The sequence below is a fragment of the Andrographis paniculata genome, unplaced genomic scaffold (genome assembly GCF_009805555.1).
Source record: "Andrographis paniculata isolate CXL003 unplaced genomic scaffold, ASM980555v1 Contig53END, whole genome shotgun sequence".
Classification (NCBI taxonomy): domain Eukaryota; kingdom Viridiplantae; phylum Streptophyta; class Magnoliopsida; order Lamiales; family Acanthaceae; genus Andrographis; species Andrographis paniculata.
This window is the reverse complement of record NW_026137588.1, coordinates 2,465,524-2,537,612: the sequence shown is the minus strand read 5'-3', so window position 1 is coordinate 2,537,612 and position 72,089 is coordinate 2,465,524. Positions and strand designations below refer to the sequence as shown.

Genomic DNA, 72,089 nt, shown 5'->3' with positions numbered 1-72,089 from the left:
CGCCGATGAAACCTTACTAAAATATTTATTGAAAGCTGCCAGAGACATAAATGCACGACTTAGAGAGAAAATATCCTAGCTAGCTTGATCGAAGATTTTTGGAGAGTTTTTAAAAATATCTTTTAAGATACAGAAAAAAAGGTATATGTATAAAATGAAAATAGTGTCGTGCGTGTTCGTGTAGTAACTCCAAAAACTTTGTCAAAAATAAAAAAAATCTCTTTAACTGGTGAGTGTCCGGGTCAAACTCAGGGAATATGCAAATATCCTATATTTAATTAGAAAAAGTATAATGAGTTAATGCAATCGAATAAGCTGAAAAGATAAATTGCAGAAATTAAATCTAACTAAAAAGCTATAAAATATACATATCTCGAAAAGAATGAAGCGACGCGTTTGTGTCTGACTTTTGCGTTCCTTAATGGCTAGATTTCGATGGATGAAATGAGCGGGATGATGATGGCGTGATAGCGAAAAATATATGTATAATTGGGGGGCGGCTCGGAGAAATGAGCGTGATCGCATTTGCTCGTTTAAGCCTATTCTCGACTTGGTTGGTACTTGACCTTACGGGATTTACAATGAGGCTTCAGGGACACCCGGCGAAGAACATTATAAGCAAGAAACTCTACTGTCACTAGAGATTTTTGTGACCCAATAGATCACCACCTATGCCCCATGAATTATTCTTCCAACCGTTCCGCTAGTGGCTCTACCCCTCTGATACCTCTATTTAAACGGAATCGAATTCAGAACAGCAACTAAGCAGGTCGACAAGGCTCCCGCGTACTTAGCTACGTTGAACTACCCGGAATCTCCTTTTGGCACGAAACAGGGCTGAAGTAGTCGATTCTTCTGTTGCCCTTCCGCAACCTTGTCGAAATCCAACTTCAACAATTCAAATCAAACATGGAATTTTTGGGTGAAGGTGAGGTGGAGAAATATGATAGAAATTTTACTAGCTAAAATAATATGCAGGAATTAAAAGAAAAAGAGGGAGAAAATCGGTTTGTTCGCGACACAAAACCGAAAATTCCATATTATTAAACTAGATAAAAATATGAGAGAAAATAAATTGAGAAAATGGAGTGTATGGAATTTTGTATTATTGCGTATATATGGTGTGTGTATATATAGTACAATTAGAGGGGATATTTATGGGGAAAAAGTTTCTAGAAGCTTGGTGGTTACAACCGTTAATAAATAACTACTTCTAAAAATAAATACTAACTACCTCTAAAAATAACCATAAATAACTAACTCTAAAAATAGCTACTAATATAACTACTAATAACTACCTATTTTCTAGAAGGTTCTAGAATAAAAATTACACAAAAATAGCCAAAAATTGGCTAAAAAGTAGTGTAGGAATTTAATTAAGGGAGCTGGGAGAGTGTAGTAAATGCAGGAGCTGAGGGTGCAGGAGACATAAATGCAGCGGAATTCTGTGCAGGAATTATTGTGGCAACGCAGTAAATGCACCGGTGACCAGCGGCAATAAATGCAGCAAGAATTAATGCAGCCGCCGCTTCGCTCACTTCCACGCATGGCCTTCCGCTCCGCTCACATTTCCGTGTCAGCCGCCGCTTGAATTCCGTGTCAGCCGTCATCGCTTCGCGCACTTTAACGCCAAAGTTTCCGTGCAGCCGTCGCTTGTTTCCGTGCAGCCGTCATCGCTTGCCTTCCGTGGTGCCGTCGCTTGTCTGCCGTCGCTCGCCTTCCGTGTCAGCCTCGCTTGTTTCCGTGCAGCCGTCATCGCTTGCCTTCCGTGCGGCCGTCGCTTGTCTTCCATGCTTGGTTGACTTTGACTTTCGCGCGTTGACTTTCTGACGTTGACCTTTGACTTTTGTTGACTTTCACGCCGGTGACTGTTTTTTCGCTTCTGAAGACATTTTTTCACTTTTTAAGGTCAGTTTTGGACTCTCATGTCAGTTTTCAAGCATTATTTCACCTATATAAATAATGAACATCTTATAAATATTCATTTAAATAAATAATACTTATTAAATAAAATTAATTTAGTTAAAATTAAATACTTAAATAGCACATAAATAATGCCAAAAAAATATAATTCAAGAAACACATCAATTAATTTAATTTATACACCAAAATAATTATAAATTATACTTAAAAACTAATAATTTAATATTATACAAACAAGATGAAATGAATATAATTATTAGAATAAATTAACATAAATAATATCGAAATTCGACATAAACAAATAATTAAATAAATAAATATAAGCTATAAAATATGACAAAATCAAGAGTTATCAAACTCCTCACATTTAACCTTTGTTCGTCCTCGAATAAATTCAATTAATGAAATTAAACCAAGTATTTTCTAAATAAGGACTCAATATTGTCGGAAATATCAACGGTGGTGTGTAAACGAATCTTGGCTAAAGTTCAGGTCCTTAAGCCATTTACGCGATATTGCTTATCTGCAAAGATTCGAAATTATGTCTCCCGAAATATTTTCAAACTTAAGTGTTCGGAGTAGCTTCTAAAAATGATGCGACGACTCAAAGCTTTAAATAAACGGCCATAATCAATCATAATTTAAGAAACAAGGCAACCCGGTAGACATTGCTACCGATAATAAATTAATTTCGACATTTTTTTTTTTTTGCCAAGTCAAGTCGCATATAAAGATAATCGGCATCCTCCTCACACTATTCGTTCGTCAATCCCATTTTTAAGAAAACTTAATTCATCCTCTCCGCTAATAAGCGCAGCTAAATAGACGAAAGTTCTAAAAATTAGACTAAGTATGAAATTAATGAAACGAAGAGGATATCAACCAACTTTATCAAAATCCCGATTTATACTCATACTCAAAAGAATTTCAATTATTGAATAGATTCAATTTCAAACTCAAATTAAGCACAATGAAAATCGATTGACTCGAGAAAATAACATATTTCACAGCTAATTTTATTTTAAAGAAATAAATTAAATATTATAAATAAAATAATTTAATTCACATAAATTACACAACATAAATTAAAAATCAATATGAATAATTTAAGCCAAAATAAATTAATCCCACATAAATTAATTAGCACACAAATATAAATTAATAAATAAACAAACAGACAATAATTTATATACTAATCCATCCTAATTAACTAACTAAATAATTAATTAATCAAACACCAGGGCGACAGACTGTATTATCTAGATTATAAACAAACTACACAAGCTAAAATCAAACGCAAAACTAAACCAAGAAAGAAAGAAATATCTCGCAATCAGCATCTGGCAATAATATTAATTAGTAAAATTAAACAAACTAATTCTACACTCATCTAACCTAATTAGCAATCCATGGCTGCTACACTAAACACATAATAGAACTACATAATTATCAATCCTAAGAGAGTCAATTAAATTAGATAATAACCTAAACTAAAGCTATCTAAAGAAAGTTAAATAAAACTAGCAGATTCAAGCTCAATCAGAAAAGAAAAAATATAAAATAAAAATAAAAGCAGCAAACAAGCCGCAGCAATATAGTATGCTAAACTAATATGCAGAAGAATTACAACAAATCACAGGAATAAATAAGCAGCAAGTTTGAGTTGGAACTTATATTGCAACTATTAAAAAAAACACAACTAATCTAACTAAACTTAAACTAAAAGCAGACCTACAAAACAAGCTAGACTAGAGTAATCTAAGATAATACTAAGCTAACATACAACACTATCAGAACACCTGATTAACAATATAGAATTGGACGAATCTAACTATTTAAGCAAACATTCTATACCTATCTCAACTAGTGTTAACCGAACTAACTGGAAGCGACTAAGACTAACTAACAACAAACTAACTATGTTAATTGTCTAACCATAACTAAGGATTAAATTAAGAAAACTAACAGCGGCAAACTAATATATTACACAGCTTCTACACCACTAATCTGAAAATTATCCTAATCAACTAGGTTTACAACTACTAATTTATCTAAGAAGCACATATTCTACTATCTAACAAGTTAGCAATCAATAAATAGGCCGGCATAAATAATCGATAAGGGAATCAAGAACTTCCCTGATTCATGTCTTGCAGCCAGAGTTTTTTTTCAAAATTTTGGGTGGTGCCGATGACTTCCCTCCTCACACTTGATAAGAATTGTTGTTCGCCCTCGAACAACCTTGATAAGAATCGGAGGGACTGCAATCACCAAATAACAATTCAAAAATAGCACGGTTCATATAGATGTAATCAATTAAAATATGATACTATAGAACTCCCTTTTCGACTTCTTTGTGGCTCAGAGACTTTCAAAACATTCCCCTCCTCCCACTCATAAGCGTCAAATTTTGGGAACATTCTGAAAATTTCAGAATATGCGCGCACAACAGCATGTCCGTCTAGTGGAGGCTTTTCATGAATTTCCTATCCTCGTTTATAAATTCTCAAAATCAATTAAATCTCAAAATTCATGAAAACAGCCCCATAGCACTTGATTTAGGACTGGCGGTATTTGGACGCAGTTTTCAATTTTAATTCTCTCTGGTAGGGACAAACAGGTTTGGACAGACCGGCGGTTCGCTTGCACTTGCAGTTGCTGTGCCGCTCTGTTCAGCCGAAGAAGATCGAGTCGCTGCTGCTCAGAAAAGACGCTGAGACAATTTCCGCTCATTTGGGATAGATCGGCGTCGCTCCGCTCATTTCGGGAAACTGTCGCACGGCTTGGGACTGACCTGCCGGTTTGCGTGCAACAGGCTTCATTGTTATAAATATGAGCGGTTCACACACTGTGTACGGATGAGCGGAGCCTTGAAAATCGTGGAACTTATCCATTTCATAGCGCATAGAATTGAATTCTGAAATTGGCTTCGCTTGCAGACCCGCTCACTTCTCCCGCTTGTTCTTGCCGCTTCACTTGCACACAGAGACATTAATGCTGCTTCGCTTTGATTCTATTTCAAACTTCAGATGAAATGATCAGCTGAATGGCATTGGGTGAAGAAGAAAACAAAATTAATTAAAAAAAAATATATATAATAATAATTGCTAAAAACATATATACGACGCCCAGGCCCCCTTTTTTTAAAAAAAAAATTTTAAAAATAAAATAAAATAAAACAATAATAATAAATATAATTTTGCCCTAAATTGAGTGAAGAAGACAACGCTATATCTGCTTCGGACTCCATAAGTTCACTTGCAGTAGTGGCCGCTTGGCTTGGGCAGACCGCCGGTTCGGGTGCAGGATTGGCCGCCGCTCGGTTAGGGCTGACCGGCCGGTTCGGGTGCAGTGGCGCTTTATTTTGATCAAGGATCAGCGGGCAGTGGGGTTCATCTCTTGTAAGCCATTCATCCATTGGTTCACAAGGATAGATGTCTGCTTCTTCTACTTCAAAATTCACTATGAACCCACCAGCTGATCATCTTTAATGTCCTGAATGAACAACAAAAATTATTATTAATATTATTATTATTATTTATTTATGCAGTTATTATTATTATTACTAATATTATTTATTATTATTATTTATTTATGCAGTTATTATTATTACTAATATTATTTATTATTATTATTATATATATATAGAAAAGAAATAACACAGGGCAGCCGCGAAGGCCTAAGCGCGCTGCTGCAGATTTTTTTTTTTTTTTTTTTTTGAAAATTTTTCTGATTTTCTCCGAAAGATGCATTGCCGTGCAAGTTTGATCCTTGAAGGATATCGCACTCTAGAAACCTACAAAGCATACCGCCGATGGATTAAATGTTCAAAATAAAATAAAATTCAATATTAAAATTAAATTAGCATTAAATCAATATTTCCAATTAAAACAAAGATACTAGGCTTATTCCCCAGCAACGGCGCCAAAATTTGATCGAAGATTTTTGGAGAGTTTTTAAAAATATCTTTTAAGATACAAAAAAAAGGTATATGTATAAAATGAAAATAGTGTCGTGCGTGTTCGTGTAGTAACTCCAAAAACTTCGTCAAAAATAAAAAAATCTCTTTAACCGGTGAGTGTCCGGGTCGAACTCAGGGAATATGCGAATATCCTATATTTAATTAGAAAAAGTGCAATAAGTTAATGCAATCGAAAAAGCTAAAAAGATAAATTGCATAAATTAAATCTAACTAAAAAGCGATAAAATATACGTATCTCAAAAAGAATGAAGCGAGGCGTTTGTGTCTGACTGGCTAGATTTCCATGGATGAAATGAGTGGGATGATGATGGCGTGATAGCGAAATATATGTATAATTGCGGGGCAGCTCGGAGAAATGAGCGTGATCGCATTTGCTCGTTTAAGCCGATTCTCGACTTGGTTGGTACTTGACCTTAGGGGATTTACAACGAGGCTTCAGCGACACCCGGCGAAGAATATTATAAGCAAGAAACTCTACTGTCACTAGAGATTTCTGTGACCCAATAGACCACCACCTATGCCCCATGAATTATTCTTCCAACCGTTCCGCTAGTGGCTCTATCCCTCTGATACCTCTCTTTAATCGGAATCAAATTCAGAACAGCAACTAAGCAAGTCGACAAGGCTCCCGCGTACTTAGCTACTTTGAACTACCCGGAATCTGCTTTTGGCACGAAATAGGGCTGAAGTAGTCGATTCTTCTGTTGCCCTTCCGCAACCTTGTCGAAATCCAACTTCAACAATTCAAATCAAACATGAAATTTTTGGGTGAAGGTGAGGTGGAGAAATATGATAGAAATTTTACAAGCTAAAATAATATGCAGGAATTAAAAGAAAAACGGGGAGAAAATCGGTTTGCTCGCGACACAAAACCGAAAATCCCGTATTATTAAACTAGATAAAAATATGGGAAAAAAGAAATGGAGAAAATGGAGTGTATGAAATTTTGTATTATTGTGTATATATGGTGTGTATATATATAGTACAATTAGAGGGGATATTTATAGGGGAAAAGCTTCTAGAAGCTTGGCGGTTACAACCGCCAATAAATAACTACTCTTAAAAATAACTACTAACAACCTCTAAAAATAACCATAAATAACTAACTCTAAAAATAGCTACTAATATAACTACTAATAACTACCTATTTTCTAGAAGGTTCTAGAATAAAAATTACACAAAAACAACCGAAATTTGGCTAAAATGTAGTGAAGGAATTTAATTAAGGGAGCTGGGAGAGTGTAGTAAATGCAGAAGCTGAGGGTGCAGGAGACATAAATGCAGCGGAATTCTGTGTAGGAATTATTGTGGTGGCGCAGTAAATGCACCGCTGACCAGCGGCAATAAATGCAGCGAGAATTAATGCAGCCGCCGCTTCGCTCACTTCAACGCATAGCCTTCCGCTCCGCTCATATTTCCGTGTCAGCCGCCGCTTGAATTCCGTGCCAGCCGCCATCGCTTCGTTCACTTTAACGCCAAAGTTTCCGTGTCAGCCCTCGCTTATTTCCGTGCAGCGTCGCTTGTTTCCGTGCAGCCGTCATCGCTTGCCTTTCGTGCGGCCGTCGCTTGTCTTCCGTGCTCGGTTGACTCGCTTGTTTTTTCGCTTCTGAAGACATTTTTTCACTTTTTAAGGCCAGTTTTGGACTCCCATATCAGTTTTCAAGCATTATTTCACCTATATAAATAATGAACATCTTATAAATATTCATTTAAATAAATAATACTTATTAAATAAAATTAATTTAGTTAAAATTAACTACTTAAATAGCACATAAATAATGCCAACAAATATAATTCATGAAACACATTAATTAATTTAATTTATACACCAAAATAATTATAAATTACACTTAAAAACTAATGATTTAATATTATACAAACAAGATGAAATGAATACAATTATTAGAATAAATTAACACAAATAATATCAAAATTCGACATAAACAAATAATTAAATAAATAAATATATGCTATAAATAAATAAAATCAAGAGTTATCATAGCTAGAGAAAGAATTTCCTGGCTAGCTAGAGAGAAAGACGACGCTACAATACCTTTACAATTATACGAAGACTACTTACACAGAAATAATGAGCGGTGTAGATCAAACCCTTAGATCATACAGTGAATATTAAAGGTTGCAAACTCATTCTGCTCTATGGTTCCGGCCACGTCTTAGGCCATTTCTTCTATATATGTGTAAATTAAATATTCATACATCAAATATGGTTTTTAGTAGAATTTAAAACTATTAACTATAACCAAAAACTAATCCAGAACTTCATCCTCATATTAATTTGTACATTGCATGCGCACGCGCACGAGATCAACACGATCGTTCAACTTAAAACATAAGATCACCAAATAAAAACAATAAAACTCAAAACAATCAGTGCTAAAATTGTACCGACACATCTCAAGCAGCTTAATCTAATGACCAGGATTGTCAGAGACCGTGTGGTCGACCAAGAGAACATGTATGTCGTTCATTTCCGTCCAAGCACCCAACTCTTGTAGATATATATCTCTAGGTTAAAATAGGTGAAAGGAAAGATAAACCGTTTATAAACGGGTTATGTTTTTGTTGTTTAAGCATAGTGTAATTTTGGCCTTCAAGGCAAGCCTACAACATCATTCAATGCAGACGACCACACAATTTACGGAAAACGGTCAGAATAATTCCCGGCAACAAAATGTTTCCTAGAAAAACAACTACAAGACCACCGATGAAAGCTAACAAAAATATTTATTGAAAGCGACCCAAGAGACAAATGCCTCAGATAGGGAGAGAATATCAGAGCTAGCTAGACTGAAAGACGACACAACAATAATTCTACAATTATACGAAGAATAATGCATAAAATGATGTGCGGTCTAGATCAAACCCTTAGATCATACGGTGAATATTTAAATATGGCTGTAGTAAAATTTCAAACAAGTAAATAATGCCCCGATAAAACTCCAGAACTTGATCCTCATATTCATTGTACAGTGCATGCGCACGCGCACGAGATCAGCACGATGGTTCAATATGATACTTAAGATCACCACATAAAACAATAAAACAAAAATTATCGGAGCTAAAATGGCAAGAGATTAACACAAAAGTATTTTTTGGCCAAAATGTTTGTACTATAAAAATACGTGTTAGTTAACTTTGTACCGACACATCTCAAGCAGCTTAATCTAATGACCTGGATGGTCTTAGACCTTGTGGTCGACCAAGAGAACATGTATCTCGCTCATCTCCATACAAGCACTCAACTCTTGTAGATCTATATCTCTAGGTTAAAATATGTGAAAGGAAGGCTAAGTCAGATGATAAATTTGTTATGTTATTGTTGTTTAAGCTTAATGTAGTTTTGGGCACCAAGGCAAGCGTAAAAGATCCTTCAATGCAAACAACCACACAATTTACGGAAAACACTCACAACAATTTGCTGGAAAAAAATATTTAGCAAGAGTAACAACTACAACACCGTCGCTGAAACCTTACGAAAGTATTTATTGGAAGCACCTAGAGACACAAATGCACGACTTCGAGGGATAATATCCTAGCTAGCTAGAGAGAGAATATCCTAGATAGCTAGAGAAAAAGTCGACGCAACAATAACTCTTCAACTATACGAAGACTACTTATACATAGAAATGATGGGCGGTGTAGATCAAACCTTTAGATCATACAGTGAATATTAAAGGTTGCAAACTCATTATTCTCTATGGTTTGGGCCACGTCTTAGGCCGTTTCTTTTATATATGTATAAATTAAATATTCATACATCAAATATGGTTTTTAGCGGAATTTAAAACTATTACCTAATACCCAAAAATAATCCCAAACTTGATCCTCATATTCATTTGTACATTGTAGGCGCACGCGCACGAGATCAACACGATCGTTCAACTTAAAACTTAAGATCACCAACTCTTGTAGATCTATATCTCGAGGTTAAAATAGGTGAGAGGAAAGCTAAACCGGTTTATAAACGGGTTATATTTTTGTTGTTTAAGCATAGTTTAATTTTGGCCTTCAAGGAAAGCCTACAACTTCATTCAATGCATACATCCACACAATTTACCGAGTACTCTCACAATAATTCGCGGGGAAAAAATGTTTTCTAGAAAAACAACTACAAGACCACCGATGAAAGCTTAGAAAAATATTTATTGAAAGCGGCCCAAGTCACAAATGCCTCACATAGGGAAAGAATATCATAGCTAGCTAGAGTGAAAGACGACACAGTGATAACTCTACAATTATACGAAGACTAATACTTACAATGATTGGCGGTCTAGATCAAACCCTTAGATCGGGCCACGTCTTCGGCCACTTCTTTTATATATGTATAAATTAAATATTCATATGTTTAAATATAGTTGTAGTAAAATTTTAAACAAGTAAAAAATACCCCGAAGATAATTCAGAACTTAATCCTCGTATTCAATTCTAAATTGCACGCGCACGAGCACGAGATCAACACGATGGTTCAGTTTAAAACTTAAGATCACCACATAAATAAAAAAATAAAACTCGAAGCCATTGGAGCAAACTTGGCATGTGATAAATGCAAAAGTGTTTTATGGCAAAATTGTTTGTAATATAAAAATATGTGTTAGTTACCTTTGTACTGGCACATCTCAAGCAACTTAATCAAATATTCAAGTACAAGACCGCCGATGAAACTATATATACAAAAATATTTATTGAAAGCGGTCAGAGACCCAAAGGCACGACATAGAGAGAGAATATCCTAGCTAGCTAGAGAGAAAAATGACGAAACAATAACTATACAATTATACAAAGACTACTTATACATAAAAATGATGGGTGGTCTAGATCAAACCCTTTGATCGCACGGTGAATATCAAAGGTTGCAAAGTCATTGGTCTTTATGGTTCAGGCCATGTCTTGGGCAATTTATTTTATATTTGTATAAATTAAATATTCATATATTTAAATATGGCTGTAGTAAAATTTAAAACAAGTATACATTACCCCAATGATATTAAAGAACTTGATCCTCATATTTATTCGTACATTTCACTCGCACGCGCACGAGATCAACACGAATGTTCAAGTTAAAACTTAAGATCGCCACATAAAAACAATAAAACTCAAAACGATCGGACCTTAAATGGCAGAAGATAAATACAAAAGTATTTTTTGGTAAAAAGTTTGAAATATAAAAATAAGGTTAGCTACGTTTGTACCGACTCATCTCAAGCACCTTAATCTAATGACCTGGATTGTCCGAGACCTTGTGCTCGACCAAGAGAACATGTATGTCGCTCGTCTCCGTGCAAACACCCAACTTTTGTAGATCTATATCTCTAGGTTAGAATAGGTGAAAGGAAAGATAAGTCGTTTTATAAACGGGTTATGTATTTGTTGTTTGTTAACGGAGGTTTGATCTTCAAGGAAAGCCTACAAGATTGTTAATTGCTAACAACCACAAAATATGTTTCCATGAAAAACAAATAAAAGACCATGATGAACCCTTGCAAAAATATTACTGAAAGCGGCTAGACACACAAATGCACGATAGAGAGAGAGAATATCCCATCTGGCTAGAGAGAAAGACTACGCAACAATAACTCTACGTTCTTCGAAGACTACTTATACATAGAAATGATGGTCGCTTTAGATCAAACCCTTAGATCGTATGACGAAAATTAAAGCTTGCAAGGTCATTGGGCTCTATGGTTCGGGTCACGTTTTGGGCCATTTCTTTTATATATGTATAAATTAAATATTCATATATTTAAATATGTTTGTAGTAAAATTTGAAATGAGTAAACAATACCCCGAAGATAATCAAGAACTTGATCATCATATTCATTTGTGCATTGCACGGGCACGCTCATGGATAAACACGATGGCTCAACTTAAAACTTAAGATCGCCATATAAAAGCAATAAAACTCAAAATCATCGGAGCTAAAATTGTAGGAGATAAACACAAAAGTATTTTTTTGAGAAAATATTTGTAATATAAAAATTTTTGTAAGTTACCTTTTTACCGACATATCTCAAGAAGCTTAATCTAATGACCTGGATTGTCAAAGACCTTGTGGTTGACCTAGAGAACATGTTGTTGTCATATAAAATCACCACCAACAGGTTAACTTGAAAAGCCTGTCGGAATTGATTTAATCGTAGGGTTCCCCGGCCTCCTCAAGAAAGGATCCAGGCTATCTCGCGATAATCGAAAAAATTGGCGAAGAAAGAAAAAGGTAAGATATGAATTAACGCTTAGAATTAAATTGGAATTAATTGAAGAAAACTGTCAAAATCTGAAGAGAATGCAAGAATTCAAAATTGCAGATGAAAAAATTAATGAAATAAGAAGATGAATTGCCCTTCCCCGTCTCTCAGCCTTCTTAGGCTTTTATTCCCCTAATCTTGTTCGGATAAGATTCTTGTCCCTTATTTTCCTCCAACCTCCCCAACCTCTTCTTATTTTCGAATTGTCCCTTATCCGTTTACTTGTTGACCGCGGGCCTATTTACCAATCTGGACCTTTCTCTGGGCCGTACCCTTTCGGGACTTGGGCTGCGCTCACTTGGGCCAGCCCGGTTGATTTCGGAGGGTACAAATGCCTCCCACAAAATTATTTAGGTAAAATTAACTTGGTATCCGGATAATTTTGTAAAACCCCCACTTCACAAATTTGGGTCCGCGCGTTTAATCGTGTCAGCACCCATCCAGTCTTTCAATCTCTGGAGTTCCCTTTTATGTCTCCTGAGATGCAGTGACCTCACATCCCCCCACTTGGGCGACCAGCGGCGGGGGAACAGCTCCAAGGGTCGTCGGCAACTTTTTTCCACCACGGGGGAAGCTCCGATGTCTAGGCTGAAATCAGGCCCCCAGGCCAGCCATCCTCCCCCGACGCGCTCCGGGAGGGCGACCCCGGCGTCTGGCAGGACTCGATTTGGCCTCGTGCCCTTCGCGAAGGACCGAGACGAGTTTCCTGAGAAAATCTCCGATGCCCTCAGCAGGGGTAAGCTCTTGTTAAGCCAATCTTTGTTTGATTTTAACGTTTTCCCTTCCCGTATATTTCATCTCCCTAGCGGTATTTCAGAATTTAAATATTGGTAGGCTAGATTAGATCCTTTATTCGGGGTGCAATGGCGAGCCTGGGGCGTTTGGAACATGCTGTCTTTATGTATTGAGTTTAACCCAAGCGATAATCTCATGGTCAAATCCCTTATGTGTTTCTTGAACCCCAGCATAAACGCATTTGTATTCTCCTTCGGGATCTTGGCCCCGACTGTGTTGGATATGGTAGCGATTTTAGGTCTCCCTTCGAAAGGGGTAGAGCCTCCTCCATCCCCATCATATAAGGCCGACCGATTACCGATTCTCTTTCCTTATGACAGCAATACCATTGTGATTCAGTTCCTTGCATCAAACATGCTTTCTGGCTCCGTTGATCCTTTGGAGCACAATGCTTTCCGTATGTATTGGTTTAGCAAGTATTTCATTTGTTGCGCGTTGAAAGGATTCATCCGGGAAGTGGAACCGATTGTACATGTTCTTATTTCCGGGGCGGAGATAGATTTAGCCTTGTATTTCCTGGGTTTGCTATATCATGGTATAAATGAATTTATGGGGAAGCTTTTTGTGTCCACTTCCCGTGAACTAGTGAGAGTGGGTCCTCTATGGTTTCTTGAGTTGTGGGTCCGGCTATATTTCCCGAATCTAATTAGCCCGCGCCCTGAACTCCCAATCGGCCCGCTCACAATTTCGGGTCCTCATCTGACGTCGTATTCTCCTGTTCAAGACGATCTCCATTCAATCACCTACTCCCTCTTACACGAGACTGATCGATCCTTAACCGGATTTTGCCCTTTGTCCGGTTTCTTTGCACCTCTTGATTCTTCAATCTCCGTAACTACCAACCTCCCTGGTTCTATGTACTAGAACAAGTGCCTGACCGCTCGAATTTTGATTAGAGGTTTGTCCATGGGATCCCGATATAATCCGTTGCTTGGAGAGGTCTATCAACCTCAGTACTCTGCGCACCAATTTTTCCTAGTTCAAGGGATCCCCCTGTTCGGTTTTCTCCTACCGCCCCTTGGGCTCGAGCCAAAGTCTAGGGTCGGCTCTTGTTGATGATTGGCATTCACTTTGCCTTCTTTCGATGACTGGTGGGCCGATTTTCTAATTCACTCGAACGTGACTGCCTTTCGGCGATCTCTAGTCAAACCGGTTGATGGACATTCGAGTGGTGAGGGGTCGCCTAACGCTGTCTCCGAGGAAGTAGAGGAATTGCCCATGCCCTCAGCTATAGGTATTCTGTTTATTTTCTATTGCGGGACACATAGTCTGGAGACGTATATGACCAATCCATTTTCTTCCCATCACAGGCACACCTCCGTTAACAGGCATCCGATCCATATCACTTTCTGCCATTCGATGTTCCCGAAGGCTAATCTCAAAACCAGCCGTGCCCAGGTCGCGGCCAAAGAGTCCCGCCAAACGACCAGCTCCATCGCCACCTTCCCCTCAGGTAGTTTGAAAACGAGTTTCCCTTATGAAAAGAGGTTCTTATCTCACTGAAATTTTACAGGTTCCTCCCAAGAAGGCGACGCCCTTGTCCTCTATTGTCCCGACGGAATAATCACCTTCGTGGACATCTCTTGCTTAGGTATGCTTCACTTCTCCCTTTTTTTCTTGTACTTATGTGTGGGAAGTATCCTGATAGATTCTTCTTGGTAGATTTTCCATACGGGAATAGGCTCTGAAGCTGTCGTTAAGTCGGCAGAGCGATCTATCTCCCCTCCATCGTCCTTCCAGGTAAGCATTTAAAGATCGACACAGGTTTGCTTCCGTGAACTGTCCTGATCTGGTGTAACCATGTAGCTTTCGCACGTAGCTACGACTCCGGAAAGGGCGGTTGAATCGGCCCGGACTCACTCCCCTGTCTCGATCAGGCCCAAGAATGTCTGGACATCCACCTCTTCACCCGCTCCTTCAGTCCCAAAGGTAGTCCCTGCCAACATTTAGGCATATTTCGCCCAAGTCCTTGTTACCAATGCCTCTGCCCCTTCTAGCCTCGAGGATCTGGATCCGGATCCCTTTGATGTGTATCAATCTGCTCTGCCGGAGGATTCGATCATCTTGGACAGCCTACAGGCATCTGTTCTGACTGCGGCCGCCTCCCTGTCGTTGGATCAGCCTCGTCACAGGCAGTTGGAGGATCTTGCTGACCGCCTGGGGGAAACTTCCGGGCACCTAAAGATGTTGCAGCGTATCCGCAATGCGAATGACAGTAAACTCAAAGAGTTGGCGGCCTTGGAAGCACAAAAGGCTGCCTGCGCTCAGAGCTTTCTAGATGAGAAACAACACACTGAAGATGAGATGGCGTATATAGAGGGCCTTCGTGCTGAGGAAGAAGCTCCACGGGCCGAATTGAGCAGAATTGAGGAGCGATTGAAAGAGATCCCACCAGAGTCAGAAAGGGTGGCTGCAAGTCTTGCTTCCAGGACTGCTCGGAGAATGGAGATGTACGATCAAGCGAGGGCTCTGGATGAGCCCTTGTTTGGACTCTGCGGCCAGAAACTCGTCTTCGAGAACAACTGCCAACGGGCTGAGAGAGGGTTAGAGGAACTGCGTTCGGTGTGGCTTGGCATGATGGCCCTATAGACTTTGTTGCATCCTGAGACTTCGGGGCCAGCCAGCCGACTTCCCATCATGCTGGTCGCTGTGGCTGAGGAGTCATGCACTGCCGATACAGCGCCCGAGCCACCGGCTGTAAGTATATCCGTTGTTGGTATTGGGCTTGTGGACGTCCATGTCACTCATGATGTAGGTCTGAGAGATCCCCCTGTGGGTCAGTAACTTGTTCCGCATTCGTGTAGCTTGAATTGAATCATTCCCTCCCCTTTTTGCTTTTGTCTCTTTTTTAATGATCTGTGATCGGTGGAGGAAATTGTTTTGGTAGATATGAATCCACTGTTGTGTCAGTCTTTCTTTGATGGTAAATCATTTTCTCAATCCAGGTTAACCCCGTGCTGTCTACGGATCAACAATCTTTAATTACGGAAGTACTTTTCCTTCTAACTCCCGAAGGGACGGATAGAATTTCTTAAGATATTTTCCATTAATGAACGTGTTGAACTCCTTTCCCTCGGGTTCCATTAATCTATATGCACCGCCAGTCGTCTTAACTGATATGATGAACGGTCCTTCCCCTGTGGGTGACCATTTCCCAAGTTTCATATCCTTCGGACCCACCAGAAGGATGACCTTCCAAACCATGTCACCTTCCTGGAAGGTGTGGGACCTGACGTGCTTCTGGAAGGCCATTTCTGCCCTTTTTTCTGATGCCACGTATGTTCGAGTGTTTGTAACCTTTCTTCGGGTAAGGCATCGAGCTCCTGAAGCAGTGCTTGATCATTCTCTTCCATTGAGAGTCCGTTCATCCGCAAAGTTCGTAGCGATGGTACCGTAATCTCCAGTGGGAGTACGGCGTCATGTCCGTAAGTTAACCGGTATGGAGTGTTGCCGGTCACTGAAGATTTGGCATTCTGGTATGTTCATAGTGCTTCTTTCAACGTATCATGCTAGCCTTTCGGATTATCTTCCAAAGCTTTTTTGATAATCAAAAGTAACACCTTATTTGTTGCCTTGGCCTGCACGTTAGCTTAGGGGTAGTAAGGAGAAGAATGGAGCAATTGGATCCCATATTGGGCCATGAATGCCTTGACCTTCGCGTCCGTAAATGCGGTACCTTGGTCGGTGGTGATCGTCTTTGGGATGCCGAATATTTGAATAATATTTGTTTTAATAAAGTGTATGACATGGCTCTACTGTACCTTGGTGAGCGGTATGGCCTCCACCCATTTGTAAAGTAGTCGGTAGCCACAAGGATAAACGAATGTCCTTTGGACGATGAGGGGTGGATCTTTCCAATTACATCCATTGCCCACCCCTGAAAGGGCCATGGCTGACGATTGAATGAAGTTCCTCAAAGGGGATTTTTCGAAGTGGTCCGTGGCGTTGACATGCTGGACATCTGCGTGCATAGTCCACGTAGTCTTGCGAGATCCGTGGCCAGAAACAGCCATAGCAGAGTATCGTCCACCTCATTACGGGCCCGGCCCTGTGTGCATCCCCAATGCCTTAGTGGACCTCTGCATGGCCTTCAATGCCTCTTTGTGACCCAAGCAGCGTGCCAGCGTCCCATCCAACCTCCGTCGGTACAACTCCCCATTGATTTGGTTGTATTTCAAGAGCTGATATTGTATAGCTTTCGAGGCGGCCTTCCAGCAAAGGGGTTCACCAGTCCAAGTCTGGTGTGATGATTTATAAACGTTCGAATCCTTGAGGCATGTCTTTCCTTCTGAAACCGGAGGCCCACTGTGCCAAGTCGTTTGCCTCCGCATTCTCATCTCGGGGTATATCTTCTAAGACTACATCTGTGAGCTGCTGCAGGATGTTCTGAACTGCACGAAGATGGATATAGAACTGTGGATCTCTACACCTGAATTCTTTAAGGGCTTGTCGGATAACTAACTGGGAATCCTCTCAGATGACAACCTTCCTGACCTTCGTAATCGTCTTGGGCCAAAAGACAGCCTGTCGTGTCATCCGTCGTGGCTATATATAGTTTCAGCCCCCTTCCGAGGATCGGCAGAATTAACACCGGCGGAGATGTTAGTGCCCGCTTAATCTGGTCTAGAGTTTCCTGCTAGGCAGTCCCCCATTTGAATGTATCCTTCTTCCCGCACAATAATACCAAGAAGGCCTTCATCCTCCCCGCCGCGTTGGTGATGAATCTTCTCAAGAAATTGACCTTCCCCATCAGGTTTTGTAACTCCTTGATGTTGCGGGGAGGTCCAAGGTCTTGGACGGCCTTTGTCTTGTTTTTATCAACTTCGATGCCCTTCTGATGCACCAAAAATCCTAAAAACTTTCTTGTATGTACTCCAAAAGTGCATTTCACCGGGTTCATCTTGAGATCATGCCGCCTCATTCGTGTGAAGACCTTACGAAGGTCCAACAGGTGATGGTCGAAGGCTCGGGACTTAACAACCACGTCATCTATATATACCTCCATGCAAGCACCAATTAGGTCATGAAATATTGCGTTAATCGCCCTCTGGTAGGTTGCTCCGGCATTTTTTAGGCCGAAAGGCATAACTATCAATTTGAAGATTCTGATCGCTGAAGGGCAGTGGAAGGCTGTTTTATGGGTATTCTCTTCGGCCAGATATATCTGGTTGTACCCTGAGTAGCCATCCATGAAGGATAGGACTTCGTATCCTACCATGGAATCTACGAGCATGTCGGCAATTGGGATTACGTACTCGTCTTTTGGTGTCGCCAGATTGAGGTTCCTGAAGTCAATGCAAATACGGATCTTCCTGCTATTCTTCAATACGGGAACGATGTTAGAAATCCATTCCGGGTGTCTGCACGTGTGAATGAACTTAGCTTTAAGGAGACTTTTGTCCTCATCTTTTACCTTTGGCAGCAACTTTGGGTTGAAACGCCTGGGGCCTGCTTATGCAGCCAACACAAAGCCTTAATGGGCAATCGATGCTCCACCAAACTTCTCGATAACCAGGGCATCTCATGGTAGTCCAATGCGAAGCAGTCTCTGAACACACGAATCAAAGCAACCATTCGTTCTTTCGCATCGTCATGCAGTAGGGCGCTGACTCGTGTCATCCGAGGCGCTGTGTCGTCCCCTAGCTTAACTTCTTCCAGGGGATCCTGAGCTTCAAAAGGTGGAGTAGCTCTTCAAATTGGTGACTGAACGTCCTCTTCGTTCGGGTCATAATCAGGCGGTCCAGGGGCCGTTCCTGCCTGCTCGTCGGGCGACGGAATGGCATGGTTTCATGCCTGTATGAATGGGCAGTCGGACATGTCTGCCCTTGCCTCCAAGTCCTGCACAATCAAGTCGTCAATCATGATGACCGTCTGTGTCATCAGGCCGTTCATCGGCCTTCACTTTGATTTAAAACCCTTTCTTGGTTAAATTATATTCTTTCCATATCCCAGCATCCTCTAGCATCATCGATAGTGGGTACACCTCGGGGGAATAATATACGGCTTCCGTAGAATGTACTTCCATAATAGGATCGGTCTCTGCTTCCACCGTCTCAACTTGATTTCCATTCCAAAACATGACTTTCTGGTGGAGGGTCGAGGGCACACATTGAGTAGTAAGGATCCAGTCCCTCCCAAGAATAGCCGAATAGGTTGGCTTTCCCTCGATGACGAAAAAACCATCTGATCCGTCCTAGTTTCGACCGTCACTTTTTCCACTAGAACGACTGCTGCCATATGTGCATTTCCGGTGAAATTGGTCATCCGTAAGGACGTTGGGACAAGATCATTTATGTTTTTCCCAATTTTCCGCAAAGTGGACAGGGTCATGACGTTAACGGATGCTCCTCCATCGATCAGGACTTTGCTGACCGTCTTCCCATCGAGATGGACGGTAAGGAATAATGGCTTCAAGTGATGTGTATTCTTGTCTGATAATTTCTAGAAAATCACTGGTTCCGGAACTCCTCCCGGAACGTTAAACTCATGTTCTACCCAATACAATGGACCAATTTATTCCAGTAGAACATCTCCCTGGAATAGTCAGGCTGGGACGGAGGCGCTTCAAATTCTCGAGGTAATACGCCCACTGTGCTAACCTCGAGATCGCCTTCATGTTGTTCGAGGTCTTCGTCGCAGATGATAATGTCTAAGGTGGTCTGTGATGCTCCATCGCAAGTAAGGGCTTCGATCCTTGGTTCATCCTTAGGAATCTAATCCCCCCCAAGCATCACCGTAAAATGCGGTTCCTTGGGATATTCGACCCTCGAGAGAACTCCTTTCGGTCTCTACTCCCTCCGGGACTGGATACGATAGCGTAGGTCCTAACGGCCGGGATTCAGTCTTTCAGTGTTAGTCCCTTCTGAGTTCTGGTGTTGCTGCTTGTTATCTCCGCCTTCGTAGTAGGCAGCTTGTTGCCCCCCAGCCTGATGTTCCTGGAAGAGGCGAGCGGCCAGGCGCCGTCACTGCGCCCTCCTTTTTTCGGTTTTGGTGGGGATCTGGTTCATTTGTTCCTTTCGATTCCTTGTCCAACTTCCGTCGTTTGGGGCCTTCCCCGGGATTCGGGGGCGTGATTACCACTTGGTCCACGGAAGTTACTCGCCAAACCTCCCCCTTTTTTCAAAACTTACTTCCGTGACCATATTTTTTGGAGAAAGTCTATCCCATACCGAACTTCTCTTTGGCGGTTTGATCGACCTTCCCAGCCGTTCGAACATGGGTTTTTTGAAACCTGCCCCCCTATGGTTTGTCCGAGAAACTATACTTGATCTTCCAAATCTAGATGGGCGCACTCCAAAAATGTTGATCGGCGCCGGAAACGGCTCCGTATCCACTTTCATATCAGATTTTTTGGCCAGCTTAAGGCGGCCTTCTTTGATTTCCTTCTGAACGGTATTTCAGAAAGCAATACAGTTGCCAATCTGATGACCATATACTCCATGCCATTTACAAAATGATTTTCCATTCAGTTTCTCTTCGGTTGGCATCTTGTGACCTTCCTTAAGTCGGAGCTCGTTGTCTTACAGCAGGTGTTCTAAGATCTGTTATGTCTTTGCGATGTCGAACGAATAAAATATCTTCGGATTCATATCTTTCCGTCGAGGCGGCTTAAGATCCAGGCATGTATATGCCTTCCCTTGTGTTATTTTTGCCAAGAAGGTCTCCTCTCATTCTTCATCCTCCTCGGTAGCCTCTTCTTGGGCGAAAACGCAATGATTCGTACCCCGAAACTTCTGATTCCGAACTGCCTAGGCCTATCTCACGAGTTGTTCGGCCTTCACAGGCTTGGACGTCAACTGCCGGAAATCATGATACTCTTGGACAGTGAGTTTATCCCGTAATTGATGAGTCATGTTGTTGATAGCCATGTTTACCACCTGATTCTCTGGTATACGAACCTGGCACCTGGTTTCCGATCTCCTGAAGCGTTCCAAAAACTGCTCAACGGATTCATCCCCCCGCTGATGTAAGTTGGTCAAGTCCAAGACAGTCACTTCTGGGAGCGGGTTGTAAAATCGCTCGTGGAAGGCTCTTTCCATATCTGCCCAAGTGCGGATAGAATTTGGGGGTAATGAGGTATACCAGGAAAATGCAGGGCCTGTAACGGACAAAGAAAAGAGTTGGAGCTTGTACCAGTCGTTATTCCGTACTCTCCTCCACATTGAGCCGTAAATCGGCTAATGTGCTCGATCGTGGAGCGGGAATCCTCCCCTAAGAACAATACGAACTCAGGGAATCGAGCGTTGCGAGACAACGGGTGATCCAAAGGGATATATCCTGGAAAAGGCCGTTGCTAATGAGGTCTGGCCGGTAAACGGATAGGATCACCGTAAATCCTCCGTATTGCATCCTCTTTCGCCTCAGGATTCAGGAGTGGCGGCAGCATTACTTTTGCCTGCCCCCAAGCTACTCTTGAGGTGCTTGGATGGGCGGCGGATTCCGGATCGCCGGCTGCGGAGGGGCTTGAAAAATAGGTTCCCTTGCGGGAGGCAAAATCTATAGGCTTCTGCGGCTTCTCTTACCGCCGGGGTCTGCTGTACTGGGAAATTTCCGGGGGCTGCCTGGGTAATGAATTCGAAATTTCACTGCGTCCCAAAGCCAGCGGCAAACAGACCCTCCGTAGTGCTAGCTTGCCCCCCAGCGCAATGGGATGCGGCTGGGGCAATCCCCCCTAGCCCCCAGGCCGTCCCCGAAGAGACTGAAGCGAATGAAAGTGTTGGGGTCGCTGACAGTCCTGGCCCCCAAGGGTTGTCGGTTCCTTGTCCAGCCGTTGAATATCTATGGAGTACCGGGACGGGAGGCGGAGCATTTAACAAAACTCCAGTCGATGAAGAACTCGGGTGCCAACACGGGGCAGATGGTACTGACCCGAAGGTCATGCCAAACCCTCCTGCCTGGGACGGCCCAGCAAAAGTCTGCCCAGTCGTTGCGCTGGATTCTCCAAGCTTCTGGACGGTGGTCGGGGTTCTCTAAATCCATTATTGCCGAGGATCGTGACGTGACCATAGTTGAGCACCTGAGGAGCTGCCCCAGAATTAGCCGAAAGGATGGGATTCGGCCAGATTTCGGGCGGATTGGGGCCAATTACGGGAGCCTTGCCCTTTTGAGTTTCCTCCTCCTGGAGCAGAGCGAATTCCGTTCGTATGGCTGGTTTGTGTACGTCAGTGATATATTTAGACAATTCTAGAGCGGATTCATGGAGAGAATATTGAATTTCTCCGCAAATTTGTTCACTGAGGACGATGGCCGGGAGGCTGATGATAGGATCGAACTTCCCAGCCGCTGCAGAGGCTTCATTTCGTGGAGCAGCCTTCTGCGCGGGATATGATAACGAATCGCCGATGGTTTCCTTGTCCTTCGACATCTCCATGGTCGTCGGCAGCGTCAATTTTCTCTTTCGAAGTTGCATGCAAAAGTCATGAGACATCGGTGTCCCACTGGGCGTGCCAATCCGTTGTCGTCAAAAAATCGCCACCGACGGCTTAATCAAAAAAGCCTGTTGGAATTGATTTAATTATAGGGTTCCCCGGCCTCCTCAAGAAAAGATCCGGGCTATCTCGCAATAACCGAAAAATTGGGGAAGAAAGAAGAAGGTAAGATAGGAATTGCGCTGAAAATTAAATTGGAATTAACTGAAGAAAACTATCAAAATCTGAAAAGAATGTAAGAATTCAAAATTGCAGAGGAAAAAATTAATGAAAGAAGAAGATGAATTGCCCTCCCCCGTCTCTCAGCCTTCTTAGGCTTTTATTCCCCTAATCTTGTTCGGATAAGATTTTTGTCCCTTATTTTCCTCCAACGTCCCCAACCTCTTCTTGTTTGCGAATTGTGCCTTATACATTTACTTGTTGACCGCGGGCCTATTTACCAATCTGGACCTTTCTCTGGGCCGTACCCTCTCGGGACTTGGGCTGCTCTCACTTGGGCCTGCCCGGTTGATTTCGGAGTGTACACATGTATGTCGCTCATCTCCGTGCAAGCACCCAACTCTTGTAGAGATATATATATATATATATATCAAGGTTAAAATAGGTGAAAGAAAAGCTAAGTAGGTTTATAAACATGTTATGTTTTGTTGTTTAAGCTTAATGTAATTTTGGGCTTCAACGCAAGCCTAAAAGATCATTCTATGGAAACAACCATACAATTTAAAGAAACTCTCACAATAATTTTCAGGAACAGAATGTTTCCTTGAAAAACAACTACAAGATCATCGATGAAAGTTGACAAAAATATTTATTAAAGCGGCGAAAGATACAAATGCCTGGCATAGGGAGAGATATCATATTTAGCTAGAGAGAAAGACGAGACAACAATAACTCTTCAACTATACGAAGACTACTTATATATAGAAATCATGGGCAGTCTAGATCAAACCATTAGATCGTACGGTGAATATTAAAGGTTGCAAAGTCATTGGGCTCTATGGTTCGGGAAACGTCTTGGGCCATTTCATTTATATATGTAAATTTAATATTCATATATTTAAATATGGTTGTAGTAAAATCTAAAACATGTAATCAATACCCCGAAAATAATCAAGAACTTGATCCTCATATTCATTTGTACATTCATCTCCTTGCAAGAAACCAACTCTTGTAAATCTATATCTCTAGGTTAAAATAGGTGAAAAGAAACCTTAGTCGGTTTATAAACGGGTTATGTTTTTGTTGTATAAGCTTAACGTAATTTTGGGCTTCAAGGCTAGCCTAAAGATCGTTCAATGCAAACAACCATACAATTTATGAAAAAATCTCACAATAATTCGCATAAACAAAATGTTTCCTAGAAAAAAGACTACAAGACTGCCGATAAAACCTTACAAAAAATTTATTGAAAGCGGTCAGAGACACAAATGCACGACAGAGAGAGAGAATATCCTAGCTAGCTAGAGAGTCTGACGATGCAACAATAACTCTATAATTATTCGAAGGCTACTTATACATAGAAAATATAGACGGTCTAGATCACACCCTTAGATCGTACGGTGAATATTTAAGGTTACAAAGTCATTGGGCTCTACTATTTGGGCATCGTCTTGTGTCATTTCTTTTATATATGAATATAATAAACATTTATATATTAAAATATGGTTGTAGTAAAATTTAAAACAAGTAAATAATACCTCGAAGATAATCCAGAACTTGATCCCCATATTCATTATTACGTTAAATGTGCACGCGCACGAGACAATTTAAAAATTAAGATCACCCATAAAAACATAAAACTCAAAATCATCGGAGCTAAACTGGAAGGAGATAAATACAAAAGTGTTATTTGGAAAATAAGTTTGTAATCTAAAAATATGTGTTAGTTACCTTTGTACCAACACATATGAAGCAGCTTAATCTAATGACCTGGATGATCAGAAACCTTGCGGTCGACCAACAGAACATGTATGTCACTCATCTGCTTGAAAGCGCCCAACTCTTGTAGATCTATATCTCTAGAATAAAATGAGTGAAAGGAATGCTAAGTCGGTTTATAAACGGGTCACGTTTTTGTTGTTTAAGCTTAATGTAATTTTTGGTTTCAAGGGAAGCCTACAAGATCGTTGAATGGGAACAACCACACAACTTACGAAAATCTCCCGCAATAATTAGCAGGAACAAAAATGTTTCCTAGAAAAACATCTACAAGACCGCAGATTAAACATTACAAAAATATTTATTCAAAGCGGCTAGAGACACAAATGCATGACATAGAGAGAATATCCAAGCTAACTAGAGAGAAAGATGACGCAACAATAGCTCTACAATTATACCAAGGTTACGTATATAGAGAAATAATGGGCAGTCTAAATCAAGCACTTAGATCGTACGGTTAATATTGAAGGTTGCAAAGTCATTTGGCTCTATGGTTCGGGCCATGTCTCGGGCTATTTCTTTTATATATGTATAAATTAAATATGGCTGTGGTAAAATTTAAAACAAGTAAAAATACTCCTAAGATAATCCAGAACTTGATCCTCATATTCATTTGTACATTGCATGCGCACACGTACAGGGTCAACACGATGGTTCAATTTAAAACTTAATATCACCACATAAAAAAATAAATCTCAAAATCATCGGAGCTGAAATGGCAAGAGATAAATTCAAAAGTGTCTTTTTGCAACAGAGTTTGTAATATAAAAAATATGTGTTTGTTACCTTTGTACTGACACATCTCAAGCAGCTTAATCTAATGACCTAGTGGTCAGAGACCTTGTGGTCAACCAAGAGAACTTCTATGTCGTTCATCACCTTGCAAGCACCCAACTCTTGTAGAACTATATCTCTAGGTTAAACTAAGTGAAAGGAAAGCTAAGTTGGTGTATAAACAGGTTATATTTTTGTCGTATATGCGTAACGTAATTTTTGGCTTCATAGCAAGCCTACAAGATCGTTCAATGCAAAACAACCACACAATTTATGGAAATCTCTCACAATAATTAGCGGCAACAAAATCTTTCCCCGAAAAACAACTACAAGACCGCAGATGAAACATTACAAAATTATTTATTGTAAGCGGCTAGAGACAAGATTGCATGACATAGAGAGAATATCCAAGCTAGCGAGAGAGAAAGACGACACAAAAATAGCTCTAAAATTATACAAAGTTACCTATACATAGAAATAATGGGAAATCTAGATAAAACCCTTAGATCCTACGGTAAATATTAAAGGTTGCAAAGTCATATTTGGTTTTGTGTTTCGGGCCACGTCTTGGGCCGTTTCTTTTATATATGTATATAAATTAAATATTCATATATTTAAATATTGCTGTAGTAAAATTTAAAACAAGTAAACAACACCCCTAAGATAATCAAGAACTTGATCCTCATATTCATTTGTATATTGCATGCGCACGCACACGCGCACGAAATCAACACGATGATTCAATTTAAAACTTAGCATCACCACATAAAAACAATAAAAATCAAAATCATCGGAGCTGAAATGGCTTGAGATAAATACAAAAGTGTTTTTTGGCAATAGAGTTTGTAATATAGAAATATGTATTAGCTATCTTTGTACCGACTCAACTCAAGCAGCTTAATCTAATGACCTTGATGGTCAGAGACCTTGTGCTCAACCAAGAGAAAATGTATGTCGCTCGTCTCTGTGCAAGCACCCAACTCCTGTAGATTTATATCACTAGGTTAAAAGAGGTCAAAGGGAAGCTATGTCGGTTTATAAATGGGTTACGTTTATGTTATATAAGCTTAACGTAATTTTGGGCTTCAAAGCAAGCTGACAAGATTGTTCAATGCAAATAACCACACAATTTACGGAAATCTCTCACAATACTTTGTAGGAACAAAATCTTTCCTAGAAAAACAACTACAAGACCGCCAATAAAACCTTACAAAAATTTATATTGAAAGCGGCCGGAAACACAAATGCACAACATAGGGAAAGAATATCCTAGCTAGCTAGAGAGAAAGACAACACACCATTAACTCTACTATTATACAAAGGCTACTAATGCATCGAAATGATGGGCGCTTTAGATCAAACCCTTAGATCGTGCGTTGAATATTAAAGCTTGGAAAGTCATTGGCCTGTGTGATTCAGCCCACGTCTTGGGCCATTTCTTGTATATAATAAATTAAATATTCATATATTTAAATATGGTTTTAGTAAAATTTAAAACAAGCAAACAATACCCCGAAGATAATACAGACTTGATCCTTATAGTCATTTGTATATTGCACGTGCACGCGAACAAGATCAACACGATGATTCAACATAAAACTTAAGATCACCACATAAAAACAATAAAATAAAAATCATCGGAGCTAAAACGGCAGGAGATAGATACAGAAGTGTTTGTTGGCAAAAATGTTCATAATATAAAAATACGTGTTAGTTAACTTTGTACCGACACATCTCAAGAAGCTTAATCTAATGACCTGGATGGTCAGAGACCTTGTGGTCGACCAAGAGAACATGTAAGCACCCAACTCTTGTAGATCTATATCTCTAGGTTAAAATAGGTGAACAGAAAGCTAAGTCGGTTTATAAACAGATTATGTTTTTGTTGTTTAAGCTTAACGTAATTTACAGGTTCAAGGCAAGCCTACAAGATCGTTCAATGCCAACAACCACACAATGTACAGAAAATTCTCACAATAATTTGCAGGAACAAAACGTTTTCTAGAAAAACAACTACAAGACCACAACTGAGACCTTACACAAATATTTATTGAAAGAAGCCATAGACACAAATACACGATATACAGAGAGAATATCCAAGCTAGCTAAAGAAAAAGACGACGCAACAATATATCTACAATTATATGAAGGCTACTTATACATAGAAATGATGGGCAGTCTAGATCAAACCCGTAGATCGTACGGTGAATATTAAAGGTACAAAGTCATTGGGCTCTATGGTTCGGGCCACATCTTGGGCCACTTCTTTTATATTTGTATAAATTAAATATTCATATATTTAAATATAGTTGTAGTAAAATCTAAAACAAGTAAACAATACCTCGAAGATAATTCAAAACTTGATCCTCATATTCATTTGTAGATTGCACGCGCGCGCGCACAAGATCAACACGATGGTTCAATTTAAGAACTAAGATCACCACATAAAAATAATAAAGCTCAAAGTCATTGAAGCAAAAATGGCAGGAGATAAATACAAAAGTGTTTTCTTGCAAAACTGTTTGTAATATAAAAATATGTGTTAGTTACCTTTGTACTGACACATTTCAAGCAGCTTAATCTAATCACCCAGATGGTCAGAGACCTTGTGGTCGACCCATAGAACATGTATGTCGCTCATTTCCGTGCAAGCAACAAGCTCTTGTATATTAATATCTCTTGGTTAAAATAGGTGACAGGAAAGCTAAGTCAGTTTATAAACGGGTTAAGTTATTGTTGTTTAAGTTTACCGTAATTTTGTGCTTCAATGCAAGCCTACCAGATCGTTCAACGCAAACAACCACAAAATTTATGGAAAACTCTCAGACAATAATTCACGGGAACAAAATGTTTCTGAGAAAAACAACTACAAGACCACCGATGAAACCTTACAAAAAAAATTATTGAAAGAAGCCATAGACACAAATGCACGACATATAGACAGAATATCCGAGCTAGCTAGAGAAAAAGACGATGCAATAATAAATCTACAACCATACGAAGGCTGCTTATACATAGAAATGATGGGTGGTCTAGATCAAACACTTAGATCGTACGGTGAATATTAATGGTTGCAAAGTCATTGGGCTCTATGGTTTGGGCCACGTCATTGGCCACTTCTTTTATATATGTATAAATTAAAAATTCATATATTTAAATATAGTTGTAGTAAAATCTAAAACAAGTTAAAAATATCCGAAGATAATTCAGAACTTGATCCTCATATTCATTTCTACGTTGCACACGCACGCGCACGAGATCAACACGATGGTTCAATTTAAAACTAAACATCCCCACGTAAAAACAATAAAACTCAAAATCATCGGAGCTGAAATGGCAGGAGATAAATACAAAAGTGTTTTTTGGAACCAGTGTTTGTAATATAAAAATATGTGTTAGCTACCTTTGTACCAACGCATCTCAACCAGCTTAATCTAATTACCTGGTTGGTCAAAGACCTTGTGCTCGACCAAGAGAACATGTATGTCGCTCTTCTCCGTGCAAGATCCCAACTCTTGTAGATCTATTATAGGTTAAAATAGGTGAAAGGAAAGCTATATGTGTTTATAAATGGGTTACGTGTTTGTTGTAAAAGCTTAATGTAATTTTGGTCTTCAAGGCAAGCCGACAAGGTCGTTCAATTGAAACAAGCATACAATTTATTGAAATCTCTCACAATACTTTGCAGGAAAAAAAAATGCTTCCTAGAAAAACAACTATAAGACCGCCGATGAAACCTTACAAAAATATTTATTGAAAGCAGACAGAGACACAAATGCATAGCATAGGGAGAGAATATCCTAGCTAGCTAGAGAGAAAGACGACGCACCAATAACTCTACAACTATACGATGGCTAAGTATACATAGAAATGATGGGCAGGCTAAATCAAACATTTAGATCATACGATGAATATTAAAGGTTGCAAAGTCATTGGGGGGCCACGTCTTGGGCCACTTCTTTTATATATTTATAAATTAAATATTCATATATTTAAATATAGTTGCAGTAAAATTTTAAAACAAGTAAACAATACCCCAAAAATAATTCCGAACTTGATTCTCATATTCATTTGTACATTGCACGTGCACGCGTACGAGATCAACACGATGGTTCAATTTAAAACTTAAGATCACAACATAAAAATAAAAATAAAACACAAAGTTATTGGAGAAAAAATGGCTGGAGAGGAATAAAAAAGTGTTTTTTGGCAAAAATGTTTGTAATATAAAAATATGTGTTAGTTACCTTTGTGCTCGACCAAGAGAACATGTATGTCGCTCACTTCCGTGCAAGCACCCAACTCTTGTAAACGGGTTATGTTTTTGTTGTTTAAGCTTAACATAATTTTGGACTTAAGACAAGCCTACAAGATCGTTCGCAAACAATTACACAATTTACGGAAAACTCTCACAATAATTCGCGGGAACAAAATGTTTCCGAGAAAGACAACTGCAAGACCACCGATGAAACCTTACAAAAATATTTATTGAAAGCGTCCAGAGACACAAATGCACAACATAGATAGAAAATATCCTAGCTAGCTAGAGTGAAAGACGACACAACAATAACTCTACAATTATACGAAGACTAATACATACAATGATTAGCGGTCTAGATCAAACCCTTAGATCGTACAGTGAATATTTAAATATGGTTGTAGTAAAATTTAAAACAAATAAATAATGCTCCAAGGAAAATAAAGAACTTGATCATCATATTGGTTGTACATTGCACTCGCACGCGCACGAGATCAACACAATGGTTCAACTTAAAACTTAAGATCACCACATAAAAACAATAGAACTCAAAATCATTGGAGCTAAAAAGGCAGAAGATTAACACAAAAGTATTTTTTGGCAAAAATATTTGTAATATAAAAATATATGTTAGTTACCTTTGTACAGACACATGTCAAGCAGCTTAATCTAATGACCTGGATGGTCAGAGACCTTGTGGTCCACCAAGAGAACATGTATGTCACTCATCTCCGTGCAAGCACCCAACTCTTGTAGATCTATATCTCTAGGTTAAAATACCTTAAAGGAAAACCAAGTCAATTTATAAACGGGTTATGTTTTTGTTGTTAAAGCTTAACGTAATTTTGAGCTTCGAGGCAAGCCTAAAAGATCGTTCGATGCAAACAACCACAATTTACGGAAAACTCTGAAAATAAATCACGGCAACAAAATCTCTCCTAGAAAAACCTTACAAAAATATTTATTGAAAGCATCCAAACACACAAATGCACGACATAGAGAGTGAATATCCTAGCTAGCTAAAGTAAAAGACGACGCAACAATAACTCTACAATTATACCAAGACTAATACATCAAAATGATGGGCGGTTTAGATCAGACCCTTAGATAGTACGGTTTATATTAAAGGATGAAAAGTTATTGGGCTATATGGTTCGGGAAACGTTTTGGGCCATTTCTTTTATATATGTATAAATTAAATATTTATATATTTAAATCTGGCTGTAGTAAATTTTAAAAAAGTAAACAATGCTCCAAAGATAATCCAGAACTTGATCCTCATATTCATTTGTACACTGCATGCGCACACGCACGAGATCAACACAATGATTCAACTTAAAACTTAAGATCACCACATCAAAACAATAAAACTCAAAATCATCGGAGCTAAAATGGCAGAAGATAAATACAAAAGTATTTTTTGGCAAAAAAGTTTGTAATACAAAAATGTGTTCGTTACCTTTGTACAGACAAATCTCAAGCAGCTTAATCTAATGAGCTCGATGGTCAAAGACCTTGTGGTCGACCAAGAGAACATCTATGTCGCTCATCTCCGTGCAAGCACCCAACTCTTGTAGATATATATCTCTAGGTTAAAATAGATGAAAGGAAAACTAAGTTAGTTTATAAACGGGTTATGTTTTTGTTGTTTAACCTAAACAAAATTTTTGGCTTGAAGGCAAGCCTACAAGATCGTTCAATGCATACAACCACTCAATTTACGGAAACTCTCACAATAACTCGCGGGAACCAAATGTTTCCTAGAAAAACAACTACAAGACCACCGATAAAACCTTACAAAAATATTTATTGAAAGAATATCTTAGCTAGCTAGAGTGAAAGACGATGCAACAATAACTCTACAATTATACGAAGACTAATACATAAAAATGATGGCCCATCTAAATCAAACCCTTAGATCCTACGGTGAATATTAAAGGTTGAAAAGTCATTGGGCTCTATGGTACGGGCCACGTTTTGGGCCATTTCTTTTATATACGTGTAAATTAGCTATTTATATATTTAAATATGGTTGTAGTAAAATTTAAAAAAACTAAACAATGCCATGAAAAAAATCCTGAACTTGGTCCTCATATTCATTTGTACATTGCACAAGCACGCGCAAGCGCACGAGATCAACACAATGGTTCAACTTAAAACTTAAGATCACCACATAAAAGTAATAAAACTCAAAATCATCGGAGCTAAAATGGCAAGACATAAACACAAAAGTATTTTTTTGAAAAAATTTTTGTTATATGAAAAAAAATCTTAGTATACCTTTGTACCGACACATCTCAAGCAGCTTAATCTATTGACCTGGATGGTCAGAGACCTTGTGGTCGACCAAGAGAACATGTATGTCACTCATCTCCATGGAAGCACCCAACTCTAGTAGATCTATATCCCTAGGTTAAAATAGGTGAAAGAAAAGCTAAGTCGGTTTATAAACGGGTTATGCTTTTATTGTTTAAGCTTAGCGTAATTTTGGGCTTCAAGGCAAGCCTACAAGATCGTTCAATGCAAAAAACCACATGATTTACGGAAATCTCTCACAATGTTTCCTAGAAAAAAACTACAAGACCGCCGGTGAAATTTTACAAAATATTTATTAGCAGCCAGAGACACAAATGCACGACTTAGAGAGAGAATATCCTCTCTAGCTGTGGAGAAAGAAGACGCAAAAATAACTTTACAACTATATGAAGGCTATTTATACATAGAAATGATGCGTGGTCTAGATCAAACCCTTAGATCGTATGGTGAATATTAAAGGTTGCAAAGTCGTTGGGCTCTATGGTTCGGGCCACATCTTGGGTCATGTCTTTTATATATATATATATATATATACATATATATAAATTAAATATTGATATATTTAAATATGGATGTACTAATATTTAAAACAAGTAAAGATTACCCCGAAAATAATTCAGAACTTGATCCTCGTATTTATTTGTACATTGCACGCAAACGTGCACGAGATCAACACGATGGTTCAAAACTTAAGATCACCACATAAAACAATAAAACTAAAAACCATCGGAGTTAAAGTTGCAGGAGAGAAATACAAAAGTGTTTTTTGGCAAAAATGTTTGTAGTATAAAAATATGTGTTAGTTAACTTTGTTCCAACACATCTCAAGTAGCTTAATCTAATGACATGGATGGTCATCAGAGACATTGTGGTCGACCAACAAAACATGTATGTCGCTCACCTCCTTGCAAGCACCCAACTCTTGTACATCTATATCTCTAGGTTAGAATAGGTGAAAAGAAAGCTAAATCGGTTATTAAACAGGTTATGTTTTTTTTTTTTTGTTGTTGTTGTTTAAGCTTATCGTAATTTTGGCATTCAAGGCAAGCCTACAAGATCGTTCAATGCAAAAAACCACACAATTTACGGAAAACTCTCACAATAAGTCACGGGAACAAAATGTTTTCTATAAAAACAACTACAAAACCGCCGATGAAACCTAACAAAAATATTTATTGACAGCAGCCAGAGTCACAAATGCACAACTTAGACAGAAAATATCCTAGCTAGCTAGAGTGAAAGACGACACAACAATAACTCTACAATTATACGAAGACTAATAAATACAATGATGAGCGGTCTAGGTCAAACCCTTAGGTCGTACGGAGAATATTAAAGGTTGCAAAGTCATTGGGCTCTATGGTTCGGGCCATGTCTTGGGCCATTTCTTTCGTATATGTATAAATTAAATATTCATATATTTAAATATGCATGTAGTAATATTTAAATAAAGTAAACAAACACTAAAATAAAATACAGAAATAGTTAGAATTTAAGGTCGTTGCCCATAAAGCAATTGTACTTTAAATCCTCCAAACCGGAAAATTAAGCATCAGAAATACAATACACCAAGGAAAATAGAGGATTTGATCCTCATATTGATTTGTTCATTGCACGCACAAATGCGTGCGCCAGATCAACACGATTGATCAATTTGAAATTTAAGATCACCACAAAAATAAAATGAAACTCAAAATCATCGGAGTTAAAAAGACAAGAGAGAAATACAAATTGTTTTTTGGAAAATATGTATGTAATATCAAAATATGCGTTAGTTACACTTCTATACCGACAAGTCTCAAGTCGCTTAATCGAATGTGCTAGATGCTCAGAAACTTTGTGGTCGACCAGCAGAACATGTATGTCGCTCATTGTTACGCCGGAGAGATCATGAAATATTTTAAGAGAAGAGAATATTAATGGAGAATACAAGAGGAAAATTTATTTCAAAATAGTAAATACCTTCGCTCGGGAGAGGGGTATATATAGGTGGGAAAAAATTTATTACTCCCTCCGTCCCATATAATATGGGTGTATTACTGTAGACACGAGAATTTAGGTAAAGTATAATCACTACAAAACAATAATATATTTGTAACGGAATTCCGTCACTAAAGTTCACGTAGCTAACGTAATTTCATTCCTAATTCCGTCTCTAATGTCATTAGTAACGGAAAAAGTAAATTTAGAGACAAAAAAGTTTTGTTACAAAAATGATTTTTTGTTGTAGTGAATTAATATGTAATTAAGAAGTCTATTAGTAAAAATAATTTTTATTTAGTAAAAATAATTATAGATTAAGATAAGTAAATAGTTTAATTAAAATTAAAAAATTATAAAATTTAAAATTTAAAATGCGATTAAAGTGCATAATTATATTTCCAAAAATAGAAAGGACAAGTTACGTGGGACGGACGAAAATAAAAAATAGGGACAAATTACGTGGGTGGGACTAAGGGAGTACAAGAGATGTTAAAAAACTAATAAAAATGTAAGGCTTATGTGTTCAATTTTTACAAATTAAAACTACTTTCTTCCTATAAAAAATATTTTTTCAATATTTAAAATATTTGAATATTTATTAAAAATATATATAAATATTATCTAACGTATACAAACATACTATATTGAATATATTGATAAACGGTATATGTATAAATTAATTATTTATAATTCTAAATATGTATGTAATAATATCTCTACCAAGTAAACAAATAGTCGTAACATAAGTAGCTAGAATTTAAGGTTATTGGCACATAAAAATATAAAAAATATATATAAAAAAAAATAAATAAAAATAAACAAAAATTTTATACTTTAAATTCTCCAAATTGGAAAATTACGCACTGGAAAAATAGTAAGCCGAAGAAAACTTAAGATCACCACATAAAATCTATGAAACTCAAAATCAATCGAGGTAAAAAGGAAGGAGAGAAATACAAAAGTGTTTTTTCAGCAAAACTGTATGTAAAAAGGATTTATATTAATTTGATTTAAAATTAAATTTTTTTATTTAAATTTTTATGTGAATAATATTTTGATATGATATTTTTATAAATAAATAATAGTATGTTTTTATTGAAAATCATATAGATTAAAAAGTAGAGTTTTTTAATTAAAATTAAAAAAAAAAGCAAATACACTCTTATTTTGAAAAAAATACAAATTTTATATATAAATATATTTAATATGATATAAATAAGTATAAATATAATAATTAAATAAAACATTATATTAAATATTTTACATAAAATAAAATTATAATATAAAATGTTGTGGAAAATAAACCATGCATGGTAATAGAATTTACTTCGTCTAATAAAATATCACGTCTATCACTATTTTAAAAACATGAAACCTATCACAAATCAACACACTAGTTTCTACTCCCTCTATCTGCAATATTTAGTTCGTTTGGGCTTGGCACAAGAACTAGGAAAAACAAATGCTTCCTTCATTGCGCCACAGATAATTCTTTTTTTTTTTTTTTTCGTCCCACAAAAAATACTTCTTTCTATTTTTAGTATATTTATTCGTATAAAACATATTTAACAAATATAAATTAATTTAATAAAATTTCTAACTTCTTACAAGTAGGACCCACTCAAAACTCATTTGTATTTATCTCTCTTCAATAAACAAATATTTTTATTTATATTTAAAACTTCTCGTTTTTTATAATATTAGTTTTAAGTTAATTATAAATAAATATATATTTTTTTTCATTTATTTTTATAAAATATGATATTTATATTGCATATATTTTATTGAGATATAGTACTTAAAATATCAACAACACTGCCCATATAAAAATAATAAATTAATATGACAACTTATTATTAATAGTTTATTACTCTACACTACCTAAAAAATATTGTGTTCATAACCCGTTCCTGGTTCTCCTGTAGCTGGAACCTTTGGAACCACAAGAATCCTTAGTTAATCAAAAGACTGAACTATGTCGAACACGAAGAGAATATTTTGTTGATAAAGTGAAAATATTTATATATATATATATATATATATCTAGTTGGAGGTATTTTAAAAAATTTAGTTAATAATTAAAGCTAATGGAGAGAAAAATATAATACAATTTGTAATATTTCTTGTAAATAAGTGTTGAATTAATAGTAATAATTTACTTTTACAAATATATTAATGGGTAAATTTAACAAATGGATAAAAAAAAAAATACAAATAAATTTGAGGGATAAAAAAATACTCCCTCCATCCCAATACAATAGTCCAATTTACTATTTTTATTCATTCCAAAACAATAGTGTTATTTTCATAAATAATCATATCACTATAAAAGTACCCTTATTTTGTCATTATTATTACACAATTGTCACTACTTTTTACACTAATACACTTATAAGGACAAAAAAGTCTTTTATTTATACTTTTTTTTTTACCTACTATCAATATAATATCAATATTCCTTCAATCATGTGTCTAACACAACCAAGACTATAGTTCTGAGAGAATGAAGTATTTCTTTTCCTTTTCTCATCAAGATATATTTTATTTATAATATTTTTCACTTAAATAAAATTTGTACATTTTTATCCAAATTTTTTACTAAAAATATATCAACAATATACTTTAACATATATTTTCTATATAATATTTGTCTTGAAAAAAAATAATTTTATCCAAAAAAATATTTACAATATTATACTATATTTCATTAAAAAATTAAATATAAAATAACTGAACAATGAAACACAACTAAATATTATTCAAACACAACTAAATATTATTCAATCCTATAATTTTCAATAAAATATATTAATTTTTATATAAAACATCGCATGAAAATAAAAAAATAAAAAATAAAAAAAAAAAACTATTCTTTTTAGTGTGGGTGACACGTGGACAACGTTTGAGACTCATTTCTACCAATTTTTTTTTTTTTTTTTTATGACTAATCCAATACATGATTTACTTATGATTGTAAAATGATTCTCAAATATTTTTTCAAGTGTCATCATCACAATCTCTAGCGTGCTACATCAGCAACTTCTACGCTTAAAGACTATTTCTACCAAATTTTTTTTTTTGTGTGACTAATTCAATGTAAAATTTAGTTATGATCCTAAAATAATAACAGGATCACGTACGGACTAAAAAAATTAATTTTCTTATAAAAATATTATTTATATCAAAATTCAAATAAAAACCAAACAAACACTAAAATTTCAGGATTACTTTAACATTCAAGAAGTGCATTGAATATAAAATAAAATAAAATTATAAAATTGAAAATTAATTTTTAACAGCTTGGAGAAAACTACCTCCGCCACAAAAGACATTATCATTCAGTCTCTATTACAAATAAAGTAGATTGCACACCCTAATTTTGTATAATCTTTGCAAATAACTCCCCATTTTCATTTTCCTATTATTACCCTTACTATATGTAAAAATACAAAATTACCCTCATCTTCTTCCTCCCCAATTTCTCTTCTAATTACTCTATTTTCACACTATTATTTCTGAAAAATCCTTTTAAATACTAAAAATAGTGAAAACAATATTTATCAAATTCTTCTTGAAGAAAAAGAAAAAATATGTAGAGGAACATATGATTATACTATCTAAAATAAATCTCCAAAAAAAAATTATTATTTGGTCAAACTCTGCATTTTCTCAAATCATACTCATCCAACACTAATGGTGATTTCTTACCGTGATAATATTCTAGATGTGTGTTATTAAATTTCTCAATTATTTGAGATTTGATAGCACAAAATTAGTAATTAGTTTTTTTTATGTGAAAATATGAAAGAGTATTGTAATCATATATATTTGACGGTTGTTTCTTACTAGTTTTTTTTTTTCAATACAGTTAGCTCACAATTGTAATCACATATATTTCCATCACACAATTGTAAAATTGGATAATATTATGTAATTTCTAATTTTAATGAATACAATTTTTTGTATTATTTTTGTTTAGGATCTATGATATGGCCACAACGCTATTAAAAATGTGTAACTGAATAGGTTAAATCTAATTTGTAATCTCTACAGTTTAATCGAATTCCATATATATTATACAACCAACTGTTTTTGTTCTATCGGTTGATATGCATATCTTTTTGGGACATATAATATTTATTGCACATTAACTTGAGGTATTTACTAAAATTAATAAAGTATGCATCATGTATATAAAAGCATACTTTATCAATACTTGGGTATATAAGGATCAATAGGATCTATATTCAAAATGTGCAAAATTATTTGATTTTCAATGACAGTATATTAACACATGATGTTGGTAAAATATATTTATTTCAATAAAATTTTGATAAAGAAGTAACAACCAACCAATCCTTATTAAATAAAATACAAAAAAACTATGGTATTGAAACAACATTATAAAAATAAAAAAAAAAAAAATGACCAAACATCTCTAATGATTACGGTGTAATTGATTTTGTCAATATTTTTATGGAATTATTAAGGTAACCTCTTTTATTTTTATGCATGTATATTACACGATCAACTATTTTGTTCTACTGAAGTATATAGATACTAAATACAAATATCTAAGTGTCTTCTATAAGTATACATTTATCGTTCAAGTACACGATGAAAAGTTCAAAAAATGTTAGAACCACTTGCAATGTCATTATGGTTGACATTAAAGCTATTTATACATATACTGTGCCCAATGTTAGTGTTTGAATTTTAGTTTCTAGATATGGACAATGCTAGACGCTAACGAATATAAATTGCAACCTTGGTAGAATGATCATCAATGTGAATTGAGTTGGGAATAAAAAAAATTGTGAGTACAATGTAAACACGTATGCGCGTATATATTTTAATTTTGAGTATATATTCAGGAAAACTACAACTATATTTAAAAAATATATATCTGGTTGAAAACAAACCAATTGCACATCCACTAGAAAATAACATCTTAGGAGTACTTTAATGAATGAACTGTAAGCAACAACGTAACTTTAATGAATGAACGGTAAGCAACAACGTAACATTTTATCTTCTGTAAACAGTCTCGTACAATTATTGAGTACTTGAAAAGCATACATGAGCATATCTATTTCTTTTGGGAGTATCTTGTTGGCAGTTAGAGAGTATGTCGTGGCCAACATTCATATTTTCTACAAGTTTATAAAAGTGTCATGCTACATTCAAACCATTCAAAGAAGCAACAACAAATAATATATGTGGGCTGTTGTACCATATGCACGGACAAGTACATGTACTTTGTTCATTTTTTCCAATTCAATCTTGAAAATCGAAATAATTCCGAATAAATTTACCGAGATTATCAATTCAATATATATAGAAACTTATGTACCATATGTACGTTACGAATCTAATTTTACGCGTCACTTGGAGGACCTTCCAATACATAAAAAAAAGTATCAAAATAAACAAATAATAAGTATGGATTTTTTTTCTAATGAGATATTATGCTATGTTTTTATTTCAAAAGAAAAAATAAATAATTATTTACAATAATTAGTCATTGATGTTGTTATAATTCGTTGTTATGTAACATTTTTAAATTATAAAAACTTGAAAAATAGTACTCCCTCCGTCATGTAAAAATTTATACCAATTTCACCGAGTACGGGTTTTAAAAAAAAAAAAAAATAGGTAAAAATAGAAAAAAAAAAATCTTTTTATGGTAAAGAAAAAGTAGAAAAATTTGTATTTTTTCCTAAAAAGGGAAATGAGAATAAGTTTGAATGACAAAAAAAAAAAAAAATGGGAATAGGTTTGGATGACAGAGGAAGTATTAATTATACAAATAACAAATTATTAACTTACCGAAACGATGAGGACAAACAGCTGCACCACATTATGACATTTTGTTGTTGCCGAAAGGTAGAATTGCAGTGGTAGTAAAAGTATGTGTCAATGATCTCCCCTTTGATCGATTGATAAAAAACAATTCGTTCGATTATGTCATTAGAATAAAGGAACACCAACCTAAGTTCTCACACAGTTTCCCTAAAAAAAGACACAGTTAATTGATAGCAATCAACCAATTGGAATATAAAAAACGTGCCTTGTGATGGTGATATTGGATTAAAAATCTAATTGTGGGCTAAATGTAACTATTTGGGCTATCAGTCACATTAAGCCTATATTAAGTGATTTATTAATTTATTGGACTTAAATGTATTTAGTAAGTACGGACCTTCTATGTGCAGAAACCCGATAACTTATTAATTCGGTGATGAGGCTAATTAATAATAAAGAGATATAAATAGGGTTGTGATCCCATGTCTAAACGCAACATCTATTACTTTTCATATCTCATCGTAGTAGTAAACCCTAGCGGTTTTCTCAGAAGAGGTTGCGGCATAGGCTTGAAGAACACAAAATCCTCCGTCAATTTACAGATCCAAATCCGACAACGCTAATGGAATCAAGTTAAATCTATTAGCTTTATTTTCTTATCTCAATTATTACATCATGGTAGATCCTGGGTTTAGGGTGCAATTTCTGATGAGTTCCAACAATTGGTAGAGTGATTACGTGTTGAGTTATTGAGATATATTATTAGATAAATTAATGTTTAAACGGTTGATTCAATCCGCGCATTGAGAACTGCACTGTCATATGTATATTCAATTCATGCGGCACTGTTAATTGGGACAAATTGGCTACCCGCTGCATTTATATTAGTTGACTAGAATTAAAATCAAATTGAATTATTTTAATTTCTTTTTATCTTTTTTTCTGGATCAAACAATTCGTGTGATCTTTATGCCACCTTTAAATATTTGGAATCAGATACACTAATTGTTTAATCATAATTAATTGATTGTACTCAATTGGATTTATTGAAGTGCAGATATATTAATGCACATGGATTAATGCATGTTTCCTGTGAGATATATAGTTGCATGCATGAGGACATATTTTTCCTACATAATCATTATTTTAATAATTTATGGAATTAATTTGCCTTTTTTGTAATGCCAGTGACATGCAGTTGAGTTAAATTTTTGTTCAATCAATTGAAGTTTAATATGTAATTATTTGATTGACACTCAATGTTATTTTTATTTATTTATTTTATTGGTTCAATTAATGGATGCCACCAATATAAATATATATATATATATGCAATTTAAATAAAATAGCATTTGGACGTTTGCTTATTTTTATTTATTTATTTTGGAATCAATAAATGTTTTAATTTGTGCACCGGTTTTGCCCTTATGATTAGATTAATTTATTTATTTGATTAATCATTTGGATTGAGATTGACGTTGAATTTATATATATATATGCATCCGGTTTGATGATTGCAAAATTTATTAATTAATGTGCGTATATTTTGTATGCAATTAGATTTAATATGTGCAAAATGTATTTTATTTTTGGTTAATGTGTGATTATAGAATCATATATGCATTTACACGTATATTCCTTTATTTATTTATTCATTCATATATTTGGTTTAAATCAATTACATGAACATACATCCATACATTGGTGTACAATTGGAATAGCACATACATATCCATCATCTGGCGTTAAGTTTATTCACTTATTTATCTATTTATTTATTGGAACCAGATTTGATAGAATAAGGCATGCATATGCACATATGTTTGTTTATTTGTTTCAACAAAATAAATTGGTTGATGCATTGTCTTGTCAATTTAATGTCAATTGTTCTTTTATTCATGACTTAATTTGATACAATATCCATGGAAATAACTGTCATTACGATCCTGACTATTTGTTTTTGAAGGGATATTTTATTGTTGATTTTACGAATAATCAGAATTGTAGATTCATTCTGATTTGTTTAATATCCAATAAAATTTGATATATAGTAGCATGTATTTTTTACGGTATGCATTTGTTCAAATTCGACTATAATTATTTGGTGTATTAATTTATAGTCTCTAGGTGGCATACTTTTGCCTGTGTAATTCTGCTGCATTTGGCACTTTCTTGGACTACTTGATTATTTTTTAATAAGTTCAGAAATTAATTGATGTTGTTATGGCTTTCATAAAATATACATATTAATTTCTTTAAGGTGGATTTAATTAGCAATAAAAATAATGTAATGTATTTTATGAATTGGTTGAAACAGTTAGTTGCCAAAGCAGCCTCTGCTGTGTAGATCAGTTTATTTATATATTAGAAGGTTGTGTGTGATTTAAAAGGCTGTTGATTGACCCAAAGGCAATTCAGCCATTAAGTAGTTACATGCATATTTAGTGACGTCGAATGTAGTGGTGATAATTTGATTATTTGTGTGTGAATAATAGATCTGTCCAAAGATAGGGGTTGTTTGACACACTACTTTATTGTCAACATTCGATTGTCAAAACAAGTTTATCACTAGTGAGTCAGTGATTTTTCCAACGACATTTGTTGATGTTGCTCGATAACTTGTGATAAGATTGCTAATTTATTTTATAAATTCACATGCAGAGCATTCAATAGCTTATAGACATGTGCATTCAATTGCTAATAAGCATTATTTATATTTTATGGAATCAGGCCCGTATACATTAAATGTGATTCTGATTATAATTTAGTTTAAGAAAATTAGAAATCCATTAATAATGCTTGCTGCGTTTTGACGGTAAAAATCAAGTATTTGACGTTGCCAAAGTAACCTCTCTTATATGAGATTTTTTACTTGATAACGTAAGTATTTATATGTGTATTTTAATTCATGTGATTATTTTTCGACCCAAACGTAGTTGGTAATTGACATAATGAAATATACATCTGCGATAATATGTATGGGATGATTATATGGATTTAACTTATGTGAATAGTAAATCAGTCTAAAGATTGGTTGTTGTTTGACATTACTTATTGTCTATATATGATTATTGCAACAAGATGACTGCTAGCAATCAATGTTATTGATCCAAAGATTTATCATTGATGTTGCACTTAGTGCAATCAATGTTATTGATCCAAAAATTTATCATTGATGTTGCATTTAGTGTCTTGGGTAATTGACATAATGAAATATACATCTGCGATAATATGTATGGGATGATCATATGGATTTAACTTATGTGAATAGTAAATCAGTCTAAAGATTGGTTGTTGTTTGACATTACTTATTGTCTACATATGATTATTGCAACAAGATGACTGCTAGCAATCAATGTTATTGATCCAAAGATTTATCATTGATGTTGCACTTAGTGCAATCAATGTTATTGATCCAAAGATTTATCATTGATGTTGCATTTAGTGTCTTGGAATGAGAATGCATTATTATTGAGCTTCATTATACTTTATGAATATTTATGTGTATATTTATTCAGTCCCAACACTGTCTCAGGACAACTTTAGGCACCGACAAGAATGAATTTATTATGATTCATCTGGTTGCATGAATCTTGACTTGGCATTAAGAGTAGACCAACCCACTCATACGGCGAAAAGCACTGCAGATGAAAAACAGTTATTTAAGAAGTGAGATAGGTCCAATGCCTAAGTTTGATAATCATTAAGAAAAACACTCCATAAATTTTTAGGAGTACGATATGCGATGATATGGATTCCTTGTCGAAATTAAGAAACACTTTACCAAAAGCAATAAGGCATAAATGAGTACTATTCTTAAGAGTCTCATTACCATGAAGTACAATGAAAAAAGAAACATAAGGGAGTACATCCTGAACATGTCTAAAAATTAATTGATGTTTCTATGCAAGATTATTTCTATTGCCGAAATCAATTGATGTTGAAAGATAAATCTATATGGGTGACGGCAAGAAGGTTAAAGTTAAAGTCATTGAAAATTTCAGATTATTGTTAAGTACTGGTTACTATTTGAATTTGGATGAGAAATTTTTTATGGTACCATCTTTAGTCGAAATTTAATTTTAATCTCTATTTTGAACAAATTCAGTTATTATTGTTCATTCGGGTATAGAGTTTTGTCTATTCCAAAATTCAAAATTGGTTGGAACTAGTACATTATTTGATGATAATAATCATCATTTACTTAATAGTCTGATTTTATATCATGAATTATTTATTAAACATATTCATATAGCTTCCATGATTGCGGATCCGCTTAATTACTAAAGGGTTTCCACTTAAGTTTTATAAGGAGCATGTTGCTCGTTTGAGAGTGGAACCATATTTTCATACCTTGGTTTAGTGGGAGCTAATTAGTAATGTTCAAATACTATTAAAGTTACTTTATTTTATACCGCGGTATTCAGTGTGCACTATTCAATATTCATTTTTAATTCAGTGTTCAGTTGTTCTGAATTAAAGTTAAGTGGATCAGTTGGTAATAGGCATGTTAAAATCACATTACATGAAATTTCTATGTTGTGCATCCGCACATGATCGAATCTTAGGTTATATTAGTGTTGTGACCACTGATCGGTCCCATTGTGATAAATGCAGTGATGGCCGTTTTGATCCGCACTGATTTGACTTATAGATAAGATTGGTAATATACATTAAAGAATCTGATAGCAAAATTTCATGAGCTCATAAGGTTATTTAGTGTACATTTACCAAAGTGGGAGATTATTGGATTAAAAATCTAATTGTGGGTTAAATGTACCTATTTGGACTATCAGTCAAATTAAGCCTATATTAAGTGATTTATTAATTTATTGGGCTTAAATGTATTTAGTAAGTGCGGGTCTCCTATGTGCACAAACCCGGTAACTTATTAACTGGGTGATGAGACCAACTAATAATAAAGAGATATAAATAGGGTTGTGATCCCACGTCTAGATGCAACATCCATTACTTTTCATATCTCATCGTGGTAGTAACGGCAGAAACCCTAGCGGTTTTCTCAAGAGGGGTTGCGGCATAGGCTTGAAGAACACAAAATCCTCCGTCAATTTACATATCCGAATCCGACAACGCTAATGGAATCAGGTTAGATCTATTAGCTTTATTTTTTTATCTCAATTATTACAACACGATAGATCATGGGTTTATGGTGCAATTCCTGATAAGTTCCAATGGGTGACGGAATGAGTTGTTGATTCTTTCTCGCCACTTTTCAGTAACATCGATTGACAAAATTTGAATATTTTGTAGAGACCACAAAAAGAAGATAGGAGTCTTTTGATTGAAACTTAAGGGTTTTGAAAATTGTGGGTGGTGATGTCCTTCTTCACACACATGGTATAAAATAAATATAGGTATTTCCGACGAACAATTAAGGTAGAGCGGGTTTTTATATAAGTATATAGAAGAATGTTGAAAGTATTAAAATATATTTTAATAGTATATAATAAGTATACTATGTAAATTAATAGCATAATATAAAATAGGGACTGATAATCAATCAAACATGTAAAGCAGAGAGTGCAGATTAATCTTTTTAAAACAAAGACTGAATTGAAACTTAATAATACTGACAGGGAGTGCAGAACAAGTCTCCCTAATTTTAATTAGTAATAATTTATATGCAAATGTTATTACATAATGCAAAACCCCATTCTAAATATATCAGTGATATATATATATATTAATTGGATCATATGAAAACATGTGGTTGATTTTTTGGTGTGAATTGAGTATATATGTTCCTAATAATGTGTTTTTAGGTTGTTTACTAGACATTGTAGAGTTGGCAAATTTTGAGCATATTTAAGAGGAAATGAGCAGAACATATGAAGGCCTTAGGCCTGATCAGGCAGCACAATATGACAACTAAAGAAATTTACAAAAAAAAAAAGTCCTCCGGAATAAATTAACAATATAAAGATTATTTAGTATATAATTGTAGAGGGGATCTTGACTTTAGAAATTAAGAAGAGATATGGTGGACAATTGAAGAGGATGAGAGAAACGGGTTACCACATTCTTCACCACGACATCACTTCTGGAGAAAGCAAAAAAAGAGAGCACGACAGAGCAAAGAATTCAGAGAAGCAATGCAGACAGAACTTCCGGGCATTTTTTTTCATTCTTAGAATTGGTTTGTTGTCGATTCTTTGAATTGAATGCTTGATGAACTCTTTGATTTGTTTTATGTTTTCAATTTTTATGAATTGAGAGTAATTTCATTTCTAGCGTAGATGTGAATTGATGTTTGACATTTTATAGTTGTGGACAAAAAATTGTGTTATTTTTAACAAACACAAAATTTGTACAAATTATATTTGATTTGAATTTAAAGCGGGTCCTATTCTCTAAATGAGTCATTTGATTCTTCTTCCGGGTCGATTTGTTTTCCAACTTAGTTTTCGATGGCTTCTTTGATCCGAAGGGGTTTGGTCTTCAGTTTGACTTTGCCGGCTTTTTGAGGGTTTTGATCTCCGTACGGGCGATTTGATCGTCAGCTTTGGATTTGATGTCTTTTTTTAGACGATCCGCAACTTTGATCTTTGATTTGACTTTGCCGCTTTTTGGAGGACTTTGGTCTCCGCGTTGGCAATTTGATCATCGTCTTTGGATTTGTTGTCTTCTTTGGACGATCCGCAACTTTGACATATGTTTTGGCTTTGCCGCTTTTGGAGGACTTTGGTCTCCGTGCGGGCGATTTGATCGTCGGCTTTGGATTTGATGTCTTTCTTAGACGTTCTGAGGCTTTGATCTTTGATTTGGCTTTGCCGTTTTTGGAGGACTTTGGTCTCCGCGTGGGTGATTCGATCGTCATCTTTGGATTTGATGTCTTCTTTAGACGATCCGCAACTTTGATTTTTAGTTTGCCTTTTCCGTCTTTTGGAGAGCTTCGGTCTCCGTGTGGGCGATTTGATCCTCAGCTTTGGATTTGATGTCTTTTTGGATGATCCGCAGCTTTGATCTTTGATTTGTCTTTGCCGCTTTTGGAGGGCTTTGGTCTCCGTGCAGGTGATTTGATCATAAGCTTTGGATTTGATGTCTTCTTTAAACGATCCGTAGCTTTGATCTTTGAGAAGGTGGATTTGGTGCTCCATAACGCTTTTGGCGGCGTGTCCCTTTGACTTTTGGATCGAAAAGGGCCGAGTTTTCGCCTTTTATGAAGAATGCGACGAACATCTTGAAGCTTTGAGAGCAGCTTTGGAGGCTTTTCCTTGGCTTTGATGGGTTCCTCGATGGCTTTGAGAGCTTTGATCGTTGAAGAGGTGGATTTAGTGCTCCATAACGCTTTTGGCGGCGTGTCCCTTTGAATTTTGGATCGAAGAGGGCCGAGTTTGGGCCGAGTTTGCGCCTTTTATGAAGAACGCGATGAACACCTCGAAGCTTTGAGAGAAACTTTGAAGACCTTCCCTTGGCTTTGACGAATTCCTCGACGTCTTTGAGAGCTTTGATCCTTCCTCCGGCTTGGACATACGACGAAGAACGTTAACTTCATCGATTCGTCAACCAATATTGGATCATTTGTCCAAATTAGTGACTATCGACGAAGAACGCTTCGAAGGACACGAAGAACATGAAGAACAATACAGAGAGAGTCTAGAGAATTACCTCTTTGCTTGAATCCTCGATAAAACTTCGGTCTCCCAAATGAATTGGCCATGACTCCTATTTATAGGGGATGGGTGGCCTTGGCTTCCTTTTCGGATGGTGCCACGTGTATGGAAAGATCTTATAATCTTTCATTTTCCATCAGATGCTGCTTTCCATTCTTGACGGATTTGATTGTGCACCTTCCTTTCTCGCCAAAATCTTCATATCATTGTCTTTTTTGGAAGATATTAATTTATATACTTCCTTTATTGACAAGATTAATTTATTTTGCTGTCAAATTTATTATGGCTCCATTTATGCACGTAATATTTGTACGATATCTTCCATTTTAAGCATATTTTTGCATTAATGGTTGATATTTATTGTACAAAAATTAACATATGTGCATAATTAAATACCATATACTTATTTTATTGGAATTTTATTTTCTTCCAAAATATATGATATCTAATTGATTTTAGACATATATTTTTAGTGTCTACAATAGCTATATTGGAGATTGACATCGTAATTATGTAATCTTTCAATTGGTGTAACAATGTAGATGAATAATACTTTAGGGAATAATTAAAATCAATTTTGAACAAATCCGCATAGCAATTTTGTTAAATTGAATTGGGTCTTTCTAATCTTTAATGTTGTCAAGTCAGTAAAACTATAGTTGTACTTAAAATTCTCACTCGATTAGAGAAATAGTAACGATCGTACTTTAGCTGTCGACAAAGTAAGGAAATATTGGTTGTTAACGCGTGTAGATCAACTATAACCAATTTATCCAACTAATCAATAAACTTGATTTTTAGTCGATGAACAAATTTTATATCTCAAACATAAAATTTATGTTTATTTTAGTTAATTGAGCGAATTTATTTTTCTCAAATTTAGTGTGAGAAATCAAACCCCTCATTATATATATACATATATATATATATAGCATAATTATAAATAACTGAATAGTAAATATTGTGACTGCTGCTCCCTGTGAAGACAACCTACTAACCAAAACTACTGTATTTTGTATATTTCTGACGTAGGAACTAACGCTTATTTTGTAGCTGTGCAAAAGACTTGCAGAATTTTTTGTCAATCGAGCAAATTCAGTTCGAGTACAAATACTGTATATTTTATATTTGTTCAGTTCAGTTCAGTTTTAGTTTTTGATATTTTTTTCGGTTTGGTTAACCGAACCGAATATATTATATAATTATATTATTATATCCTAAAATTTATATTAATAATTATATTCAATTTTCAATCCGAATATTTGCAAATATATTTATTTAATTGAAATTTTAATTATTTTGAATGTATTTTCTGTTAATTTCAAGTCGATTCAAATTATATGCCAATATTGCAATTATTTTTTTATTAATCGAAATTTCCAATTTGAATACAATTTGAAATTTCAAATATGTAGATTCACCGGGTGTGTAGATTCACTCAATTCTACATTATATAAATAAATGAATTTAAGCTGTCAAATAGAGCCCAAATACTAAACGGGCCGTTAAGCCCGTTAACAAATCAAATAATTCGGCTGTAAGTCCAATTAAATTGAGGCCCAAATAATTAATATATTTGACTAACACCACAGGGAGCAGGTGGTACCTGAAATGGACTCAGATTCTGCCGTCGCGGCGGAGCCGCCGCGGCTGTTCCCCGCCGGCGTAACTGATTGGGATAGGCTCCGCCGTCTTCCTCCAAATTCCGGCCACATTCCACCTCCGGGACATCCACGGCCAATGGTGTCTATAAAAGACGCTGTCGAAAAGAAACCCCCAATCGTTTTTCCTCCCGTCAACCACGAAAATCTCCTCGTCTCCACAGATCCGTCGCCAGTTTCGAACCTAATCCCACGTATTCACACCGATAATCATCGAATTCGTTTCACGGACTCGGATTCGGATTCCGAGACAACGAATTCACTGTCGACGGCGTTTTCGCCGTCGGATTCCAGTCCGGCGCCGCGCTCCCCTCTCTCCTTCGCTCCGCCGGAGTCCGAACAGGCTCGCCGGATCGGTTCGTGGACGGAGTTGTTGCATTCCACGCTGAGCGTCCTCGCGCGGTACTTATACAGCGGCCTGACTTCCTCGCGCGGAGTGTTGGTCACTTTCCGCTCCGCCGCCTTCACGGCGGTTCTGTTGGCGTTCATGTACTTCCAGCGGCGGCGGAGGTTGAGGACCGCGGAACGGAGCAGAATTCAGCTCATTAACATCATGCGCGACGGAGATGAGGTAATCTCCTCTCCGCGCACTCCAACTGTTTGTGAAAATGCTTCTCTGATTAAAATCCCCAAATCACCACTGCAAAATCTGTTTCATACCTAAAACTCACATCTCTCGTCCCTCCCTCGGATTCCTTTCGCAGAAAATGAATCAAGTCTTGGAACAAATATCGCAGATGAATCAGATGTTGCGGAAGCTTCATAGTTCTCAGCAGCAGCCATAGTTAGCCTCCAACTGCAGGTACAGTACAGATTAGCCATAACATATATTGATGTTCATAGTACAAATTAAGGTCACCATACCTCAATATTTTTAGGAAGATTGATGGTGTCAAAAACACTAGTTGTATTAAGAATAACAATGGCTGCTTGCCATTTTACTTTATTGATTGTTAGAATTTGCAGGGCTTATACTTTATTCCTACAAATTATACTATTGTGATTATCATTTGTAAACAAGATTCTCATTTCGCCTTTCGACCATATTCGTTGCTTGTAGAATATTTCACCGAATTTCTTGGGCTAGAAACTCTCGACTTGATCAGGTTAAGGTGTGCAAATTTCTTTGTTTTCTGGTAAATAATGTGTCTTTCTTTTTAACAGGGTTTTAAAGAACACGAAATATCTCATGTAAATTTCACGACGATGTTATTAAAACTTGTGTTCTCATAGCCTATTGAGAAAGCAAACTCAAGTCCACATCGGAAAAAAAATAAAGAAAAAGTAATTAGTTATAAGTTAACATATAACTTTATTTGTAATGCCTTTTGGTAAATTCAAAAGTAAAATCGAAATCGGACAATATCATACTGACGGAGAGTTCACTCGTCATAACATAACCGTGGTAATGTAATAATTCAAGTTAACTGCACACTAAAATCGGCTTTCCTTCTAATGCCTTACATACAGTTGCAATAATACAGTTTGCTCAAAGTAGAAGACAGCATTGAAAGCCGTAGGCGAAAATGATCTCCTGTCCTACCCGGTTTGCGCAATTCTAACCTTCGATTGTTACTACAGATAAAATTAAATAAATAAATCAAATAATGAAGTAAAATTCTAAACAAAAATCGAAGAAAGTCTATAATTTGAATTCCAACGTTCCAGAAAAGATCCGTTGGGCAAGAGCTACTCTCTGTACAAGGATGAACTCATCTCTTCGATCTTCTCCCTTCGACAGACGGTGATGAACTACATGCAATCATGTGATGACACAACGAGATCCGGCTTCTAAGTCGAGCATGTATTTGGCAACGACACAACTGAAAACATAGGATTCAGCAAAAAAAAGTAAATCCCAATCGAAACTAAAACTCATACCCGGTAACTTTAGCTGCTATATAACACTCTTTTGTGTTTATAACACCCTTTGTGATTTAATAAAAATGCATAAAAAAAATTTATTTTATTTGTTGCTTGAAACCTTAAAGTTTGCATCCAAAATAGTTGTAAATATTATAGTTTTTTAAAATTTAAATAACAATTTGATTTTTTAAAAAAAAAACTATAAATAAAATAAATGATTAATTTTTTTATTATTTTATTCAAAAATAGACTACTTAATATATTTATCTATTTTATCTGTATAAAATATTTAAGTTTGTAATTGCAACCAAACATCGTCTTTGTACGAAACTGAGTTTATTATACCAATTTTAATTTAATAGAAGGATTTTTAGCAATAAATAAAATATTTATGCATGTTTTCCGAAAGAACACAATGAATGGTATACAATTTACCCAAAGACGAAGGTACATAACATTTGCTATTGATGGTAAATATATCCTAATTTACGAAATTATTGGGTTTATTTTATTTTCATTTGAGTTTTGATTTAAATAGAAGGAATACGTTTCTACCAGAGTTGAGACATTTACCAGTGTAATGTTGCTAGCAGATTGCGCCGGAAGGCCTACCTAACTCTTCGATCTGCTGTTGCTCCGCTCCATCGAATGCCGGATATCAAACCGATCGACATTCGCCAAAGGATTATTCGATTCGTTCCGGATCCTCTTAACGTTCGGGCTCACCAACCCCCGGTGCCTAAACCCGTACAAGTTCAACACTTGGTTATCAGCAAAGTTAAACGCTCTCTCCATGCTCTTCAAGCAACGCTCGACAGGGTAATCCCCGTAAGCTCCACAAGGCTTGCACCCGACAAAATGTGTAACGAAAGGCCACCTCTCGTCCCCCAACCCGAGATGATACTTCTCGATCATCTCCTCGAAACGATCTACCAAACCCTCCCAAAACCCGTGCAGATGATACGAGTTCTCGACAAAAACTCGGTCCATCCACTTATCCTTCTGCAGAATCAGCAGATATATCAATGCCGATTGATCATCTGCCTCAAAAGCCGGACGCCCCTTCAGATTGGCTGTCAAGACCTTCCCGGCCTCCTCGCGAATCGGACCCCTCGGCCCCATCGGCACCCATGCATCCAACAGATCCAATGACCACTGGCAGTTTCGGATCAAGAAGCTGCCGGTGTTCAGCGCAACCCACAACTTCTGATCGAACAGCAAATCGCGGTGGCCATGGACGACCAGGTTGTGATCCTTGTACTTGAGAAGAGGCACCTCAAACGCCATGTCTGTAAAGATGGCGTCACTGTCCATCCACCATAGCCACTCTGCTTCAGGATGCCTCAACATCAAGCGACGAATCAATGGCAGCTTCATCCAGTGCCCTGACATCTCCTTATCCAGAATCGCCATGTTATACACAATCTCAATTCCATGAATCCTACAGTAATCTATCTTGTTCTTCAATCCTTTCAACAGATAGTGATCCCCAATTGCATTTTCGCACGGACCAGGTGGCGATCCAGTCACGAGCAAAATTCTAGGTCTTCCATTAAGGTAATTTGGAAACAGAGGATGTTTGCGAAGCCATACCTTGCGATCTTCGTCCCATCCTTTGATTTTAGGCCCTAGGGCAAACGTAGCGTTCAGGTCCAGGACCTCTTCCTCTCCATCTTCTGGATCGGATCGGATCTCCGCCAGGATCCGATTCGTTTCTTCGGTCAGATGCGGATTCGCACCTTCTTTGTCGTACATCACGAGGCTGCCGAGACCGATCGTGCCGCGGAGCACGAGAATGGTGATTACTCCGCAGAGAATCGTGATTTTGACGTTGTTGAAGGTCTTGTGTGTCTGCTTCCCCCGCGGATGAACCGCCGCAGCCGCTGCGCGGCGTGCGCTCCCGGTCGGCGCCGTCGTAGGGAGCCCCGCCACACTCCGCTTCTGTGCAGTGTACGGACCTTCCGAACCCATCGATTAGCTCAAAATAAACGAAATCACGACGATTTCAGAGATTTTAATTCCTCGCAGAAAATCACCATCGCGAACTTGCAAACATCCGCTCGGAACGATGTATATTCCTCTCGATTCGATCGGATTTCGCTGAAAATGGAAACGATCGAAACCAGCACCACCGTCGGCGGTCCGTAAAAGCACGTTTGATGACGACGTCGTTTTGGTGCTTTTTCCTGCTTATGTTATGTATGCATGCACGTAGATTTAGTGGATGTTTTAAAAATTATTATTATAATTATTTAAATTTCATTTTATTTTATTTTATTTTCAAATATATGCGTATTAGTTAGTTAGGTATTTTGGAAAAAATTGTATAAATAATTAAATTTATGCCGCAAATGAAAACTCTCAGTCGTGACGGGAAAGGCAAAACAGCATGAAGACGACGATGACTGGACAGAAATATCATATCGTTGAGGGTATTTATGTCATTTCATGTCTGATGTGTAGGCACAACATCGAGATCGTATTTCGTTGGGGTGGTTGTTTACAAATCTGCTAATTCCATCACCGGGGATCGTTCTACGTCTACCGGACATTCTCTCTGCGGTTTTCGTTGCAATTTTCTGGATTAACCTTGTTTCTCCTGACTTGATTCGATCGATTTTGAGGTACGTAGGCGGGGACCGTTGATCGTTTCGGATTTGCATTCGTTGTATTCTGTTTCTAATTTGAATGTTCGTTTGATTTTAACATACTGATTGTTTGCGACGCTGAGATTGGATTAATTTGATTTTTTTTTTTTTTGGGGGGATTAGTTAGGTTATTGATCATTTGATTTGTAGTTTGAAGCCGAAGAATTTGAGGAATTCGGGAGAAAGATGAGCCATGTGTTCGAAGCTTACGAACGGCAGTACTGTGAGCTGTCGGCTAATTTATCGAAAACGATTACTTCAGCTAGCATCCTTGATGGAGGTGAGACAGAACAGCTATTCGCCTTTTTACATTGATTCGGTTATTCAGTTATGTTCTTTCATTACTAATATCTACAGATTTCAAATGTGTTACGTATGTGGTTCGATTTTAGTTGAACATAGTTTGGTTTCATTACCATTTTATCCTCTGGGACTTGAAATAACAGTTGTAGAAAATATTTGAGTGCTGTTTATTTTTCCTTCGATCATTCTCTGTTTGGCATCTGGAATTATATTTGAGTGCTGTATATTTTTCCTTCAATCATTCTCTGTTTGGCATCTGGAATTACTTTTCTAGAAACTGGTTTTGCTGTTAGATTGTAATGAATATGTAAATTGTGGTTGCAAAGGAGTTGAGAGAATTATACTATGAGATTTCTAATTTCAAGCTATGTATCATCCGCGGTGAAGATACATGATATTTCAAGTACACTTCAGAATCAAGAAACCACAAATATGGTAACCTAAAAATGTGACAGTAACTACTATAAGTTCATGATATGTATGATTAGGGGATTCTGTTCCTTCCATATCATTCGTCCCTGGTATCTATTTGTTTGCATGTTTATGTAGGATGCTTTAAATTTTGAATTAATGATATGACAAGGGCAATGGGTTTGTTTGATTTTGGTGTAATGTTTAATTTAAATAGTATTTTAAAGTGATATTTATTTAGAAAAAAAAAAAAGAAATATATTTTTATTACAAATCATGTAGGTTGATTAGTGGTGATTTAGGTTTGAAATCCAAACCAAACACACCCCAAATGTTTTTCCTTTGTCACTTAAGATCAATTGTTATGGCAATCACGTAACTGCTAAAGAATAGTTGGTAAGTAGAAGTATAGGAGGAAGAATTTGTTAATTAACTACTTTTGAATTGGTTCGGTATATACCATTCTCAATAAAAATATACTATTCTTTTTATAAAATATCACATATCTACAAAATAGTTGGTAAGAAGTATAGGAAGGAGGGATTTGTTAATTAAGTATTGTATCTGTTGGATAATTGAGGAGTTATGTTTTTAGTTATTTAAGGAGAAATAATAGATATATAAAAAATCTTCTCCATTTCTCTTATCCATTTCTGGTTTTGCCAACATTGCTATAGCTTGAAATGGGCTTCTTCCCATGGTCAACTGATTTAAATTTCATGTAGTAATGTTTTTATAGGAACCATATAAGATTCTATATCGAGCATACAGGTTTCTTGGAAGATCTGAAAGTCGGATCAATTTAGCATGCTTGGTCTTTGTAGTATTCATCAAAGACTAGAGAAAAAAGAGCCAGATAATGAATAAATTTCTAGAGGCTTTCTTGGTAAAATGCATTTATCAAGAATGAACGAATAAAAGAAAGAGAATGCACCTTTGAAGAGTGCTCACCCCTTCAAAGGATGTGCTTTGTGCCGCAGCAAGTCCTTTTACAGCCATTGGTACTCTTCAAATATATGCCTTAGAACATGATAGATTGTCCAAGAAAAATTAAATCGGAATTGCAATGCTGGTTAGTTAGTTTTCTGGCATTCTCTCATTTGGATGTTGAATACCTTTAGTTTTATGTAAATGCAAGTTCACTATGTGGTTCATTACGCCGCACACGATGCAGAAGTTTATGTTTCTAATGGTTGCTTCCTCACTCAACTCTTTATTTGGTATTTGGTGGTGGTTATTGCAGAACAAAAGAAACAGAAGATATCTGAAGTAAAAGAAGGGTTGGATGATGCCGAGAGCTTGGTAATCTTTATCACATACTCATATTACCAGAAATTGTCGACAGTTTTTGTGCATATTAAAGCTTAAAGCTTTGCTCATGTTCTAGATTCGTAAAATGGATCTTGAAGCTAGAAGCTTGCCCCCAAGCGAGAAGGCTACACTTCTAGCCAAGTTGAGAGAATATAAAAATGATTTGAACAATTTGAAAGCGGAAGTAAAAAGAATCATGTCGGCTAACTCAGATCCATCTTCACGGGATAGGTTAATGGAGTCTGGGATGATCAATACAACAATGGTACTCCCTTGTTTGTTTCATTTTCTTGCCTACTAATGTGATTGTCTTTTATTTAGCAAGAAATTATGTTACGAAACAATATACGATGATTTACCTGCCTTTCCATTTCCAGAAACAGAATATATGTTAATCCATGAAACAGTTTTCCAATCAAGTCTGGCTAAAATTTTATGTTTCAGGCATCTGGCAATCAAAGAGAAAGATTGATGGTGTCTACGGAGAGACTAAATCAGAGCAGCGATAGGATCAGGGAAAGTCGGAAGACAATGCTTGAAACTGAAGAGCTTGGAGTCTCGATTCTTCAAGATTTGCATCAGCAGCGCCAGTCTCTTCTTCATGCACACTCTACCGTAATTTCACACACATATATATATATATATATATCTCCTCGAATTTTCTAATACAATATGCTTTTCTACTTTCTACAAATAATCAGCATCATTTTTATTCTTCCATGAATGCAAAACATAATTATGGATGCTAATTAATTTTCCTCACTTGCAGCTTCACGGGGTTGATGACAACATAAGTCGAAGCAAAAGAATCTTGACCAATATGACGAGGAGGATGAACAGGAACAAGTGGATCATCGGCTCCATCATCGCAGCCTTGGTGGTCGCCATTATTCTGGTTCTCTACTTCAAGCTGACTCACTAATTAAGGCTTTGCCTAGCTCTGGTACATTCAAGTTCCCTCCTGCTTTTTTCTGCTGAATTAGATACTTACTGCTTTTAACTTGGCTTCTTTATGATGATTTGATTTCCCTCTGAAACAGAACTACCGCATGCTGCATGTCCATCATAGTTTCTTGAATTTGAGCTTTCCATGTATCATTCATTTTGATTATTTGCAGACATAGGTAGCCTGGGAATCCTTCAATGTTTATTGCCTTATTAGTAATGGCCTCTTTAGAACTACATTTTACATAGAGAGAATGTAGTTGGTTTCTAACAGCTTGTTCTGGGCATTGAAGCCACACATTCATAGTCTAATCCTTTGAAACATATTCAAGAATCCAAGTAAAGGAAAGTTTCGGTGATAATCACTGGAAAATAATACAACTATGTTGCCCGTTAGCCCAACGAACTCTAGCTACTAGGCAATGGCATTCACACTACTTGAGCCAACGACAGCGATTAAAATCAGTGAACATAACAAGAAGTCCCTCCCTCTTATAAGTAAGCCTCAGTAGTCATCCTTCATAGGCACGTAGAAGCATCATCCATAGACGAAATGTTGGACTGATCTTCCTCTTCATAGTCTTCCTCTTCTTCATCCTCTTCAGCCGATGCCGGCTGCCCGTTAAGATCCACATTAACACCATTCACTTTCCTCATGAACTGGCCCCTCAGGCGGGGCCTACGCTCTGCGAGCTTTTTCCGGTTGACATACCTAATCTTCTTGTCGAAGCATCTTTCCTTCCGCTTCTGTCTGAACTTAATCAGGGCTGCCTCCCTCCGATCAACTTTGCTCGGGCAATTCCCCTCGTTGGAGGAATTGCCAAGCGAAGATGGCCATGGGTGTGGTGGCGGCACAGGCATTTGACCTGGTTGCAGGCATATACCGTACGGGTAGTATGGATAGGACGCCATGGCTGGGATGTGTGGGGGACACTGCGGGATATGATGATTGTGATACATGGATGCCGGAGGCATTGTTACCTGATTCATCACCGAGGGCATGTAGAAAGGATAGGGATAGTGGTTCGGGGCATTGCTGGGAGATTCATGTAAATGTGGATGAGAGAATTGCTCGCCGGAGAGGTGTTGCTGGGAGATCTCCGCTGGATTTGATATTTGAGGAGTCGAGGACCTCTCCATGGAGAAGGAAGAATCAGGGACAGTGTTGTTACTTGGATGTTCATCAGGCTGACTCTGGCTTTCCCGGAAGTCTTGATCCTTTTTCCCCCGTATGTCCATATGTTCTTCGACTGTTTTCTCAAGCCGAGGTGCATTTTCGTGCATGCTCGATTTGATGTATGTGAAGAATGCGGAAGATTCACCAATTCTGAGTCCGCTTTTCTTTGGGAACGGCGAACCATGATCTGGAAAGATGTCAAAAGCACCGGAAAATGTCACGTCTGGATGCTTAAAACTAACTTAAATAACAAAACCAAGAGACATACATAAACAAGAACTTTCCTATTAGTTGAAACTATAACCTATAGAACTGCAGTGAAACCCTTGGTCATTCAAATGAAATGATCATTACTACCGGTATAGTCTTCTTATATAAGCTTGACTTGATCGAATATTTTGTGCAAATTCTAAAGTGATCGATCCCTTCAAAATCAAAACTTGATCGATCACACTACACATAAATCTAAGGAATGAAAATGTGGTCACCAAAAGAGTTGTTTTTCATCCATGAGTATGCATTTAGATATAAGCATAGACATGATTGACTGGAGCCTAAAGAGGTTTTGATAGTTGAAGCATATTACCAAATGAAGAAATCGGTTAAAAATATAACGTGCAATTAAAAATCACCTCTTATGCGCAAATCAGGCTGACATTCTGAAGGAGTCTCAGATGCAGTCTCTACAGAAACAGCAGCTGTGGCAACATTGTTCTGGCATGCAAGATGCTGGGACAGCACAAATGTACATGAAAATCGTCGATAATTACTGTTAAGTTTAAGCTACGTATGTATGTATCTTCTTAGGTTTGACAGGAAAGGATAGAATTTCCTAATGCTAGAGTTTCGAACAATCAAAACATAGGGAAAATATTGGAAAATATAGTAAGAATAGCCGACACCCATCAATGAGGTAATCTATCCATCGGAGGAAATTCAAGAAACTTTTCATGACACACCGGTCCTCTAATGTGTAAATTTACCTCATTCTCCGGATGGGTCGAAGCGCATGCATCCGGGTTGGTACTTTTCCTAGACTTGTCATCGGTGTCATCCGAAAATAAAGTAGTGCTGTTGGTATTAGCGTCGCTGGGATCTGATACAAGTGGGTCAAAATCATAATTTACAATGTTCTTCTCTGCTAATCCAAGCTGTCAACGTAAAACCGGCAGACATACAATGTTAAACAAATATTGAAGTAAGGAAAACAGATGCACGATCAAGCATATAATCGACAACAACGCATAGCTAGATATTTTCGACTACTACTGCCAGACAATGTACAGAAGAATTTATACTCCTCACAGTAACTAGAATAGCAAGAAACATCTGTGCAGCTTTCGAGAGGAAAATGAGAAATAAACATTGTTGAAGAAACTACATAAGAAATGAAAGAAAGCTTGCCATTCGTCGTCTTCTCCACATGTGTGTCCACAAGTTCAACAGCTCATTTGTCCGTAACGGTTTCACAAGATAGTCAGCTGCCCCGAATTTCAGACACTTGACAACAATAGAAACCTCATCTTGTGCCGACATCACTAGAAAAGGAAACAAAAGAACCAAATAAATCTTTTTAAATGATACCACGGACAATAAACTCCTTCTCTCCGAGAACTAGAGCATCGTAAAGAATATATTGGATATAGAAAGTAACTCTTACTGATCACAGGAATACGCCGAAGCTCTTTGTCCCTCATGATATATTTTAACATCTTCAAACCTTTCGACATGGGCAGGTCGACTTCAGAAAGAATTATATCTATATCAGGGCCCTCTGCATTCAGTGCATCAATCACCTGTCGCGGCGACTTCACAGAAGTAACTGGAAAGCAAGAAATTCCGAAAATCAGAATAAAGATTACTACAATACTTAAATGTCTTTATAATCGAAAGGGCCCATTCTACATCAAGTTTTCAAATAGTGACTGTTAGTCGAAATGGGCAATTACTTTGAAGGAATATATATTATATTTGAATAAGGGGCTAAATTACATATTGATATCGAAACAATACACTTTCTTTACTAAGAAATAACTTCTAGAGGCATGGACCCTTCTTCCCAACAGATATAGTTCGATAAACAAGATTTCTGTGAGATAGACTCCTAATAAAATAGTACCCACAATATTTGCAACACATTCCTCATCGATTTCTAAATAACTGGCGAGAACTAAAATATCCGTCGATTAAGTTAATAAAGAAAAAACGAAAACCAATAAAGCAACTTTTACAATATAAAAGAGCATCCCATTTTTTCCCGATTATCAATCAAGTGGGAATCAAACAAAAAACCACACTAGAAAACAAACTAAGGTGATCGCCAACTATATAACTCGTGCCAACCAGCCGAATAACTCATGACAAACACAAGTCATGTCAGTTGGCAGCTACCTAATAGCCAACAACAACCACCATTTTCGGGTGTTAACCAACAAACTCAAATTTCTGCTACCAGAAGAACCAATTTTCACTTTCCATAGATTCGATGACATCACCGTGGTGATTAGAGTTTCACTAAAGAAAACACACACAGAACATAACTCATTCACACAAACAACGAAACAGAACATCGCCGCCGCGATCAATCTTGTTAATTTAACAAAGGAAATGGAGCTTATCCAACTATACATAGAATTCGACGTTTACACCAATCTCAGCTCAAAGAATGAATGCAATATCCTCATCAAAAACACCTAATTCATAACAAGAACAGGACACCTACAATCCCGCAAGACTATTCGATTCAATCGAAAAAAAAGATGACCAGATTTGTACAAGTGAAAAATATAATATATGATCCCAAGCAACAAAACAGTCAATCACTGCAAAAAAAAAAAACAATAACATACTCAATCCGATCCAAACATGTTCCAAAAATTCAAATCAGCATCAAATTTTTCTACCTTGATAAGAACATTTACACAAAAGTGTAAAAACCTCAGCAGAACTCTTCTCATCGTTGTCGCACAAAAGAATCCTCACTTTACTGCGATCAACGAATCCATCTCCACTCTTCTCCATCCCCAGCCCTAATTTCAACCCCCAATTTTTCACAAACTACGAATCCAATTCAGAAACCGCCACCAGATGATAATCCATGGCTTCAAATCACGCAAAATTCGCCCAATCAATCCCTAGAGATCTCCATGAACATCACCGCAAAAATCCCCAGCTCGAAAGCCCCGAAAAATAATTTGGTATCGAGCGATTCGGAAAGCCAAAAAACAAAAGGCGACAAGGGGCTTAACAACTCTACCCAAAAACAGTCAATTCTCACATGAGAGTTGGGCAGAAGAGCGAAAAAATTATAATAATTAGCATTTGCCTCCCCACACTCAACCCGACGGCACGTTTCCACCTAGGTGCACGTTAGCACGAACCCTTCTGACCGCAGTCCACCATAGCCAATCTACAAAGACCACATAAAAATACAGATAAAGCCACCAATTGCAGTATGAAATTAACGAGGTTGACGATGAAGGGATCGAATTTCCAGGAACGCAGCGTTGGTTTGTCGTCAAAAGAGTGGAGTGAAAATTGCATTTATCTATAAATAGTAACCCACGGAAAAGATATTTTAATGGCGCTTTTTTGTAATGGGATTGGTAGTGGTGAAGGCTAATATGCGCCTTGTCACCTGGCGCGAAGCCGGCCGTCGGATCTGGGGAATGAATGGTAGAGATGGAGTGGAGGATGGGTGACGTGGAGGGAGAGAAAGAGAAAAAGAACTGGCGGTGGTACAGACAGCCGTCGGCCACGTCAGCTGTAAGATCTATTGGAAGGAGCGTGTTTCTTATCATTTAGAGCATGAGTGGAAGTTTTTTTCAGGCTCATTAATAATTTAATTAAAGTTTTTTTATCAAAATAAATGCTCCCTCTCGCTTGTTGAAAGGGTGATATTTACCTTTTCAATGTAAATTTTTTAGTATTAGTATTATATTGAATTATAATAAAAAATAAAAATATCTATTAATATGGTGTAATATAAAAATAATGAAATTTGTGTAATATATTATAAATTGAAAGAGATTATGTTAAGTAGTAAGTATAATTACTAAATTAGAAAATAGCAACTTTGGTTTGAGAGAAAAAAAATGAAAAATAATAAACATTCAATGGGACAGAGGGAGTACAATAAATTAAATATAGAAGTTAAAATATAATGGCAGAAGGGATCAGACTTGGTGTAAGAGAAACCCTATTTAAATTTGATTTCGGTTTTTAAGGTTGAAAAATAATTTTTTTTTAGAAGCACATGGAAGATAAAGCTGTAAAACAAACTGACAGTGCGCGAGCTCGGCTCAGTTCGGTTCGTTTGAGCTCACTAAGAGCTCGTTCGTTAAGCTAAACGAGTCAAACACGAATATAAATTTTGGCTCGTTATGTTCACAAACGAGCTCGAGCTTGTTCGCGAACGTTCGATAATATTTATTAAAAAATTAAATTAATAATTTTATATTTAATAAGTAAATATATCTTTATAAATATTATATTTCATTCTATTATTTATTCAAATTTATTAATAAAAATTATAATAATTATTTACTAAATTTAAATTTTTCTAAAAAATTAAATAAATAAAATAAATTTCTCTTAACAAGCTGAATACCAACAAAAAAATTGTTAAACGAGTCGAGCTCAAACAAAAATTTCAGCTCGTATATCTTAATGAACGAACACGAGCCGAACTCGAGTCCTTAACGAGTCAAGCTCAAACATGACAAGCTCGGCTCTATTAGGCTCGTTTACAACTCTAATGAAGGTTACTTTCTGAATAAGCATAAGTATTTTTCAGCTAAAATTATTATTTTATCCTTCTTATTAATAATAATAATAATAATAATAATAATAATAATAATAATAATAATAAATACAATACTATAATATATTATAAAAATAATTAATTTATAAATTATATTTTTAAGAATTAAAAAAATATAATTATATTAGTATATTATATTTGGATTAAAAATTATAATTATAATTCAGATACCAAATTTAAGTAGAAATATATAATTTTCTAATTACATTAAAAATATTAAATGTAACTTATAAAATTTTAAAATTATTTAAAATTTAAGAATAATTTAATATTTCTATTATATAATTTTACTTTTAATTTTATATATTTTCTTTAAATTACAATTTTAAAATATAAATAATTAATTTCTAAAAATATAGTTTCTATATTTTTATTTAAAATATTTAAATATAATTGAAAAAAGTAAAAATATACATACAATGTTTATAGGAAAATATAATTATATTAACAGCATGCTTTTTTTGAGTAATTTTAATCGTTTAAAAGTTGTCTCAATTTTATTGCATCCAAACAATTTTTTTTTTTTATGAAAAACTGTTTTTATAATAATTCATCCAAATAAAAAATCGAATTGTTTCTACTTTTGACTTCACTTCTGCTTCTGTTTTTTACTTCTACTTATTTTTTAAACCAATCCAAATGGGCCTTATTCCAAAAGAGCATATGCAATGGTATTAGCGGTAAATGGCTTTTATTATCTACATGTCGTCTATGTTAGACTTTCCCAAATGGTTTAAACCGCCGATTACGATTACAAACCGCCGATTATGGTTTATCAAAATATCAAATCAAAACCGTACATTCCGAATCACAATTTCGATTGCGGTTTGACGATTTCGATTACGGTTTATAAACCGTCGATTTCGGTTTAAAAACCGGCGATTACGATTTGAACCATCGGTTTATATATATTTATTTTTAATATTTTTCTTTTTTATTTTCTATTTTTCTAAAATTGAATTTTATTTAAAAATAATTAAATTTGATATTAATTTTATTCAGATATATTTATTATTTATTTATTACGTAAAAATCATATATATAAATAATTTATTAGATGGTTACTTTATTAAAATAATTAAAAAAAAATTTAATAAATAATTAAATTATATTTAAAATAGAAAAGCAAATAAAAATATTAATATAATAAAAATTATAAAATTTAAGATAAAATAAATATATGAAATTTTAATTATAAATATAATATTATTACTATAAAATATACTCAATTTACCCAAATCAATACATTTACAAATTACACATACACATTCACTTTTTTTTTTTATAATAACGTGGGAATCCGCAGTCGCTACCCGAAAGTGCGCACTGAGTGAACCTCTGGCCGAACTTAAATCACACTAAGCGAACCATGTGTGGCAGGTGATCTGAGGCATCGTGGGTTTAAACCCATGACCTCACGATTACAAATCCAACCCCTACACCGCTAGGTCATCTCTTTTTTCGCTGCCTGTCTGTGCCGCCCTGCCCTGGTCAGAAATTTAGAAAAAAAAAAAAAAAAATCAAACTGCCGGTTTGCAGTTTGGAAAAATCACAAACCAAAACCAAATCCTCGAGATGATGATTTTGATTTGAACCGTAGCTATCGGTTCGAAAACCGGTAAACCGACGGTTCGAAACCGAATGGGCAAGTCTAGTCTACGTGTCATTTGACACAAAGTAAATAAGATGGTGTAATACAAATATCTACACAATGATAATTAAAATATGAGTGGAATAGATCAAACTTGAATAGAGCTTTCTTCTGCACCAAATTGGATCCGCTCTGTCAATATATTTTAATTTCTATATTTAAAAACTTTCACTAATGTATTGTGCTTTTATTTTGATAAAAAAAAGTTTCAGTATATTATTAATGGACCGGAAAAAACTTTCACTACATAATATTCTACTAATTATTGTGTGAATATTGTTCGGCTAGTGTGACTTGTCTGTCGGACATAGTTTGCAGGGTATTAAACTCGGTCGATAATTTATTCAGTGTGCTTTTTCGAATAGCAACAGCAAGTTCCCACGTTAAAAAAATAATAATAATAATAATAATAATAATAATAAATAAATAATAAAAATAAAAATCTAGATAATAGAAGCCAATTTAGTGCTAATATTACAACACATTCCAAATCTATAGGTGTGTTTCTTTTGAATGTTACGGATAGTTTGGACCAATACTTTTGAGAGCGTATATATATTGGTTTAGATATTGATAGTTTTCTCTAGTATTTAACGGATTTTTTTTTTTTTTTTAATTAAGATCAACAAATAAAGAAATACTCCATCATTTAATTTTACACTTGTTTAGCTGTGCACGAATTTTAATGTGGAAATATATTTTTTGGATTTCTTTGTATTTTTCAGTAAAGAAGTATTAAATATTGGTAAAAGTAAATACAATACTTAATTTTTTAATTATGTTAAAATATATTTAAGATTTTATATATTCAAACAAAAAGAAAAAGAAAAAGAAAATTTATTGTTCCACAGCAGTAACAAAAATTAGACTTAATTAATTTATTTTTTTAACAACATACAAACTTATATTAATGCAAAAAGATTTACTCCAAAATATTGTAAAATGAAGAGCCAAAAAACAATCTAAAATACACTAGAAACCGCCAAAAAATAAATTTTCCTCCAAAAATCATCTAATTCATTTCCCAAACATATAGATTAATGTCAATAAATTTCCCCCAAAATACAACAAAATTAAGAGTCAAAATCAGTCTTTAAATACCTAATATTTTCACATTAAATTAACTTTTTGAAATCAATCATTCATAAAGTTTTTCTACTAAAAATCAGCTATGTCCCACAGGAAGTTATGAAACATGAAAAGAGAAAGGATTCAAACCATGTAAGTTAAAGTTCTCTTTGAATACTTAACAAAAAAATTTTGTTAGCGCAAAGGCCAAAAGTCACCTACAACAGTTTTTCAACTGTGGGCAACAGATGAGATTGCATCCTAATTAACCAACAAATCCCTCAGACTTGATGGACTTAAACATCACAGCGTACGATATTTTCAAGCATAAGACAAAAGCTTCATTTATTTTCAAGAGATTGCTGGAAACATACCAACAAATGCAAAGAAAAGTCCTCTCCCAAAATGATTGGATCATTGGGCAGTACATAGGGATATAAATTAATTAAACATACCCCACATTAGTAAGTAGAATTATCGCACTAAGCACCCAAATCAAGTACATTTTCACAATGGGATCCCTCGGCTCTGGGTGTCTTGGCCCTCTGAAAGGGCCCCAAATTCTCGAGAAATTATCAGAATATGGAGGACAATCAAGCAAAGGAGCAGAAACAACAACTTCATGATTAGTAATGGATAAATGAATTATGCCAACACAAGGAGTATCAATATTGTTGTGAACCATATTTTCTAAAGTTTCCATCACTACTTCATCCTAATCAATCGAATCCACTAGAGAGAAGTCAAATCCATAGCCCTTAAACACTGCCAACAAAAATCACAAGAAATAGAAATGGAAAGGTTTAATTGGTATTGTTATTTCTTAAGGGAAGCAAAAATAAGCTCAAATAAAAATATTAGGGCACAAGAACAAACCGGTTTGTGGTGAAGGGTGAGAGTCGAAGCCCCTAGTAAAAAACAACAACAAATCCAACCAACCCACTGCTAGCTTGGCCTTCTCCATCATCATTTCACCGTTTCGGTGTCGACAAGGGTTGAGTTGCTCAAATTATCTTCTTTCTCTTATACAAAAGACATTAAATTGGAATTTTCACCAATAAAATCAATAGGAAAGTGCGAGAGAAGATTCCGGCAACAAAGACAACCAATGAACAACTTGAAACTGACTGAAAAAATCACGAACGGCGGCGACGAGATGAAACCCTAAATTATGATGAAGATGACTCGGAATGATTGAGTGAGAGAGATAAATGAAAAATGAGTGTTGGGTGGGTGATTGAATAATTGGGTGTGTAGGCAAATTAATTGGGTTGGTAGGATTAAATTTAATTTTGGGTTATTAATTTATAAAATGTATTCTAGGATTTGTAATTAGTGGTGTTTAATGAGTAATTTTTTTTAAATATATGGAATCATTGGGGATAAAAATTAAGAATGGTTGATTTACTTTTTTACTAAATAAGGTATGAAAATATTTTTGAATGACAACAAAAAGGAACTTGAGTGCAAAATTGAATGACGGGGGAGTAGTATATTGATCTAATTTTGAAGGCAAGAAAGTAGTGCAGAAATCGATTGGAATGTGACTTTTGAAAAGGTTTGATCCAACATATTCTGTATCAAAATTTTTTGATCGCACAACATTGCCAGCATGTTGGCTGTTTGTTGGTTGTTCAATTGTTGAACATAGGTCACATATTCGGCGGGTACTTGAGTTGCGCCTCCTGTAGATGGATTGTGGGCGCTATGGTTGTCATGCTTCCCGCAGACATACTGGAGATTTGCGGCTGAGAGCCGGTCATGTGGCTCATTTCAATAATCCGACCTGATCGGAATTGAATGAAGTTATCGCGGATGTGTGGTTAGCAATCTTGTTTCTATTCCCATTGTTGTCTTCAATTTGTTGCTTTAACAAATTCAACAAAAACAAAGTAAAATCCAAAAATAGATTTCGAATTTGATGTTATGTGCTTGAAATCGGGTAATCCCTAAGCACTGAAATAAGCATAAGCAATAGTTTATTACAATAGAAAACAAAAGATAATAACACAAATCACTGATTGTGGTTTTTTTTTGTTCTACCCTATTCCAATAAAAAATTCATGATATATAGTAATATACATTCCGAACAGACGCAATCTTTTCGGGCGATTTAATTTCGGTTCAGGCAGTTTTACTTTGGTTTGTATAGTAACCATTCGAAAAACCCCAACTGCCCAACCGCCAAGGTAGAAACCGTCTTTAGCGTCCGAATATCAACCGCTTCGGGACCGACCGATTTGCAAAACTAGTGTCCGATTGATCCTTGACCCCAAACCCAGTGGGCTACTAGCCCAAACGAACTCGAACATTGACCCACCAGAGACCGCCGCTCTTCTGAACCTCTTAGGTTTCGACTAGTCGGCAACCGTCCAGGCCATGGGTCTAAACCTTAATTTTTGTGGCTTAGTATTTAATTAAACTCAAATCTTTTATTTTTGAATTCTATCTCTATTAGTTAATTTATTTTATTTTTTAAAATCCAAAAGTAAATTATTCAATGTTAATTTTAGTTTAGTTATAAAATTTTTAATGGAAAAAATTAATTTTGATCTCAATATAATCAAAATTTATTAATTTTGGTCCCAATATAAAAAAACTCAACATTAGTCTCATTATAAACAATTTCAATCTTTTTTGGTCCTATTATAAACAATTTCAATAAATTTTGGTCATAACATTAAAAACTAACGAAAATTGCTGACGTGGACATAATGCTGACCTGGAAACTACACAGCCATGTACAATTATACACGACCATGTTGTTACACTGCCATATATATATATTTCAGTGTATAATTATATATGGTCACGTTGTTACACGGCCATGTATAATTTTACACGATTGTATACCTTTCTGTTTTGGTCTAAAATTTTATTTATTTTTTATATTTTTTTTAAAAAATTATTTTGAATTTAAAATAATTGACATAGTTAAGATAGACAAAATCAATAGTAATCATAATATAATTAAAATTTATCAATTTTAATTCAAATATAAAAATTTATAAGATATATTCTTTTGAAATATTTTGTCTAAAATTCTATTATTCATAAAAAAATTTCTCATACAAACATCCAATTACACAACTATTTTTTAATTTTGTAAATTATAGTAGTATTAAAAATTAATTAATTATTTCAATATAATTAATTGTATTGAAATGTAAAACTAAAATTTAAAACTATAATATACAAAAATAAAAAATAGTTGTGTAATTGAATATTTTTAAGAGAATTTTTTTTTTTTTTTGGTAAATAGTAAATTTTCAGACAAAAATCTTCAAAAAGAACATACACGATAAATATTTATATTTGAACTAAAATTTTACATTTTAATTATATTATGATTATAATTGATTTTTTTCCATTTTAACTATATTAACTATCTAAATTCAAAATATTTTCTTTTAAAAAAATTAACAAAAAAATAAAATTTTAGACTAAAACAGAAAGATACACGGCCATGTAGAATTATACATGACTGTGTAACAACATGACCATATATAATTATACATTAAAATATATATGACCGTGTATAAATGTACATGGCCGTATATAAATGTACATGGCCGTATATAAATGTACATGACTGTGTAGTTTCTAGGTCAGCTGTCACGTCACTTCCGTTATGTCAACGTCAGCAATTTTCGTTAGTTTTTTTTTTTTAATTGTGGGACCAAAATTGATTAAAATTGTTTATAATTGGACTAAAATTAATTAAAATTGTTTATAATAAAACTAAAATTGATGACTTTTTAATATTGTGACCAAAGATTGATAAATTTTAATTATATTGAGATTAAAATTAATTTTTTCCCAATTTTTAAGTATTACGATACAATTTTTAATATATATTTTATCTTCTCACAAAAGTAAATATAAAATATAAAATATTATTTTTTATATTATCAATATAATTTTCTATCTAACATCTAAAAAATTTTCAAATTAAAACACTAAACAAACCAACCCTATTACATTACGTTACAAATTCTATAAAAATATACTACCTCCGTCGATCGTCAATCTACCAATTTGCATTTGACGTCATTATTTAATATATAAAAAATATTTTTATATTTATATAAATTTTTGTACAAATATCATTATATTAATATTATAGCACACTAATAAAAATATTTTTATTATTTTTTTTAATTTATACTATTTTTTATATAATAATTAATATTAAAAAATTAACATGAAAGAAATAAAAAGGTAAATTGGGGTGAACGGAAATAATATTACATTTCATAAAATATAATAACATAAGAAATATATATATATATATATATACAATATAAGCTATAGTAACTATTACTCTATATGTTTAAAGTTAATTGTTAATTTGTTATACTAGCAGCTCCGTCCAATAAATAGGTAAATTGTGGGTGGATGGAGGTAATACAATATTTTAAAATTTTATATTTTTATATTTAATTTTTATTTTAATAGTAATATAAGTAATATTTTATAAAAACTTAAAAGAAAATTATATAAAAAAATATCATTCACGTATATTAATTATTATTTTTGTTTTTATTTTTTTCAAAAAATATATCATAAACATTTGCAAAAATTGTCCTTTTTGTCGTCTGGTCATGCGTTGTGTTCAAACGATGGTTGTTCCATGTGCATAAGAAAGGCATAAATAATAACTTTTGCAAGTCGCATCTGATATATTTTAGCAGCAAAATAAAATGAAAAAAAAAATGATAATTGGATATAAATAGAGAATATTTTTGTAAATCTTCCTAAAATTTTAATATATTATTACAGAAATTGTAAAATAGCATAAGTAAAATAATATAACGATACAATATTCTAAATTAATATTATTTTTTTATAATATATTAGGAAAAATAAATACAGTATAACAATTAAAATCAAATATTAGTATATAATTTTAAGGAGTTTATTTTGTATCTATTTATTTAATTTTGATTGTTTTATTTTATAAAGATTGTAAAATAATATAATAAAAATAAAACTAAGGGTGTGTTTCTCAACCCTAGAGTTTTTACAATAAAAACTCCAAAACTAAGGTTGTCCATTGTCCAGTAGATATATTGTGGACAAAGTCTGTCTTGTAGGGTTTTTTTTTTTTTTTTTTTTATATATATATAATTAAAATATAATTTAATATTTATTATAGTTAAAGGATAAAAAATATATATACAATATATATAATTTTGTAAATAATAATATTTTTTATAATACAAATAAATAAAATTTAAATATATATATGTTATAATATAAATTCATAATTAAATCATACAATGTAAATTTTATCAATTAAATTTAATACACAATTATATTATTTTATTCATTATCCATCAAATCAATAAATATAAAAATTCTCCGAATCCAATCCAAACTTAAACACGGAAGAAACACATAAATTCAAACTCACCTTAAAATTTAAATTAAAACCAAACTCAAACCCAAATATTTCCAAATCATGTAAAAAAACACATCTTAAATAAACAATAACATTAAAATTAAATTTTAATTTTTTTTGAAAAGAAAATAACTAAGTTACTGAGATATAATTTAAAAATTAAATATCTCAATCTAACTAAATACTACTCTCTCCCAAGCAATAGGAAAATTTGTGATGTGCACAAAAATTGAATAATAGTATTATATTGATAGTAGTCTTAAAAGTATTAAATTAATATACCGTAAAAACTGGAGATAATTTTGTAAAAAAATAGAGAGATAATTACAAAAATGAAGTGAGTATTATTTTGGGAGTGACCTAAAATAATTCCGTACGCGTATAAACCCGTGCGACGCACAGTTTGTATAAATTGTTGAAATAATATTAAATAAAATAATAATTATATTGACAAATATTTTGTAGAAGGATACAAATATTTTTAAGACTAATCAATAATTAATACTAAATTTATCATTTGACGAATTTTTTTTATTGTATCCACGATGATATAATTAGTACTCCCTCCGTCTCAGATACCATGTCCACGTTGCCGTTTCTGTCCGTCCCATATACCATGTCACTTTCCTTTTTTTGGAAAATGATTACACACTTTAATCTCATTTTAAATTTTTAAATTTTATTTTTTTTTTTAATTTTAATTAAACTAATTAGTTATCTTAATCTTAATTTATAATTATTTATATAAATGATAATTATTTTAACTAATATATTCTTAATTATCTACTAATTACACCCCTCCTAAAATACCGTGTCTACAGTGTAGCAAACACGGTATTTGGGACGGAGGGAGTACTATACATAAACACAATTTATAACCGTGTTAATAAACTCACATACTAATTATATATTATTTCCTGTTATATATTTAAAAAATATATTAGTATGCTAAAATAATTAACAATGAAATAATTATATGTATATTTATATGTGTAAAATAATTATCTTTTTATAAATTATTTGTGTGATAATTTTAAATTCATACTTACGGTACTGTCTTTTATTGTCTAATTAGCATCATATCTACGTTAAAGATTGTATATAACATATAAATAAAAAAAATTACGATGTATTTATAATTATATAAACATACAATCTTTGTAAAATTAATTTCACTTCAAATATTTTAAACATCAATATGGTCAAATTCGTCCAATAATAAAAAAAAAACTTAACATTCATATAAAAAATTATAAATTGAAAAAATAAATTATAAAATTAGTATATATTATACAATAATTATATAACAATTTTTAATATAATTATTATATAAAAATATATAATATAATTAAATTATTTATACAAATTAGAACAACTACTAAAATAAAATAGAGAATTTGTTTTAAAAACTAATTATAAATTTTTTCTAAAATTGGTAGATAATAATTTATTTTAATTTTTTATTGCAAATTTAATAAATAAGCAAAAAGTAATGTAACTCAATCATTAATATTTATAGTTACCGAAATATCAACTATAATTATTCATTTTTTTTAAAAAAAATAAAATTAGACATTAACTTATAAATAAAAATATATATGTTCAAATATATATTAATTGAATATGATATACATGATAGATAAGAATTAACAATAAATTTACATATTAAATACAAATCAATAAAATAATACTTCATTTGTCCGCCTCTAAATGTCACATTTAT

The 72,089-nt window shown here is 34.9% G+C and overlaps 5 protein-coding genes across 9 annotated transcripts; 3 read left to right on the top strand and 2 right to left on the bottom strand.

Moving 5' to 3' along the window:
* Positions 1-12,627: 12,627 nt before the first annotated feature.
* Positions 12,628-15,925, top strand: LOC127255252 (uncharacterized). Of its 4 annotated transcripts, XM_051280720.1 has the most exons (7): positions 12,628-12,904; positions 13,862-14,197; positions 14,274-14,416; positions 14,477-14,554; positions 14,626-14,703; positions 14,770-14,892; positions 14,961-15,925. In XM_051280720.1, exons 6-7 carry the CDS (start codon positions 14,849-14,851, stop codon positions 15,550-15,552), a joined length of 636 nt encoding a protein of 211 aa, XP_051136677.1. In that variant the 5' UTR covers positions 12,628-12,904; positions 13,862-14,197; positions 14,274-14,416; positions 14,477-14,554; positions 14,626-14,703; positions 14,770-14,848; the 3' UTR covers positions 15,553-15,925. The 4 variants fall into 4 exon arrangements, 3 of the variants coding, with proteins under 3 accessions (XP_051136677.1, XP_051136678.1, XP_051136679.1); XR_007839596.1 differs by having other exon boundaries at positions 13,134-14,197; positions 14,770-15,925; XM_051280721.1 differs by lacking the exon at positions 13,862-14,197.
* A 32,785-nt stretch (positions 15,926-48,710) lies between these two features.
* LOC127255168 (uncharacterized) lies at positions 48,711-49,739 on the top strand. The gene is made up of 2 exons (XM_051280562.1): positions 48,711-49,331; positions 49,465-49,739. The coding sequence occupies exons 1-2, from the start codon at positions 48,711-48,713 to the stop codon at positions 49,543-49,545; spliced, it is 702 nt and encodes a 233-aa protein (XP_051136519.1). The 3' UTR covers positions 49,546-49,739.
* Positions 49,740-50,409: 670 nt separating this feature from the next.
* Positions 50,410-52,650, bottom strand: LOC127255101 (probable xyloglucan 6-xylosyltransferase 5). Its single transcript, XM_051280481.1, has 2 exons — positions 51,200-52,650; positions 50,410-50,583 (listed from the first exon to the last, which is right to left on the bottom strand). Exon 1 carries the CDS (start codon positions 52,595-52,597, stop codon positions 51,239-51,241), a length of 1,359 nt encoding a protein of 452 aa, XP_051136438.1. The 5' UTR covers positions 52,598-52,650; the 3' UTR covers positions 50,410-50,583; positions 51,200-51,238.
* A 393-nt stretch (positions 52,651-53,043) lies between these two features.
* Positions 53,044-56,377, top strand: LOC127255323 (vesicle transport v-SNARE 13-like). 2 transcript variants are annotated; one of them, XM_051280814.1, is made up of 7 exons: positions 53,044-53,250; positions 53,425-53,554; positions 55,232-55,290; positions 55,376-55,564; positions 55,744-55,914; positions 56,069-56,242; positions 56,340-56,377. In XM_051280814.1, the coding sequence occupies exons 2-6, from the start codon at positions 53,461-53,463 to the stop codon at positions 56,219-56,221; spliced, it is 666 nt and encodes a 221-aa protein (XP_051136771.1). In that variant the 5' UTR covers positions 53,044-53,250; positions 53,425-53,460; the 3' UTR covers positions 56,222-56,242; positions 56,340-56,377. The 2 variants fall into 2 exon arrangements, with proteins under 2 accessions (XP_051136771.1, XP_051136770.1); XM_051280813.1 differs by having other exon boundaries at positions 53,046-53,250; positions 56,069-56,377.
* A 42-nt stretch (positions 56,378-56,419) lies between these two features.
* On the bottom strand, positions 56,420-60,965 carry LOC127255322 (two-component response regulator-like APRR1). Its single transcript, XM_051280811.1, has 6 exons — positions 60,325-60,965; positions 59,082-59,243; positions 58,826-58,959; positions 58,405-58,572; positions 58,054-58,150; positions 56,420-57,608 (listed from the first exon to the last, which is right to left on the bottom strand). Exons 1-6 carry the CDS (start codon positions 60,440-60,442, stop codon positions 56,764-56,766), a joined length of 1,524 nt encoding a protein of 507 aa, XP_051136768.1. The 5' UTR covers positions 60,443-60,965; the 3' UTR covers positions 56,420-56,763.
* Positions 60,966-72,089: the final 11,124 nt, after the last annotated feature.

Coding starts and splice junctions, on each gene's coding strand:
- LOC127255252 (XM_051280722.1), top strand. CDS start 14,849: ATGTCTGGACATCCACCTCTTCACCCGCTCCTTCAGTCCCAAAG. Junction 14,893..14,960: donor CCGCTCCTTCAGTCCCAAAG/GTAGTCCCTGCC, acceptor TGCCCCTTCTAG/CCTCGAGGATCTGGATCCGG.
- LOC127255168 (XM_051280562.1), top strand. CDS start 48,711: ATGGACTCAGATTCTGCCGTCGCGGCGGAGCCGCCGCGGCTGTTCCCC. Junction 49,332..49,464: donor TCATGCGCGACGGAGATGAG/GTAATCTCCTCT, acceptor TTCCTTTCGCAG/AAAATGAATCAAGTCTTGGA.
- LOC127255101 (XM_051280481.1), bottom strand. CDS start 52,597: ATGGGTTCGGAAGGTCCGTACACTGCACAGAAGCGGAGTGTGGCGGGG.
- LOC127255323 (XM_051280814.1), top strand. CDS start 53,461: ATGAGCCATGTGTTCGAAGCTTACGAACGGCAGTACTGTGAGCTGTCG. Junction 53,555..55,231: donor AGCTAGCATCCTTGATGGAG/GTGAGACAGAAC, acceptor TGGTTATTGCAG/AACAAAAGAAACAGAAGATA. Junction 55,915..56,068: donor TTCTTCATGCACACTCTACC/GTAATTTCACAC, acceptor CCTCACTTGCAG/CTTCACGGGGTTGATGACAA.
- LOC127255322 (XM_051280811.1), bottom strand. CDS start 60,442: ATGGAGAAGAGTGGAGATGGATTCGTTGATCGCAGTAAAGTGAGGATT. Junction 58,573..58,825: donor TGTGGAGAAGACGACGAATG/GCAAGCTTTCTT, acceptor TTACGTTGACAG/CTTGGATTAGCAGAGAAGAA. Junction 58,151..58,404: donor CGACCCATCCGGAGAATGAG/GTAAATTTACAC, acceptor GTGCTGTCCCAG/CATCTTGCATGCCAGAACAA.